Raw genomic sequence first — 71,446 nt, 5'->3', positions numbered from 1 at the left:
CATCTTTGTCCATATAGACTTTGCTCATTGTTTGTACCATCAGCTCTCTGTCTTCCTCGTTGCTAAATTTTGACAGCCAAAACAAAAGCATGTTGGGTCTGAGTTCTGCTGGAACAGGTTTTCTCTGTATGAGAAATCACTGGCACATACAGTTACACCTTGCCTGTATCATTTTCTCTAAGGGACAAGCATTGCCCTGGATTTAGTCAGGACAATCAGGAACTGTCATCTCTGCACATTGTGTTCGCAGCAAACTAATGATACATAGAGGAACATTCAAGACCTTGCAGATAAAGACGTAGGGACTGTGTTCTACCTTCTCTCCAGCTTGGTGACAAAATGACAATCCATGACTAAAAATGTGAATGTCTTACCGCAGGTGTACCTAAATTTGCAATATAAAAACAGATTATTAGCTTTCCCCAAAGGGATTTTGCAGCAGGTGTTATTTTTCCTGTAGTAAAGGTCGCAGTCAGATTGTATTTCTTGTGGTTCTTTGTTGTCAGAGATCATAATCCGGTTGTGTGTATTCCCTTTATAATTACAGAACCTTTTCCCAGGCTAACTGGACACACATGAGCACTGAAATCAGCGGCACATCAAGGCTATTCTGATTGCCATGAGGAAGAATAATTAAAAATCACAATGAAATGACTTTCATCTGATGCAAATCTCAAAAGTCAAAGAACCTTGATAAAGTTCAAGTCTTTTATTCTAGAGACCAATGGATTTATGGAATAGAATAGAATAGAATAGAATAGAATAGAATAGAATAGAATAGAATAGAATAGAATAGAAATTCAGGTGTATCAATTGCAAGTAAAGGGACAGAATAAAAATATCCTACCTAATTAACCTTATTTAATTTTTTTTTAAATTACTGCTGAGTAAGATGATTTGAAAGTGCACAAAAATGTGAATGTATAATAACACAGAAAATAGCAAAATGCTACAGAAGATAAAAAAAAAAAAGAAATGTTTAATATCTGACTGTATGATCTGGTTGAATTGTCTCTATAAAGTGCCTTGAGATGACATGTTGTGAATTTTAGCTATATAAATAAATTTAATTGAATTGATTTGAAAACTAATAGCAGGGAAGTAAAAAAAAATGTGCTTCTTTTTTATTGGGCTGCATGGTGGTGCTGATTGTAGCATTGTTCCCTTGCAGCAGGAAGGTCTGGTTTTGAACTCTGGGCTGGGGTCTTCCTGCATGGAGTTTGCATTTTCTCATGCGTGGGTTCTCTGACCTGGCTTCCTTGGTTGATTGGTGTCTCTATATTACCCGAGAAAATAATAAAATATAACATATGGGGATTTAGAATAAAATATAAATCAACAAAATTCTCATTTGTTAACTTAAAAATACAGATGTTAAAAAAAAAATCGAGAATAAAGATGCAAAAAACACATGAATATTCAATTAGTGGTTGTTTGCCTTTATCAAAGACATAAAAAAATGCTTCCTTATTTTTGAATTTGTCATTGATTATGGCAGGATTGGTCCTACGTGAGGGGAAGAGGGAGTTCATTATAGCTACACAGTGAGTCTCTGTTTAACAAAAGCAAAGGATGACTGCATGGGAAGAAAATAATAGTTTTGGAATAGCCGATTTAGAGTTAAGCACCAACTGTCAAGATTTGAGTTCATTATAGTTTTTCATTTCTTTTGTATGTAATTTTTTATTCTTATTCATTTTGCCATATTTTCTTTTTTTAAGGGGTTTGGAGTTTTTCGTGGTTAGGTCAATGCTATACTTTCACATTGCTAAGCTATTGTAGTCCTACCACAAAAAGAGTTGGTGCTTTTTCATCAAGTCTTTCAGGGGTTTTCCCTGTTCCCTCATGTTCCCGATGATCAGACCGAAGCACAAGGAGAACATCACAAGTCCCAGTGCATTTATTCCATTGACTGATCCTGAAACTGGAATCATCTCCTCTTGCTCTATTTCTTGGCTGCCATTTTGGAGGAATATAGTATCGTTCACCGTAACAGTCACGTGGATTACTCTCTTGGCATAGTGCGTCTTGAACTAGGATATAAAAGTACTTTTTTTCATATGTTTTTCAACGTATTAGGTTCAGGTAGAGCAAAATTATGCAAGCGAGCTATCAGTATCAGCTTTATTGGCCATGACCATGTTCAAAAATAAGGAATTACATGCTCACAACTAACACAGGCACTGCAGTATTTTTTATTGATTATAAGTTTTTCTATTTCCCCTAATACATTTCCATCAAATGTTTCTAAGTAACTTTAATATTCAGTTGTTTTGTAAAGGATAACTTGCATTTTAAAATTAAAATGTTTTTTTTAAACCCTCTTTTTTTCATGTTTCATAAATCTTTCATTTGATCGAGTGCGTAAACTTATTAGCTCTGCCTGAATAGTTTAGAAGCAGCACGAAGAGAAACAACAACGGCAGCAAAGGGCTTGCTTTGTTTATCATTATAATATACAAAATCTAATTTAACAAGTTGATTTTTGTTTGTTTGACTATTTTTGTCATGTTTAGGCATTGCTTCGCTGGACAGACGGGCCTCTGGTAGGATGGGTATGAGGGCAGTGATCTACTACACCACCACAACTGTGATTGCTGTGTTCATCGGTATAGTCATGGTTCTCATTATTCACCCTGGAAAGGGATCCAAGGATGAGTTCACCAAGCAGCAGCAGATAGAGCAGGTCAGCCCTGCTGATGCCTTTCTGGATCTTATCAGGTATTTATAGTCCTGATTCTTAAAGAAGGTGAAAGACTTTCCCTAAAAAAATGAGTAAGACAATAAACCAACTTGATCCTTTGTTAAAAGTGACTATTTCAGTTCACTATTTTATTAATTTCCCCCAAAAATCTCCAGGAAGATACTTTGCTCTTTTTAGCTACTATGTTTTTTGTCTGCTTTTTTTTTAGACTAAATGTCAACTGAGAAAATAAAATTGAAAGCCTTTTCCAGCTTTGCAGTTTTCATGGTCTTAGACTCAGGTGCATGTATTTGAAATAACTTTTTTATTTTAGTAACCTTGTGGTTGCTCTTATTTTTAAACTATATTTGATTATTACATTTTTATTTATTCTAAAACTACTACTTTCCATGATAAATATGTTAAAGAAAAGCAGTTGTTTCCAATATGTCTTCAAAAAAACCAAACTATTAATTTTTCCCCCACAGAAATATGTTTCCTCCAAACCTTGTGGAAGCTTGCACCAAACAGGTATATATCATTTTACTTAATTTCTAATCAGATGTTCTGTAATTTAACAAGGCGAGGTAGCTTTATTTCTATAGCACATTTTAGTAGTAAGACAATCCAAAGTGCTGCACATGAGAAAGAAAAAGAAAAGTACTCTTCCATGGCATATAAGTAACACAAATAATTAAAATAAAAATGAATAATTCAAATGAAGTGGCTATATTTAAAAAAAAGATAAAACAATTGATTAAAAAATGAGAGGATAGTTGCACTCAAAACTTAACTTAAAATGTTTAGATAGCACAACCAACTGTTGGTGTCAGCGAATACACTTTAAATCTAATTTAAAGCAACTGAGGGTTTGCACTTTTATACTTCTCTGGTATTTAGTTAAAGATTACTGGAGCATGAGAACTAATAGCTGTTATTCCATGTTTGGTTCTGGTTTTTGCAGAACAAATTTGAGCCATAAAAAATGCGAGGTTGATACACTGACAGCAAGTCTGCAATGTAATTTGGAGCTAAGCCATTCAGTGGTTTATAGACTAACAGAAGTATTTTAAAGTCTTTTGAGTGATAAATGGGGAGCCAATGTAACCATTTTAGAACTGTGCTCCACTTTCTTCGTTTAGGTGAGGGTGCAGGCAGCAGCATTCTGGATCAGCTGCAGCTGTCTGGTCAACGTTTTAGTCAGAACTGTGAAGTTAACAGTGGAGTAATCAGTTCTACTAAAGATGAATGCATTAATTGGTTTTTCAAGGTCCTGCTGAGACATTAGTGCTTTAATCCTGGAGATGTTCCTTGGGTGATAACAGATCGATTTTGTTACTGTCTTTATGTGGTCTGAAGGTTCAGGTCTGAGTCCATCACTACACCCATAATGAGCCTAATTATTGGTCTATAGCTGTCAGGACTGAAGCTGTCTGCCTACTTATGGTCCTTTGGTCCAGAAACGATTCATCAGTTTTGTTTAGATTCAGCTGAAGAAACTTTTGGCACATCCATGTGTTAATTTCTTCTATTTATTTACCCAGCACTTGATAAGTGTAGGCTCTAACTGGATGAACTTGTCAAAAGTTTCTCTAGAGCAGGTTTTTGCTTCTTTTTTTTCTTTCCAATATCTGTTTAAATCACCCAGGTCATTCTTATGTAAATCTCAGGTCATGATTCATATTTGGTTTGCCACAAAAATACAAATTCAGTATTATTATTTAAACCTGTGTTATAAGAATTCAGAGAGCTGTCACATTTATTATAGGCCTTTTATGAAAAAGCAATTCTTACTAGTTGTTATTTTCCATTATTCAATTAGTAGCATTGCATTGAAAAAAACAACCTTTTGAATTTATCTGAAAAAAGTGAAAGTAATAATTTTCACTTAGACTTGGTTAGTAAATGGTCTCAAACTTTACTAGTAAATTGTATATAATCTCGATGGATAGGAAACATCAAGAGAAATTATTTTTTTACAAGATAGCAGTTTTACAAAATACACAACAATCCAGGTTGCTTTACCGATGTTCACACTACATACCCAGCAGGGCTGTACAAGATGTCTAAATTGAACGTGCTGACCTTTTAAAACTGAAAAATAAGGAAACTAAAAATAATAATTCATATAAAGTTGGTATGGTAAGATATTTCGAACATTGCACTGTTGTTGTTTTTTTTTTTGTTTTTTGTTTTTTTTTTTTGTTGAAAGGTTCTTTTATTCTAAATAGTGCAAGAGAGTAGCTACTTCCTGGCACATGAACACATTGCTATGTCCAAAATCTTTGAGTAGATTTAAAAAATATTTTCTTATGTTCCTACTATGTAAAGGTGATTTTTAAAGGATTTTCATGGATTTATCATCAACCAAAATGTTTCTTACTCTGGCAGTAAGCCACTTTCTATACTGAATTGTATTTTGTAAAGTTCTTATTTTGCAAAGCAAGAGAATTTTGACATTTTCACAGCATGTTGTTTGCATTTTTTTCCACAAAAAGGACATCTTGAGATTATGGAGGTTTGTATTAAGTCAAGCTGAACAAATTTACAAAATTAAAATAGTTCTCAGAATGAATAACTACATTAAAAGATAACCCTAAAAGAGTTTCTGTATTTCCTTGTTAATGAACACATGTAAACAAGAAAACACTTTAGGAGATGTGCAATGCAGAAAGAAAAAAACAGCAATTTGAAGCTCCACCCTCTGCTACACCACACATAAATTAACTCTACAAGATTGATGGAAAGAAAGACGGATAGTCGGGCAAGGGAGTGGATGGTCAGGGATGCAAGCAGGAATCGAGTTAAAAATAATTTAATAATAAAATATTATTAGTATATTACAAGCATTTGTTTTATTATTATTATTAAATGATTGCAATGGAATAATTTATCTAAAATTATTATCAATTATTATTATATACAGTTGTAGGATTTTCAAACAGACTAATCTCCAAGAATCATCCAAATGACCATTTAATTTAGCAGTTCATCATAAGCTGTATATTAATGGCCATCTTCAGCCATGAGCTGCTAGACTGATTGACTGGACATGCAAATAAGAAATACAATAATTGGAAATATAGATATATATGGAAATACTTTGCACACAAATGCCAACTGTATTTTTGCGTAAGCCATGGTAATTCTAGCGACCAAGTAGCCCTGGTCAGAAAGCAATGACTTTCAAAATGTTAGCCCTGCTTTTGGATTTTGATCTAAAACATCCTTTTGCTATTTTTTCCTCTTTTTCTGTCACTGAGCCTTAAATTGATTTTCCTGAATTAGAAATGAATAAAGTCATATTTATCTTTCTTTATATCCTAGTTCAAGACGCACTATGCCAAGAGAGTAATCCATGTGACTGTTACGGTGAACGATACTATATTCCTCCAAAATGGCAGCCAAGAAATAGAGCAAGAGGAGATGATTCCAGTTTCAGGATCAGTCAATGGAATAAATGCACTGGGACTTGTGATGTTCTCCTTGTGCTTCGGTCTGATCATCGGGAACATGAGGGAACAGGGAAAACCCCTGAAAGACTTCTTTGACTGCCTCAATGAGGCCATCATGAGGCTGGTGGCCATAATAATGTGGTATGTACCAGAAATCTGATCTGTAACAGTGAATGATAAATTAGAGACAACACAAAATAGCATCTTTCAGTCTTACATTTCTATCACTCTCTATCCTCAGGTATGCCCCTGTTGGCATTCTGTTCCTGATTGCTGGTAAAATTATGGAGATGGATGATATTTCAGCCATGGGTGGCCAGCTGGGAATGTATACAGTAACAGTTATATGTGGCCTGCTCATCCACGCCATTGTTGTCCTCCCAACACTCTACTTCATTATCACCAGAAAGAACCCCTTGGTTTTCATTGCTGGGCTTCTACAAGCACTTGTAACCGCACTTGGAACATCATCTAGGTCTGTGATTTCATTTATTCTCAATCAGTGACAGAAAAGATCTCCATGAACATTTTTACTGTGCCCTATAATCTTTCATAGCATCATCCCTCTGTCTCTACACAGTTCTGCCACATTACCAATCACTTTTAAATGTCTGGAGGAAAATAACAAGGTGGACAAGCGTGTGACTCGTTTCGTTCTTCCAGTTGGAGCCACTATAAACATGGATGGGACGGCTTTGTATGAAGCCCTGGCAGCCATTTTTATTGCACAGGTCAATGCCTATGATCTTAACTTCGGACAGATTCTAACCATCAGGTATTGCAAAAATTTGCTCCTCAAAAAACATCTTATTTCATTGAAAAAGTAACAAAAAATAGCAACACTGTTGACTCTTTGGATCTGACTATAAATTATTAATTCAGACTGAACAAAGAAAAGATTCTGCTGTTGTCCATCCATCTCCAGACCTTAGAACGAAAACATTAGGCCCAAGCAGCGAAGTGCCGTGAAGGCCTAGTGTAATTCGACTGTTTATTATTGTTCTTACACCAAGTGAATTGGCTTTTTGGAGGCCTTAGCATATACAAAAACTCACCATACTTTGCTCATACGTCAGAACTGGTGAAAATTCAAGTATTTTAATGAGGACTCAAAAGTTGCTCAGAAATGTCTCAACAGCGCCTTCTTCAAATTTTTAAAACACCCTCCCCATTGACCTTTTTTTGTCATAGAGACATGAAAATTGGTACACTTGTTGAGCTTCCTAAGACTTACAAAAATGTCAATTAACATCATAGTTATTGGTATTCAGTAAGTCAGCCATCTTGGATTGAATTTGAAATTTTGACTGGGGTTTTGCTATTTATAACGTCTACATTTGATCGAATGTCTCTGAGGGATTTGTAGATGTCGGCTTGAAAATTGCTCTAATCGCAATTAAGGCATAGGAGATTAAAAGTTATAAAAAAAACTGAGTTTTGGTTAATGTTTAAGGGGCGGAGCCAGGCTTCAAAATTTGATGTCTCGCCAAAAAAATGTAAACTTATATAACTTCTACAAAAAACATTGCAGAGACACAACATATATTATCAGGTTTTTTTTGACAAGGGACCCATGGGCATTAACTCTAGAGTTTACAGAATTTATTTAGAGGGTTCTATTAAATACTAATGCCCCTTAAATATGTGTTTTAGTTTGTGTTTAGTGTAGTTTAGTTTTTTGTTATTTTTCACATTACAACCACCAACTTTTCCTATTTTAGGGGATTTTATGTGCTGTATGATAACATAATTTATTGAAGTAAGCAATTTTAAAAGGTATGACCCTTTTGTGAAACTTTGTAGAAACAGCTTTAACTGCAGTTAAAGGTGTAGTCTACAGGTTTTTGGGTTTCAACTTTCTTTATGCTTTTAGCATTTCCTGGTTGTTTATTTCTGTTCATTTTATTCCTTTCATATCAGTTCATGTCTCTGTGTTTGTTTTCCTATTGTTTATTCCACTTTTTTGTTCCCTGTGTATTCACCTTTATTCCTTTGAGTTAGTATTTATCCTACTCCCTTGATTAAGTGCTTTCTTGCATTTTGGTTTAGAGCATCTGTAAACATCAGTTTCCAGATGTTTCCACAGATTCTTTGAGAATATAAGTTTGCACTACGATTAGTCAAATCTATCACATTAATACTACTTGATCTAATTGCCATGGATTTACCTCTATCAATTTTCCCATCTTAGCATTCCCTTCTAAAAAAAAAACAAAACAAAAAAACAGCATGATACTGCCACCACTGTACTTAACTACAATGGTGGCACGTTTTAGTCTGTGCAATGTTAACCTTTCTTTAGACGTAGTTTGGCATTTGAGCTCAGAAAATTTGATCTTGTATTGACAGAGTAACTTATTCCACAAGTTTGCTGTTTCCCCAAAAAAATTATTACTGTGACTTTCATTTCAAATTTGCTTTCTTAATGCAACAAGAGAGTACAACTAATGGCCTAGCTAAAGTAAAGAGGATTAAATACAAATACATGTCACAACAGATTTAATATAATGCATTGGTCTTTGACACAATATTGGACTACTTTGTCAGTTTTTCCCACACTGTCCCACTGAATACATCAATGTCTGTAGCTGTATTGTAACAAATTGCATAAAGGTTTAGTTGATATGAATTATTTTGCATTGCTGTGCTCTTGAATAGAATACAATAGAAATATTTTGTTCCACTGACAGAATATTTAGATGTGTCAGCAGCAAGTGAGAGAAACATGAGCAACAGAAGGAAAGAAATGCCATTTGTGAGTCCTGTAGCCACAGCATGAACATCATCTACCCTTCCTGCTCCCCAACCCCAATCAAACAGCACAGTAAATTAAGAATTAGCCTGCTGCACCAGAGAGGGGAAATTATCAAGATTGACTGAAAAAAACTAAATAGTTTATAATTTCCTCCTCAGCATCACAGCCACGGCGGCCAGCATTGGAGCAGCTGGAATACCTCAGGCAGGCCTGGTAACCATGATCATAGTGTTAACTTCTGTAGGCCTTCCAACAGATGACATCTCACTGATCATTGCTGTTGATTGGTTCCTGTAAGTATTAGTGAGAACGGGGTTTAAAGAAGAGATCAAGAGGAAGTTTAAGTTAAACAAAATTATACCACTGAACATCCCAAATGCTTCACTGTTTTTCTATTGACTGATTTTTTTTCATACGCCACACAGTATGGAACATGACTTTAGGAGATTGAATAGATTTATTTTGTTTATCTTTTATAGTTGATCTATTTTGCAGTCCTCTGTTTCTACTCTCTGACATTTTTACTGTCATCTCTTTCATTCTAAAGCGATCGATTGCGCACCACCACTAATGTCCTTGGTGACTCCATCGGAGCCGGCATAGTCGAACATTTGTCTCGTCATGAGTTAAGAAAGAACGACCTAGAGTTGGGCAACAAGATGGAGGAGCAGCAAGAAAAAAAGCCATACCATCTTGTTTCTCAGGAGAACGAATATGAAAATGAGAGGCCCAATCCAGATGAGACCAAGATGTAGTGCGGAGTGTTTTAGACTGTTTGAAAAAAAAAAAACATGTCATAATGCACCATGTTCTGTTAAGCCCTCTTGGACTTTCAAATATTCATTTCATATAAATGAGGGATTTCAATCTAATATACTTGTTAGGACATATTTCAGGTCACTTAAGTTTCACTGATGATTGAGGCTCTTCCTCACATACTGCAGGCTGGATAATTGCAACATGTCCGGTTATCTTGTTGGTTTTTGTGATGGATTGGACAATAATAAATCCTGAGATGCATAACTGTCACAGACAGTAGGAATTACAGAGCCAAACTGTCTGTGGCCTTTATTGCCATATGTCCTATTTCACAAGCTAATGTAACGACCAATAACATCCACCAGAGGGTGGTATTTCTATACCTTTCAACTTCAGCAATTCACAGCTCTTAAGTGTACAGATTAATTATTTCTTCTTCTTTTTTGTTTATTTTGTAGAATGACTTTTTATAATAATCAAATGTGTTGGATATTATCCATGTGAAATGGTTTACCAAGTTCTGTTGGAAAAAAGGGCATTTTCATAACCTCTTATCAGACTCCTGTTGCTTTAACTATGATGAACAGATATATATTTTGATTAGGAGATTATGTATTCAGCCTTTCGGCACGCTTTTGTTTAGGTCCTAGCTGACCAAAGAGGTAGGTAAGTACTTTTTTTTATTTTGATAACTTTTAAACAGCTGTTGGTGGTGTTTTTGTTTCACAGCTTCCTCAACCAATGTTATAGTCAGCTATATAACTAAAGTCCATGGCCTGTTCTTTACAGATTTACCTGGATGGGTATGAAACAAAAGCCATTTTTATTTCCATTTTCAACCAAAAATAAAACTGCATATAAATTGTTAGATTTCCTCAAATTTTATCCAAACACTTGGAAACCCAAAGACCACATAATGTTTAGAAGAAAACACTCAGAATGTTTATTTTCTCACAAATTAGAAACATGAAATTCTGGGCATTGGTCAGATTAAAAGAAGATCTTATGTGATTTATTTTACTTTAATATTTTTTTTTAACTAGCAGCTTGATGATCTTGGGAATAGAAGTTATGCTTACTGCACAATTAATTTGAAACATGAATGGATAGATGTTACTGGTATATCAAGTTTTAATGGGTTGGAATCGTTTTCTTCTGTGCCACAACTTTAGAGGGGATATAAAATATTTAGACCCCTTTAAACTCTTTGTTTCATTTTCTAAAAAACTACAAAAAGTAATTTTTTTTGTGGCAATGTTTGGCTTCGTTTTTTTCTTTTTTGATAAACTTGCAGAATGTTGTACATTTTTACTTACATTAATGGGACATAAAATGAAATGAAAATGGCTACACTGAAAAAAAGTGACAACATTAAAGGGGGTTGAATACTTACTACCCCCACCCCGTATATTCCAGTTTTTCTTTTTAATTAGTTTGATTTGCTGTTTTCATCAACTAATAGACAATAAAAACTAATGAGATAATAAGAAGTCTACCAGATTAATTCAAATAGAGTTTACTTGCATAAAAACATGTAGATAAATGTTTATACATTTTTTAGATTCAAATTCCAATGGAAATGTTTTCTTGATGGTTTTATAAATAGTGATTATGTGACTAAATTTTTCTTTACATGTATTTCTGATCTAATATTTCCCCTTTTTTTACACATCACACACTAAGAAATTGAAAAGTTAAATTGTTTACAGTTGCTGGTGCCTCACTTGGTACAAGTGCTTCTTCTTGTGACTTCACATGCAAACATATTTGATTGTATAACTGTAGTGTTGACTTGTACGAAATATTTTTATTAAAAATGAATGATTAAAATCTTTTGTTGTACGTTAATCTTTTTTGAAAACACTTAAATACCTAGTAGTGGAGATTTGTGAGACCTCCTTAGCTTCTTGAAGAGACCAAAGAGTCAAAGTGGAAGAAAAGCTGTAACATACTCAAAGGTTCATTGGTATATAAGCTATCAGCAGTGGCAGTTTTTATTTCTTCCAAAAACTGCAATTTGACAGGAATAACTTCTTCAACCTTCAAATAAGATATTCACTTTATATATATTTGTACTAGTGTGTTCCTCAGAATGCCTCCATTTGTTTTTTCACTTGCTGTTGGTGCAAATGAATTTATCCACTTAGGGAGAATTGCTAAAGGTAATGCATATTCTACCTCTGTACTAATCAAATTCTCTTTAAAAGAAATGCAGAACATCTCCACAAAATAGTAAATCTTTGAGTCTTTAGAGACTTGCCACGTACTGCAAATGGAAAACACCATAAATAGGGCTATTTATATATTTATTTTCTTAGGATCAGAATCTAACTTTCGGATTTTGATTCCTGCCTCTATTCTATTATTAGACCCAGGATGTAGGGGCTCAACCTATAACTACTGGATTGGTTGTTCAGCACCACTCCATCTGTCTGTGTACTCATGTCCTATGGGAAAACATGTCACCTGCCTCCACCGCTGGTGGTCAGAGGGCCGCTGTATTGCCGACTGCATGGCAGTATTGCTTCTTTCAATCTAACCTAGGACAGCTGTGACTATGAAGTAGCTTACCACCACCAGTATTTGAATGACTAAATGTAGAGTGATGCACTTTGAGACTTGAGAAAAAGTTATACAAGTAGAGGCTTTTTACTGTTTATTTTTACACCCACCTTAAAAGACCTGTATTTGATATCATTCAGTAATGGTAAAGATTTATATATTTTCCAACTTGGAAACAAAGACTGTATAGTTTTGTATTATTTTTATCCATACATTTTAACACCAGAGTTCCTTTAATATTTATTTGTATTAACACGCCTTTGAAAATACATTTTGGTGTTTCCATACTAAAGAAACGCATTTCAGTGGACGTCTCCAAACATGTAGAAGCTGGCAGTTAGACTTAGATAGACTTTATTGTAATTTTGTACACACAGTGTATACAAAAATACATTTTGTTCAGTACAGCTCTCAAGACATTTCCATCTTTAAATTGCAGCAGTGATAAAATGTAAACATAAGACTGGCATATGATTTACATCTCCAACATTCAACGCTTTTTTTTTTAAATCCAATTTTACACAACAAGCAGATTCTAGTCCTCTTTCCAAAGCTAAAGACTCTTTTCTATGGCAGACTACAACTCCATATGTATTTAGTCCACAGTGTCTAAGATTGTGGAGAAATAGACATGCCTTTTGGCCTCAGAGCCAACTGAAAGAGTCTTTTACTGAATCCAACATTAACCAGTTTTTGTCCAGATGTTTTTACTTCAGGAAAAAGACTGTAGACTTTGCCCATGTTTAACTATCTGGGGATGGTAAATTATTCTAAATTTTCCTTTAAATCATGCAGAAAATGGTCTGTAAATGGATCAAAGTTAATCTAATTAACTAAGACATTGTTACAAGCAGCAAAAATGTGCAAATATCACATTGATCCATTATCATTGGTCTCCAGCTAATGTTACAACTTTAAAGTTAACTTTGACAATTAACAAACCAATTTATTTTCTATTTCAACCCCTCAAAAGCAGCATGTCTTGCTGAATTTATACAAATTTTATAAGCACTACACACACTAGATGCTGTTTATCAATGATTGAAGCTTAAATGGCTCTGATGAAAGTGGAATTAGGATGTTTTCTCCACTTTGAAAATGTTTGCATTTGAAATTACCAGCGACTAAAACAGTAGGTAAATCTGTGCCTATTTAACAGAATATAGTCTAAATATGTCTGATTTCTTTTAAATGTTCTCTTTATATCATGAAACAAAGCGAAATAATAGATTCTAGGGGCGCCAAATAAATGTATTGTATTTACATGTGCACTGGAACTAGAAGAGGTACTGACACTTAGCATTTAATATATTACTGTCACTCTACAAGTTGTACATCTAGGCAGTAGTAAGTATGTTTAACCCATTTGATTAATTTTATTTAGGGCTGAAACAATTCATCGGATTAATCAATTATTGAAATAATCTCAAAAAATGTAGTGACCGTTTAATCGTTAAATGGAGTATAGAGGCTCTAAAACATGTCTTTAGCTCACAGAGCGACCCAGCAAGAACTATATAAAAATTGCAAAAAAAATTTATAAGAATTTTGCATTTTAGATAAAAACATGTTTTCGTCTGTCAATATTCTCCATCCAGAACTCCTCTACTGCTGCAAAAACGCTGTATTGTAAATTATATTGGTCCAAAAGTTTGGTAGGGACATGTCCCTATGGTCCCTATGGAAACCTACACCCATGAGGCCAATATTGAAGATAATTAGGGCCAGGAAAGGAACATTTCACTTAAACCTGATGATGCATCATTTTGTTTTTCTATATAAGAGGGATGGGTGGCAACCATAGAATAAATAACTGAAATGGATAAATGTGTGAGACCTAGTCTTAAGGACATAAATATTCTTCAAAATATTTCACAATCTATTGACTATACAGATTTTCTGTAGAGCTATTTATTTAACAAAGCATGTTATGATCATTATTGCTTGCTTTGCTTAGATGAATACATTTGAATATTTGATTTGAGCATTAATGTAAAAATTCTAAATAAACAAACGGAAGTGAATGATTGATTAATTCTGTTGTTTAAATTCTAACAGGTGTTTTTTCAGTGTGTAGATACGCTGCCAGAGAGGAGAAACTTGTGTCATAGCGCTCTCTAGCGGATTAGACTGTAAAGCTGCATGGCATTTTGTTTGGCGCCGATGGAGGGAGTCACTCCTGAGATCTTTGGTCAGTCAGACGACAGAACTTCCGGTCGGCATTTTGTTCTACGAGAGGAGAACCTCTGGATGATCGCAAAAATCGTCATTTTTCTCATTTACGGTCGAAATTGGCTGCCAACCTTGTTTATGTCGGCATAGACCGACTGAAACTCCGAAGAACGAATGTTTCCCCGCGAATATCCGTTGAAACATCCACCCTCGACTGACGGAAGAAGAACGAATCGGTCCGACCCGGATTATTGTTGATAGCTAGCAGGCTAGCTCGTCGGCTAGCTGGCGAGCCAGTCGAGTTCCTTCTGGAGGAGCTGCGAGAGAAAAGAAAGGGGGAGCTAGAGATACGGGCTCAAACCAAGCTAAAACATTGCCCTCCCTTCGAACGCAACATCCGAAGGTAAATGCTAACACACAGTTTATTCTCATGTCTATTAGTTTGGAACTGCAATTATTGAAAATGATGTTAATAAATGTGTTCTTGCGAGACCACCTACGGCGACGTTAATCGTTGACCGGGAGGGAACGGAAGCTACTAACTAGCTAGCTAGGTGTGTTTTTGCTCCGCTGAGGCGCTCGGCCCTCACTGGATGTCATTTGTCGAGCCCGAGGATTGGGCCGTTGCCACGGAATTGCTATACCCGCACTTGCCCGTACATGTACTCCGAAACACATCTCTATTTTTCTTAACTTGGTGGAAGAGGGGGGGGAAATAAGCATACCTCAACTAGCGTTTCCTGGTTTTAGTAATATTTTAGCTCTGTTCCCTTCTATTTGAAGTAGCAATAGCATTAGTGCCGAACTAATAACAGTAAGAGCTAGTTAGCATAACTAGCTAGGTAATAAAACGCGATGATTGTTGTTAGCAAATATTACTCTTGCCGTGCATGGGGTGTTTTTTTTTAGTTTGGATGTAGCTTCTGGACATGCGTATGATATCGCAATGGCCAAGAACTTCTCGGCAGCTTAAATATTGTAGTTTTTATGAGACAAGTGAGCTTTAGCTCGGCTATTTAGCAAATATGTTTTGTGTGTGTGTGTGTTTTTTAACAGATGCTTATGTTTGCTGTAGAATAAGATTGTTGTTATTTTGGGTTTTTCTACGTTTTGTTGTTTTCTTCGGCATTCCCTTAACTGTTGTAGAAGTGGTTTTGTTTAGGACTCTGTTATTGACTGAGGACTCTACTTCATGTAAGCTGCAATCGCTTTACTGTTGGAGTTTGGACGTGTTTTTGTTTTGAATGAAAACTGGAGCATGGTAGTATAGTACAGCTTCTGTGTTTGCAGGAGGTGAAGTGTAACAGTTTGGTTTTGGAGGATGCACCCCCCCCCCCCCCCCCCACACACACACACACACACACTCACTCCTTCTACTACCGCCACCATCACAGTGCATCTGTTCCTTTGTGCTGCCTCTTGCCTGTCAGTCTCACAGCTGTCAACCAAGAGCCAAGCCAAGAACACAGACTGAACATGCTAACGCTACCACCTACTAATATACAGTTTGCATTATCCGTCGGTTAATCCTCTGTTACAGTCAGGTCGTGCAGGGTACGTTTCTGCAATTTACCTGCAGTTGTTGGCCTCCATCATGTGCTCTCATCTCTGTTTTGGGTTCAATCAGGCATAAAAGTTATATATATATATATATATATATATATATATATATATATATATATATATATATATATATATATATATATATATATATATACGTTCTGCATTTTCTTAGAAGTGTTAACTGTTGTGCATTGCTCTTTTTATGTTATTGTTTTGGTACAGAATGAAATATGGTTTTGATGAAGAAGGCAAAAAGTCTGACACGGATGTTTTCCATTTAGGAGGCTGAGGGTGCAGGACGTTTTATCTGAGATGTCAGTGAGTCTGCCGGAGACTGCACGGATTTCTTTTAAAAGGTAGACGTGTCCTTGTTGTATTTCAGATATGACCATCATGTCATCGTGGATGCTGCATGTGTTTGTTTGTTATTTATTGTTGCATTTATTAGGCATCAGTTTTCATCGTGCAAATTATGATATGGTATTGCTGTTAGTTTCCCAGTGCTGGGATCTAAATGTAAACCGTGTTACCCCAGAGTAAGTCTGCACATTATATTTTTAATGCTTGTGCTTCACATTATGATTCTTTTTATTATCAATATCACAAAAACTGCTTGTGCTGCGCTAAATATGGACAACGTAAATGTCACTCCATTTCAGCAATATGTTGTTGCTTGTTTGCTGTTGGCAATATTTACGAAAATGCTTTACAAACAGATATTATCAAAAACTATTTTTTGACTTCTGTACCAGCATTTCTAGGTAGATGTAAAGCAAACTGTAATAACAGCAAGCTGTTAAAAATTTAAATGATTAGTTCTTTTGGGGTGGGTCGCTGGAAATAAAATCTCACTATCTACAGTGTTATGTTTGCAAGTAATCTACAGTAAAACACATAAATGTTGTTTAGCATTTTTTTTTCTTTTGAAGAAATCAAGCAACCATTGTCACATTGACTAACATTATTGCATATTGTCTTAATGCCCTGCAGCTCTACCTCAGTGGGAAGCTGATCTATCAAGCAAAGGCATTTAACTGCTTTTTACATAGGACTCTCATTTGTGCAAAGTTATGGTAGTAGGTAACCACTGTATATTATCATTTACATTGTAATAATTTAAACATTTCTTTGGTGGGTGTAGTTATTTTGCAGAACATTCAAATTATCTCCTCGAAAATACGTTGTACACACCAATTTTTTGCAAATAACTGATCTTATTAAACACAGTAATTATTAGGGAGATTATATCGGGTGCAGAGGCTCTATGCCTACCAATCTACATCCTTTTATGTTATTAATGTTCTATGGGACACTGTAGCATTTAAATAAGCTCTCTATCGTCTTAAATCCTGTCTAAATGCCAAAAACACGAATAATTAAGGAATAACTTCTCCAGAAATCAGCAACAAAATCTTAAGCCTAAAGTAAAAACAAATGAAGAAGTTTACACCAGAACCATGCTTTTAGCTAGGAATATTTCATTGGGTGTACACCTTGGCGAATCACACCTTTAGGCTTTGTGCAGCATGGGGGGCTGTAAAGTTTTAAATGTAGTCTCTGAAACGCTATTTCCCGAATTTGGAGGTGGAATGCAGGTAACGTTTTGTCTTTGTTACAACACTACTTTTGTCCTGATTATGGGAAGTATGTGTGCTTGACTAGAGGTGGAAATTTCATAAAGAAGACAAGATCATTTTTAGGTTCAATATTATGTTTCAGAGGTTAATTCAAACAATTAGAAAGTGTAGTGCTACATGGCTGGAATTAGATTTGAGGTATATGATACAAACTGCAAGCACCAGAATAATAAAAGCAAACATATTTTGCTGCCAGGTTTTGACATTTTAATTTTTTTTAGGCATTATTATACAGTTACAGAGGAGTGATCATAGAGCTCTGCATCAGCAGTCCCATGTCTGTCTCCCTGCTAGCTCCCAGATCAGCTTATCTGATTGGTTAATGTGGCGCCTTGAGCAGAAACAATAAAATGTTTCCAACTCCAGCATCTATGGCCGTTGAAATTTTTAACATTTGAGCGAAGTTTCCAGGGGAAAATTAGGGCGTACCAAAGCCGTACATCCGTGCAATTTCAAATACTTTTTGGTAAAGGGCGTACAATGTACACTCGTATGCATTGCTAGCTAACAGACTGACCAGTACAGAGCTCCATCACTTTTTAATTCAAAGATCATGTTATAGTTGATTTTGTAAGCTTGAAATCTATATGAAATTTTTCATTGTTTGCTTAAAAAATAAAGGTAAATATTAATTTGTGTCAGAGGCAAAGACTAAGTTTTTGCCATATGTAACAATTTTCCAACCTTTATTTGTCAATCCAAAAAATGGCGATAGATGATGTATTTTTTAAGATGCCTTTTTGGGCAAAGACCAGCACGCATTCAGCGCGCATCTTCTGCGCCGCTGGTAATATTGATAACCACCTGCGCACACCGACACAACCCATTAAAATAAACATACTTGTTTTCTTGTCAAGAATGTTTACGTTTTGTCCAGTGGGAATTGTTTCCTCTTTTCTAGTTCTATGTTGTTTTGAGACATACGTATTTTGATTGTTATTAATTTGTTTATCTTAATGCTCCAAATCAAACAGACTGAAAACTATCCCTTAGATTAATTTTTTCTTTCTTTTTTGATTGTGAGGGCACAGTTTCACTGGAGGAGAAAATGTAAAAATGTTTTTATGTTTAATTTTTTTTATTTATTGTGTTAAAATCAAATCCGTAAGACTTAGAGCAGCCTGTTAACCCCCTTGGAGAAAAAAAAAACAGCCTCTCTGTGGTTTTGCTGTATAAAAAAACAAAAGAAAACAAAACGGCTATTCTCAAGTTTAAGTAGATACATCACGGCTACATGATGGCGCTACACTGCTACATAAGAAACGAATGTTGAAGGGCTGAGTCTATCATGGATGTTGATAGATTCATCCAATCTTCCATGTTTAGTAACTAGATAACGTTCATTATCTCTCGCTATTCAGTACTACTTTTAAAAGTCAGCTGGCAGCTATGTATTCTGGGACAGTTCAGGTTGCATTTATTTTTTAATTGATTAACATATTTTGCCAATAAACACACAATCTTCATCTTGTTAATCACTGCTTTTTGTTTTTGTCCATCTTTCTCACACTGGCTACACTCTCTCCCAGGTGCCAGGAGATGTGAGGACAGGTGTTGTCCATCGACCCCCTGATATACCTGTGTATCAACACACTCCCCCCGCCCTCACCTTCAGCATGAATGGGGATATGCCCCATGTTCCCATCACCACTCTTGCTGGGATCGCTAGCCTCACAGACTGTAAGTATCAAACACCCGTGAGGACATGTGAGTCAGCAGTATTCTGTTTGTGACAGTGTGGTTTTGACCTCATGCTTTTTTTTGTTATTATTTGTTTATTTATTTATTTTTTTACGAGGAGACTCTTTACTCTTTTTCTCTGAGATTAAGTCTCCTAAATCTTTTTTTCCCCCTTAGTGTTGAACCAGCTGCCGCTTCCTTCTCCTCTACCCGCCACCACCGCTAAGAGCCTGTTGTTCAATTCGAAGATCGCAGAGGAAGTTAACCGTCTACTGGGGTGTCGAGATGAGAGTCTGGCTTCACAGCTAGCCCATGGCCTTAACCAGGTCTCCACAGAGCACATGTGAGTGTTTAAAAATTAGTTGTCCTCACATACTGTTATTCGATAAAGAGCAGTAGAGTAATAAGCAGTAGAGATGCACCGATCCAATTTCTTTAATAAATGTACTTTAGGTTAAAAATCTTTTCAACAGCAGAAATGTTTACATCTTTATAGACATCCGTCTTTGGTCAGTTTGAACTCTTACATTTGCATTTTGGTTTTCAGGATGGATTTTGTCTTTTTGACATGATTTACTGTTTTATTAATTACCTTCTCTGACCTTAGATTAATCTCAGGTTGCCTTTATGAATATACATGTGTACATTCATTCGTATCGTACTTGCTGTAGAGAGGAGTTTATAAAAGGTTCCTAAAAAAATCAGCAGAAATGATAACATTAAAGCAAAAGGAGCTCTGGTATTAGAACAGTATCGGCATCTGCAGAGATCCAAATTTAATTGTCGGATTTTGGATTGGAAGTTAAAAAAAAGTTCATTGGTGTTTCTCTGATAACTACAGGAAGCCTGTCTTCACATTAACATACAATTTTGGAAGTTAGATTTTATGTGACACGGAGTCAGGACATCTTAATGGGGATAATACTAATGATTTAAGTGCTACTAAATTTACTTGATGCAGATATTGCATAAGAAAATTTAGTATATCTGTGGTTAAAATTGCTTCAGAATTTAACTGTTAAATGTATTAGATTTAAATAAATATATATACATGCTTTTGCATAATTGGGTAATATTTTTCTCCTGATTTAACTTGTGATATTTTCAATTACACTAAAAAAGAAAGGCTAAGTATTAGAAATGAGGACGCATTTTTAGACTTTTTATTGCTTTCCTTTCAACTGTTTATAGAAATCACAAATGATTAACAACAATGATATATTTTTTTATGATCACAATTGATTTTGGTTTTAAAACATTTTGTATTAAAAGAGACGGTGCTCTCTTTATAAAAATACAGCTCAGCAGAACTGGGACTAACTATAAATGTGTATAAGTTAGATACATTTTGACTACAAATTTTGATTTAAAATTTTGAAATGATCTTATTTTGTAAACAGCCATATCTAAAAAAATAAAAATTGTGTCAATATGAAAAATATCATCAAAGGCTAAAGCGGTGCACTGCTGTTAAATGGCAAATCCAAAAAAAGAAAAAAAAAATATATGCTGAGAAAAAGTTGAAGACAAAAAAAACGGCCTCATATCATTGAAAAGTCCAGCTTCACATTTTATTTCAATTTAGAAATTAATAGTAACATTTCTAGGTAAAATGTATATAAATGTATTCATTATTATTGGTTTCTGGGTTTCCTCCTGTTAAACAGTTTTCTGTATAGTTAGAGAATATATCCAACGAATGTCATGTTTTTTTTGGTCACATTTGCATTCGTTTCCTTCAAGTCAGTGATACTTTTTAAAAAATGTTTTATTTCGATTAAATATTTCTTTCTTGTCTGTATATTTTTGCAACTTTTTAGAGAACTGAAGGATAACCTGGGGAGCGATGAACCAGAAGGAGATGCACCACTGTTGCTGCAGACCATGCTGGCCAGGAACCCTGGCATTTTCAGGGAGAAAAGTATGGAAATGGGTTTAGTTTTGACTTATAATAAATCTTTTTTGTAGTTAATGATTTTAACTTTAATTTTGTTGTTGTTTTTTAAGATGTTATGCAGCAACCAATGGTACAACCTTTTAAGATCACCCAAAACTCCATGCATAGCCCTGCACAGTCTGCAAACTTCCAGCCGGCGGCTATCTCCCCCAATCCGTCAAGGTGGGTTGTTTAAAAAATGCATCCGGTCCATATGCATGAAATTATTAAAGATGATATATGAATTTTTGTTTATTCCCTGGTACGTAATGGTGTGTTTAACATAAATGATGTAATAATTGGACTAAAATTCTTCAATGTTTGTTTACCATCTTTCTGTTTTTTGTTCTTCATTCTATCTAGCCGGTTTGTTGGGCCACAGACTGGTTCCAGTAGTCGGTACAGTCCCGTACCCAGCCCTTACACTCCTCAGAGCCCTGCACCAGGGTACATACAACAGTTCCCCCATCAACAACCCCCCAGCTACAACCAACTCCAACAGATACAAGGTGAGAATAAATGTCTTTTCATGTTTTACATTCAGTAGCACAAAATAGAGAAAAACGCACAGTGCATTTTATCTGAATGATGAAGAACTCGCGAAAGGAAAAGTTGTCTTAACATCAATATGTCTAGATCATTGAGCTAATACTCTATTTGCTGTTTGGCTGTTTATTAGATGGAAAAATGTAAGGTATCAATTTTGATCTTAGTAGATTTGCTTTTTATAAACAAAAACATCCATGTTGTACCTGGAAAATGGGGAAAAACACAAAAGTGCAATAATTTGAATATTTTGGCTGTAATAGTTCATATTTTAGAATTGGAGCCAACATGATCAGAGCCAACTCTTAGATCTTTCTTGTGCTTTATATAGAATAATTTTAATTTTGTCCACCTCTGAGTTTTTTTTTAGCTAATATGTTCCAGAATGTTACTATTTTTAAAATATGTAAAAAAAAAAAAAAAAAAAACAAAAGTTGTATGGTCATCAGTTTAGCAAAGACAAGTTTATTAGGACCATGAAAATATTTATGGGGATCATTTTTCACCCGTTTAAGGTTGTTTAGCAACCCGATCATTCTGTGTTATTTTGCCGGCTTGTAATAAATCTGTTATTGCTTTAAATTAAATCCTCCATATAATCATCTCAAAGTTTGATGATATAGAAATAAGCCTTTACAAATTTTGTTCTTTATATTTTAGCGTCAGTAACGAGTCCCATGGTGCCAGGTGGGATACGAAATATCCAAGAAGGCAAAGTATCAGGGCAGCTACCCAATGCTCCCAATCACCATTCAGACAGACATGGTACAGACGACTACATGAACATTGTCCAGCGGCTGGGAAGTGAGGTACCCCTGATTTAATTACAACAGCTCAAAAAAATTAAGGGAACACGTAAACAACACAATATAACTTCAGTTAAATCAAACTTCTGTGAAATCAAACTTTCCACTGATTTTCACATGTTGTTTTTCATATGGAATAGGCAGCATTTGAGATTTTTGGGCATTAGCAAGAAACACTCAATAAAAGAGTGGTTTTGCAGTTGAGGACCACAGACAGCTTACCAGTATCTACACTTTCTGGCTGATGTTTTGGTCACTTTTGAATGTTGGTGGTGCTTTTACAATTGTGGAAGCATGAGATGGACTCTACAACCCACATAAGTGGCTTAGGTAGTGCAGCTCATCCAGGATGGCATCAATGTGAGCTGTGGCAAGAGGTTCTGCTGTTCCTGTCAGGGTAGTGTCCATAGGCTGGAGGCGTTAATAGGAGACAGACCAGTACACCACGAGATGTGGAAGAGGCCGTAGGAGGGCATCAACCCAGCAGTAGGACCGCCACCTCTGCATCTGTGCAGGGAAGAATAGGCGGAGCGCTTCCAGAGCCCTGCAAAATGACCTGCAGCAGGCCACAAATGTGCATGCTTCTGCACAAGCCTCGTGTGTCTGGAGTGTGTTAGCAGTTCCCGCAAGATAAAGGTATTGAAACTATGAACTGGCCCGCCTGTTCCCCAGACCTGAACCTGATTAAGCACATCTGGGACATCATGTCTCAATCATCCACCAACATAACATTTCACCAAAGACTGTCCAGGAGTTAGCATGTGCTTTAAGCCAGTTCTGGGAGGAGATCCTTCAGGAGACCATCTTCCACCTCATTAGAAGCATGCCCAGGCATTGTAGGGAAGCCATACAGGCACGTGGAGGCCACACACAATACTGAGCCTTGTTTTGTCCTGTTTTAAGGACATTATATCAAAGTAGGAACAACCTGTACTGTTGTGTGTTTTTGCACTTTAATTTTGTACGTGACTCCAAATCTAGGCTTCCATTGGTGAAAAATTTTGATTTCCATTAATGATTTTAGTTTGATTTTGTTATCAGCCCATTAAACTTTGTACATAACTAAGTATTCAGTGAGAATATTTAATTCATTCAGATTTTGGGTGTGTTATTTGAGTCTTCCTTTTAGTTTTTTGAGCAATATATATTGTGAAATCATGAATTTGATAAAGACAAAAAATGGATAAATGTCTAAATAAGTTTACGATATAATTTTTCAGGAGGGTGATTTGAGCATGAGGAATCCTTCCTTCCAGATGAGGTCTCCACAGTCAGGCTGCTCTCCAGCATCGAGTGAAGGAACCCCCAAACGTAAGGGTTCTTGAACATAGTCTTCTTTATGAATCACTTGGAAACTCCAGTTAGGGTTTAATTGTTGTATATAGATTTAGTAACATCATCAGTAAATATATAGTCGTATGGACAGTAAAAATGAATTCCCCCAAAAAAACAAGCTTCTCTCTTTTTGTTGCTTGAATTTAGAGGGTTCCCGTCCTCAATTGATTCTCCAGTCGCCGCCTCCCTATGCTTCCTCACCAAGGGAAGGTGGACATGACCAGAAGCAGCATCTCCATCAAAGAAAGAAAGCTCCTACAGTAAAAGAGGAGAAAGATATGTATGACATAGTTAGCTCTCCAAACAAGGACTCCACGAAGCTCACCCTCAAGCTCTCCAGGGTTAAATCTAATGAATCCGATCCACCAGGTATTAACTAACTAAAGTTATTTAAAGTTATTTATTATACTTTAAACTGTGCTAAAACTGGTATTCAGGAAAGTTTTGTTTGTTTTTTTTAGGCTTTTCATCTTTGTGTTGTGTTTGATTTCTCAGGTGACGTTGGGTCGGGCATGGATCAGAACTCGGACAATATTGAGGCTGAGATGGGCTTTCAGCATGTTCCTGTCCTCCAGCCAAATTTAGCCGCCCGGCTGCAGCCGCAGCAGGTCCAGCAACAAATGGGTGGAGCTGGCGGTCTTCAGCCCCCAAGTTCACCCTATGATGAGGCGGAGCTCGATGCTCTCGCTGAAATTGAAAGGATTGAACGTGAGGCAGCAAGCGAAAAGTGTTCTAAAGAAGTTCAAGACAAAGGTATGTTGTTATCTTAGTATAATTTGTTAGTTTATGCACTGTGGGGGAAAAAACATGTAATTGAACTGATTGATTTTTTTGCTGTTTATCTTTTTATAGACAAGCCACTTAAGAAGAGAAAACAGGACTCTTTTCCTCTTGAGCCTGGTGCAGGAGGACCAGGGGCCCCGACTGGTGCCCCAGGGAGTGGATCAACAGGAGGGGCCAATGCAGGCAAACTGACCCCACAAGAGGCTACTGCAGCTGGAAATGGTGCCAGCCGTCCCCCCCTCATGGTGAGCATCGACCTCCAGCAGGCAGGGCGAGCTGACGGCCAGCTCGACCCCTGTCTGGCCGCTCCTATTCCTGCCCTTGAGGCCCAACGCTGGCCTGAAGAACCAGCAAGCGGGCAAGCAGCAGTGGAAGGTTCTGACACAGCTTTGCAGTTGAAACCAGATGGACGACCGGAGGTCATCAAAAACAGGGTTGATAAGCACGACAGTAGGAGAGACGGTCGGGAGTCATCCAAGCACCGACACCATGACAAGTCGTCGGATAGACGCGGAGAATTACCAAAGCCTTCAAATCGAGGGGAACATGGACGAGACAGGGAATCCGACAGGGATAGAAGACATCGAAGCGAGACGGGTTGCAGGGACAGACGGTCCCCTGAGTCCCGCTCCAGGAGCGATCGAGATAGATCTGGCTTCCAGGCCTCCTCTGCCGGAGAGCCCGGTCGGAGCAGCAGTAGACAAGATGGATCCAAAGCGGCCTCTTCTTCCACTGGTGCTAAAATCCCAGATTCTTTCCCTGCTCAGCTCCTTGGAGGGCATACCGGAGCACTGAAGAACTTCCAGATCCCTAAGGTGATCTGGGCTGACCAAACCAAACATGTAGCCGCCTACCAATCATTCAGCTGTCACTGCCTGCAATCTCACGAAACCAAATCATTCCCCCGCTCACTCTTGATTTTTGTTTTCTCATTTGTGTTTTCTCATTTATTTTGTTTAAATTGGTTTTTGTTTTCAAATTCTGTTAACACATTAACTCAAACCTAACCATCTGTTGAACTTAGTTGGTGAATGAGTAGAAGTAGTTGGTGGATATATGAGAAGTAAATGCATCAAGGAGATATTCCACTGTGGTTACAGTTTGCTGAAATTTGGCCCGCAAAGCTAAATGCCTTCCTTTCTTCTACCTGAGACAACAAGACATGTCTTTAGAAACCTTCAGCAGGATGTACACAAGAGCTTGTACCATATGCTATATGTCTACTATAGACAAGTGCTGACCCAATAAGTCCTGATGTCATTCAGTTCTTCCTTTTAAGCTTGTTTTTAGATGAATACTGGAATGCCTTCTCTATATCTCATAGTAAGTCTAAAATCAGCAGATTTAAAGAAACAAAGTCTTCTCAAAAGCCCTTCTGGATTTACTTCACTGAGAAAAAGACTACGCTTTTTGCAATGCTGATGCAGGAGTCTGAATCGGACATTGTGGCGCATACATGTTTTGCGAAGGTTATCTTGAAGTTCATTTCTTGATCTTTAGTAGTATGAGTGCCCATGGATGAGAGCCTTATAGTGCCCTGAAAAAGTTAACTACTTATGCAAAAATATAATATTAAGTGGTGTTCAGTCATTTCCTTGTGCATGGAACAAAATGATGAACCCCTGCTAAGTTTAGTGGTAGGTTTCCAGTGTTTATTCTGCAGTTTTTCTTTTTGCGGTTCTGCTCACTCTGGAGTAGCATCATTATATCTGAATAGTAAGGCTATTTGCATAAGGAGTGAACCCTCAATTGGCAGCCTCACAGACATGCTGCCCATAGCTTTCCAGTTGTTAAGCTAGTTACTGTTACCTGTGGTCTTACTTTTTTTTGTCCGAAAATTGGCTTTCTTTTTTTGTTATTTATTTAATTTTTAATTGAATTAAATTATTATTTTTATTTTTATTTTTTGTGGCTAACAAGATTTACCTGCTGACTAATTTGTGTTAGAATTAGTTGGAAATTGTTGGTAGCTGCTTTCATCCAGCTAGCCGGTAGTGCGCAGCAACATCGAGGGAAATATTTTGCTCCTCTATTCGCTGTGCAGGTGGAAGAAAAAACTTGGGACGCTCTTTTCCTATTAAGAGTTTATGTTCATTTGTCAGCTTTTTAAACTGCTGGACAATTTCAGAAAAAACATGTTCTAAAGCTATTTTTGAACATATTATATTCATAGTAAAAAATTCTTTATTTACACTTTTCTTCCTTTGTTGCCATTGCTTATTCCCAATACTTTTCTGAGTCTTAGCATCCCGTCACTAAAACCATAAAGGCAGTCGCCAGCAGTCTGTCAGGACCAAATATATTATGGCACTAGAAATATGATAACCAACCAAATGTTGCATATATGCACTCCTTGACATTTGCATAATTGCAGACATAACCGGTGCATTTATGATTGTTATTGGATTTATTGTCTAGTGCATGCTTTTAGAATTGAACTTTTTTTTTTTTTACCATAAATGGTAGTTTCACATTTCAAACCAGTGTTCTTAAAATCTCAGAGAAAGAGCTAAGCCATGCAGCATCCTTCTCATGTATCATCTGCATTTTTTTTTTTTTTTTTGCATTCAAAGCATGTTTTAATAAAATAACTTATTTTATTTTTGTGATGGAGCTGGTAGACTTTAATTTTCACCAGATCCAAATGGCTATACATATAACTTTGCTAGTGCTTTGAATAGATTTTTAAGGATGGTCAAGGTAGAAAACAATCACACCTCACATTGTGTGTGTTTGTTGCAATGAGCTCTTGTAGCAGTGTAATTTTCTGTCATTTCCCTCCAGTTTTTACATTTAACCTAAATAATGAGAAAGTGGAACATCTCTTTATGTATTTATTCTTGGGTTTCTGGGAATTAACATCAAAATCACAAACATCAGTTTGAATCATTGTTATATATTTTTTTGTTTGATATACACTTCTAAATTTTTCCCTTTAGATTTTTATTATCAGTTTGAAATTATCTCAAAATGTGATCATAGGCATTGAAACTTGAAATTAACCTTTTTTTCTTTCTTTTTCTAGATCAATCGGGACCGTGAGAACAGTGAGTCAACTGAAAGTCAGATGTGGGGCCAGCCTAAGGTCAAACTAGAGAGACTAGGTTTGGTGAAGGACTTTGAGAAGCGACCCAAGCCTGTTGTGGTGTTAAAAAAGCTCTCGGTGGACCAGATTCAGAGAATCATTCGGCACAGCAAGTCAAAGAACAGGTTCTCTGGAAAGTCTGGAAAAAGTAAGGAACAGCCAAGCTGCAGTACATTTTACGTTTTTAACTATTCTTACTTTCATTTTTTTTTTTTAACCAATTAAATTTTATTTGCTCACAAAAACGCTACTATCAAATGTTTAGGTGGTATGGATCCAGAGGTTTTAAAGGAGCTCCCCCCGGAGTTACTAGAAGAAATTGAGTCGACCATGCCAATGTATGAGAGGGTAAAAATGAACAAGAGGAAACGAAGTACCGTTAATGAGAAGCCTAAATATGCTGAAGTCAGCTCAGATGAAGACTATGATGCAAACGGAGAGTGTGAGTTCATTTGTTTCTTCTGTCTTTTTGTTGTTCTGATATAATTATATAGGATATTTTTCTTTGAAGTATAGTATTGTAGTATAACACTCATTTTAGCTGAAAACAGAAAAACAAATGCTATTGCCGTTGCTGGACCTCTGTATTAGAAAATGTTTATAATTACGTCTCTTTTTGATCTATACAGCGGCAAGGAAGCGTCACAAGCGGGACAAAGACAGATCATGGGACATTGAAGAAAGGGAACGACGAGGTTCTGGGGAGCACCGGAAAAGCGGGCATCGAGAAGGTCGGCGAGGTTCCGGCAGCCGCTACCGTGACTCCTCTGAAGAAGATTCACCTCCACCCAGCATGAGTGAAAGTACGCAATCGCATTTGACGAGTTTGTTTTGTTAAACATGTCTGAGAGAAAGGATGAGCACATTTTGTAAAAATAAATTCTGCTTCCATGCTAGAATACATGAAATGTTTTTATGTAAGGAAAACAAGTTAATTCCAGTATTTCTGTGGCTGTCCTAAAAGGAAAACGCTGACAGCAAGAATCTTTGTTTCTTATTCAGTCGCCAGAAAAATGAAGATGAAAGAGAAGCAAAAGAAACGAAAAGCTTACGAACCTAAGCTGACCCAAGAAGAGCTAATGGACTCATCCACGTTCAAAAGATTCTTGGCAAGCATAGACAACATACTAGAAAACCTGGAGGACGTGGATTTCACCACCATGGGTATTTTTATCTATTTAACTTACGTAATGAAAAACGTTTTAAATTGAATTTTGCAGTTTATAAAACCCATTTTCCTCCCCTTTTCAATTTTTTTTTTCAATAAGCAGCAGATGATGATGAGATACCTCAGGAACTGTTGCTTGGTAAACACCAGCTGAATGAGCTTGGCAGCGAGTCTGCCAAAATTAAGGCCATGGGCATCACCAGCAAGGTACAGTAGACAAAGCCTGATATCTCTAATTAGAGCCATATTTATGACAGATGCTTCAAAAACTGCTCTAAATGACATCTGTTTGTGTAGATCCCATCAGACAAATTGGTGAAACTCCTGAACATCCTTGAAAAGAATATCCAGGATGGATCCAAGCTCTCTACCTTGTTAAATCATGTGAGTGCTTTCCTTCTAATCATCTGCTCTTTTCACCATTAACTCATGTTTTAATAGTTATAGTGTTTAACTGTCCACAAAGTGGATAAAGAAGATTTTTGAAAAAACAATTTTTTTCCTTTGCTATCCACAGGACCATGATGCTGAAAATGAGGAAAGGCTCTGGAGGGACTTGATAATGGAGAGAGTTACAAAGTCTGCCGATGCCTGTTTGACGGCTCTTAACATCATGACCTCGACACACATGCCAAAGGCTGTGTACATTGAGGATGTGATTGAGCGAGTTCTACAGTACACCAAGTTTCACCTTCAGAACACTCTTTATCCACAGTATGATCCTGTCTACAGAGTGGATCCGCATGGAGGTGAGTCACATCATCACTTTATTAGGTCATGAAGCAAAAATCTGTTAGTGGGGCGATTTTATTTGGAGCTTAACTGACAAAAAACAATCATAGCTACGGAAATTAATTACCATCTTTTCTATCTGGTTAGGAAGAAGGACTCTTTCTTTATTTTAAAACCGTTTAACTCGTGTTAACAAACGTATTCACATGCACTTTTAATTGTATTTGTTATCCAATGGAAACACTTAGATTGCAGAACTTTGCATAGCGAAAGTAGCAGAATAATGACAGTTTTGCTCACGTTTTTATGGAAACATGGGTAGCCTTGGATAAAACATTTTGAAAGTATCTTTTGGGTCATAGGAACCATAACACATTAAAAATACAATGGATTTATTAATCATATTTGGGGTAAAGAAGAAAGCAATTGAAAGAGTCTCAGAATGTGGACAGCCTTCATTGAAGTGCTGTTGTGTAAATGGAGTAAAAAATACAGCCTTTGAAGGATGTTACGTTAGTATTGCTGATTGGAACAAATATTTTTTTCTTTGAAAAAAGATGAAGCCCCTGAATTTGGACACAACCGTCTCTCAGGCTACTGGCACTCTGAGTAGATGCTCACCACAGAGAAAATATTAAAAAAAGAATGATAGTGATGGCAGCAGTTTTAAATCATGCTCTTGAGTGTTTTCATCCAGAAATGTAATAGAAATTAAGTAAAAGGGATTTTAGCATTTTCAATGCAGTCTGTAACAGACAAGGCAGGAAGGATAAAGCGACAGAAGATTTAACTGGAATTGACTGAAATCATGTTATAGGGATGTTGGACACAGCACAGATGTTTTCCATCATGCTGAAAGGGGTTGCCGACTGAAATTTGTTGCAACCTCTTCTCTATTTTATGATCTGTCAATGAAACCCTCACTAATTGGTTTTTGGTCATGCAATGGCAACAAAAGTTTACTTTCTTTGTTGTGTTGCAACCTTGGTCGATACTCACAAGTCGATACTAAGATGTTATGATGCTGAATGTGGAAATCTGTGTTCCTTTTATTTGAATATTCCTGACTCTCATCATGCAACTTAACCTTATTAGAATATATGACAAGCAGAAAAGTATGATGTGAAAATGCTCTGGATGTTGTGTAGCTGATAAGTTCTTATGCTCTTCCCACCACACAAATGTTATATTGTTCCATTGAGATAATTCAATATTTTGCTCTTGAATTAAGATGTCTTTTTTTCATTCTAAATGTTTCTCATCTAATTGGTAAATTGTATCACCTGGTCAAGCAAAAATTGACTTTCTTATATTTAGTTTCTAGAAAAAGGCTGCTACAGTTCAGGCTGATTTTTTTTTTTTCTCTCAGTCTAATGATGTTTGCATTATAGTAGTCAGTCAGTGAGTGAAGTTTATTTTATGGAAATCATGAGATTTTATATCATCTGTACGAGGCTCCTCAAGATATTATAGATTTAATCTTTTTTTTAATAAATTCTCAAAAATAAAAACTTTTTTGTTTCATCTAGGTGGCTTGTTGAGCTCCAAGGCAAAGCGTGCCAAATGCTCGACACACAAACAACGTGTAATTGTCATGTTGTACAACAAGGTGTGTGACATAGTCAGCAACATTTCAGAGCTCCTAGAAATCCAGCTTCTTACAGATACAACGATCCTTCAGGTAAAAAAAGAAAGCAAAGAAAATGTTTTGGTGGTAAAAATGGTTTCACATTGCTAAGCGTATGAAGTATGAAATATATTTTCTTCCTTTGTGCAGGTTTCTTCTATGGGGATAACTCCGTTCTTTGTGGAGAATGTCAGTGAGCTGCAGTTGTGTGCCATTAAGCTCGTCACCGCGGTAAGCCTTTCTCTGAATGCCAAAAGCCTCTTCAATTGTTTCATTTAATGACTAATTAAAAATCTTAAATTTCATGGAAAACTTGTTTTTTTGGGCTGTTGTATAGTTTTTATTTTTATGTGTTATACTTAATGTTCGATTTGTGACACTTCAGGTTTTTTCCCGCTATGAGAAGCACCGACAGCTTATCTTGGAGGAGATCTTTACGTCTTTGGCCAGGTTACCCACCAGCAAGCGCTCTCTTAGGAATTTCAGGTAGTTGTTTAAACATCTATTTATACTGAGATGTGAAAATAAACTGTTGTATATACACACACACACCAAATGGTATCAAAATGAAATGTATCATTTTAATTCTTTATCCAGAATGTTGCCAGAAAGAGAGCAAACTAATTGTCATGTCTTCTTTTTACTTTAGGCTGAACAGCTCTGACCAGGATGGAGAACCGATGTACATTCAGATGGTGACAGCTCTGGTGCTTTGCCTGATCCAGTGCGTGGTCCATCTCCCTAATGACAAGGATGTGTTTGAAGAGTACGACAAGGTAGGAAAGAAGACAAATGCACAGAACAAGCAAATATATTCTTCCCAATATTTTCTGATTAATCTGTTTTTGTTTCTGTGATATTTAAGGTGGATCAGGATGTTCTAATAACCAATTCATATGAGACGGCAATGAGAACGGCACAGAACTTCCTGTCTGTCTTCCTCAAAAAGTAAGATTTCTATTTTTAACCATTCATTGTTCAATATTTATGTTGATTTTTCAACTTAAGCCATGTTTTATGTCATGATGGATGAGTCTTTATGTTGCTGATATGATAAACTATAAGTAAAACCTTTAAGTTTACTTATTTCCTTTTTAAGATTTTTTTTTTCAAACAAAAATTTACTGCTTGTTGCTTGTGGTTCATTAATGATCCTTATGTTGTGCCTCTTTTGTCTTTGCCTTCAGGTGTGGCAGCAAGCAAGGAGAAGAAGATTACCGCCCATTATTTGAAAACTTTGTCCAGGATCTGCTATCAACTGTAAACAAACCGGAGTGGCCTGCAGCAGAGCTGCTGCTCAGTCTTCTTGGAAGACTATTGGTTAGTAAGAATAGTATGAATAAAGTTGCAAAGTTTCCTGAGCTATCAATTTTCGATCTGAATATAACTATCCTCCTTGTTTTTCATATTTTCTGTTGTTGAAGTTTTTCTCCATTTTTTATTTTTTTTTTCTTCTTCGTTCAGGTTCACCAGTTTAGTAATAAACAGACAGAAATGGCTCTCAGAGTGGCTTCTCTGGACTACCTGGGCACAGTGGCTGCCAGACTCAGGAAGGATGCCGTCACTAGCAAGATGGACCAGAGGTCTATTGATCGCATCCTACAAGAGGTAAGAAACCCAGGCTAAATTTGATTAGAGTAAATTGGTATTAACTAATGTCTGGGTGTTTGGATCAGTACATTTACAGCTATATTACAAAGCTAAGAGATTGAGGAATTTTTTTTAGCCATTTTGCGCTTATGTGATTGAATCAGCATCTTTAAAACAATATTTTGGAGAATGTTCTGGTATCTGGAACCGTTGGCAAACAGTGCTTTAAACTATCTCACACTTTCCAATCTGAAAGAGTATTTTCTGTTGAAGAAATGAAATGATGTCTACATAATTTAATAATGGTAATAATAAAGTTGATCTTCTTTTACTAAATGGAATCCTTTGCTACACATGAATTGTGTTTTGAGATTTTAGGAGGAAGCATTTGTCCTTTGGTTGAAGTATTTTCTTTTCTGGAGTAAGCCGACCTTACAATGTTAGTTTTCCCTCTGGCTGTCATTGGGTGGATCACAATTTATGGGAGGTGCTTTGAAAATACCTCCCATTCATGCAGTCTCTCTTTGTGACTTAAATGGAATGAAAACCCTGCTGGAAATCAGTGTTTCCATTCATTTCTACCGTTAAGATGGGTAACCATTTTATCAAGCATCTGGCCTTAATGTTAACTCTGACCAGCTACAGCAGGCTGGTATGCAATTCTGAAGGTATGCTAACCTTAAAAAAAAAACAACAAAAAAAAATAAAACTTTGATTAAGATAGAAAATTGCATCATTTTTAAAGGCAAGTAATTAATGTGACAAATGAGTGTACACAAAATGTGCAGCTATAGAGGGATTTTCCACGGTTGCCTTTAATTTAAAACGTATCAAATACTCGATCCAAAAACACCCAAACTCTCCGTCCATCCGGTCCCTGTCTCCAGGCCGCCAGCTGCTCACAACCCGAGGACTCTTTCTGACAAGAGTTATGTGTTTAAAAAGAAAAGCTTTTAACACAAGAATAGTATGAAGGAAAACTTTTGTGGTTTTGAAACCATGTTGTTTTCATACCCTGGTACACCATGAAACCAGTAACTGAAACATTTCTAACTCTGACTGGTGTCGTTTTTCCAGCGGAAGTTTTGAATAAGGGTTTTATGAAGAGTTCATAAGCAATTAGATTTTATTTACTAAGGTGTAAACACAACACATGGTGCCTCAAGCAATCTTACAATTTGAAGAAAAAAAGGCATATCAATATAATTGTATGGACAGATTGTAAATGAAATGAAGAACATATATCAGTTCCGGTTTTCGAAAGGAAAGCTGGCCAAGTCTGGCTGCCAGCAGCCGACTCTAATTTAGTTAAAAATATGTTAAAAGTAGACAGGGAACTTTAAAGACACGAGTATCAATCATTTAGAGAAAATACAATTTTAACCATCAAAAAAAAAATCTAAATGAGTATTGCTTCGAATAGTAAGCAGCCAGTCAATCCAAAAACAAAAACAGTGTGATGCTGGTAACGTTTGCAAATAAAACTGATCAATATAAAATGAAAACAAGGAACCAACAAACTGATTACCTAAAGGCTGATTATTTAAATCAGCTTGTGTATTATTAATGTTAACATTTACAAAAACATGCTTACCATGCTCCGTCTTATGGAGATATATGCTAAATTTAGGATCCTCTAACCACTTTTGATTAAATCCACTACTAGTCTGTAAAAAAAAAAAAAAAAAAATTAAATCCACTACTAGTCTGTAAAAAAAAAAAAAAAACAACTATATATATATATATATAAATAACACTTAGAATATAGGGGGGGGACGCAACAGTCGATTTCTGAAAATACTCCACTGTACCTTTAAAAAAAACCTTGTCAATGTTTTCTTTCTAAATAAAAGATCTGCACTCTGGAGACCAGTTCTGCTGTGTCTAGTCTTAAGCATCATCCTCCAGGATAAACTAGTCTGTATTAATACTAAATTTATTGTCAGAGTTATCATTTAAAGGTACCACTGAATGCTTTTTAGAAGAACCTAAACTAAGAATAAAATGCATTTTTTATTTTAGCATTGTTATTTTTACCTTCATGCTTATATTTTACCTTTGTTTTTAATGATCAGCGTGTGACATTATTACTCTGTGGTTGTCTAGTCTCAGGGCACCGATGAAACGCAGCAGCTGCAGAAAGCTTTACTGGACTATCTGGAAGAGAACGCTGAGACGGATCCTTCTCTGGTGGTGGGTTTGAATCGGACTCAGTAGTGTTGATGGAAATCTTTTTCCATTTGCTGAACAACACATTGAAGCATGAAACTTAATTTTAAAAATAAGAATGTTTTCAATACAAAAAGAAATATCCTGCACAGTAAGAACATGCAAAACCTTATTTTAGTTGGTTCATCCTGTTCAATGTACTGTAAGCTGCGCATAATCTCACATGTTGTCTTTGTCCTTCTAGTTTGCTAGAAAGTTTTACATTGCCCAGTGGTTCCGTGACGCTACAACAGAGGCTGAGAAATCTATGAGGAACCAGAATCCAAAGGATGAGGACTCATCAGATGGACCCCAACATGCAAAAGAGATGGAAACAACTGGTGAAATTATGCAGCGTGCAGAAAAACGCAAGAAGTTTCTGCGCAACATCATTAAGACGATACCTGCCCATTTCACCACACTGAAGTAAGGATTTTATTTTGCACAGTTGTGCTTCATAAAAGACCTCTTAGGCTAATCCTATATCTGAAGTGTGCTTAGACCTGCTGCAATCAATGTGGCTCTTCTCAGGTTGCTGTATGAATGGTCTCAACTCAACCTTTCCTTTCCTCCTCCTTTTCTTGCAGAATGAATTCAGACACTGTGGACTATGAAGACTCCTGTCTGATTGTGCGTTATTTGGCCTCCATGAGGCCGTTTGCCCAGAGCTTTGATATTTATTTAACACAGGTAAGATGAGAATCTGAACACTTTTTAATTAAGTAAAATCGCATTGACGGACATAAAAGCAACTGTTAATAGTTCAGATTTAGTTAATAACATTGACGAGAAGATGCAGTCTAATGTTCTCTAAACTACTCCAGGCTTTCTGAGAGCAGCTGTATTTAATTTCTACACCATTTTTATTTATTTATTTTTATTGTGTGATAGATTTTGCGCGTTCTTGGGGAAAGTGCCATTGCTGTAAGGACTAAAGCCATGAAGTGTTTGTCAGAGGTCGTGGCTGTGGACCCCAGCATTCTGGCCAGGGTATGTAAGAAGTTATATTTTTTGGTAAACATTGTCTCCAAATCTGTTCTTCTTGTCATTTTTCATGACACTAAGTTTTTGTTTTTTTAATTGTAAAAATAACCTTTATTTCTGATCTAATTATTTATGCAAACATTTGCTCCTTTCTGTTTTTTCAGTCTGACATGCAGCGAGGTGTCCATGGTCGTTTGATGGATAACTCCACCAGTGTACGGGAAGCAGCTGTAGAGCTGCTGGGAAAGTTTGTGCTTAGCAGACCCCAACTCACTGAGCAGTACTATGACATGCTCATTGAAAGGATATTGGCAAGTTATCTTTTCATTCAGTTGCTGGTGGTCAAACAAATGTTATGTTTTTTTTGTTATGTTGGCTACATAGCGGGGAATGTTGAAATGATCCCTCCTGTTTAAGTGTAGCAAAGATGAGACAGAACAGAACCATGTATGCTATCTGCATCGTTTTTGTGCTTTTAAAATGTGGGGATTTCACCAAGTGAAACATTTTGATGGCTCTGCTTTAAGGTGCGATTGGAGATTGCACTTCTTAAATGGATATGTTATTTCTGACGCCTGTACATTTTGTTTAGTTTTTCCTTGGTTTAAGTTCATCTCTTTAGACTTAGAACTTCTTTAAATAGCCCAAAAATAGCAAAAAAATACCCATAAAAAGTGGTTCCATAAAGATGTTCTACAGACATGTCCTGACAGAAATTAAAAGGTTCACCCTTATCTTGTACATAATACTAGATTGGCAAAGATTTTTTTTTCTGGGTTATTAAGCCGTCTGTACTTAAAGAGATGAAAAATTACTGTTTTGAACATCTCATCTGGTGAGTGAGCATATGGACATTGTTGGGTTGGTTGTCATGGAAATGTGAAGGGGGTTCATGCAAAGTTCACTTATTATTACTGCCCTATACTGCCACCTGCTGGCAAAGCAGTGTTTTTTTTATTTTTGTGGATATTTTTTTTTTGTTGTATATTGATAAAACATTTTTAATTAAATGCTTTTATAATTTTTTACGTTGCACAGGACACTGGAATCAGTGTAAGAAAGCGAGTCATTAAGATTCTCAGAGACATCTGTCTGGAGCAACCAACCTTCAGTAAGATCACTGAGATGTGCGTGAAGATGATCCGCAGGGTCAATGATGAGGAAGGCATCAAGGTATGGATCAGTCTATATGTGCCTTCTGTTTTTATATTATTACACTATGCCTTGTTGTCTAGTAAAAAGATTTCCAAAGATCTATTTTGAAAGACCTTTTTGTTGTAAATATTTGTTAAAGGTATTTAATCTGTTAATGCTTCTGTACAGAAACTGGTGAATGAGACATTTCAGAAGTTGTGGTTTACTCCAACTCCTGCGCATGACAAGGACACCATGACCCGAAAGATTCTCAACATCACTGATGTTGTAAGTTCAGCTGCCTTCTTGGTTTTTGTTGAACCCTGAAACATAGTTTAAGAAAGGCTTTTGGTTTGAGAACCTTCTAAAATGTTTGACTAATGACTCTTTCAGGTGGCTGCGTGTCGCGACACTGGTTATGACTGGTTCGAACAGCTTTTGCAAAATGTAAGTTTTAAGTTTTGTTTTGTTTTCTTTCTTTTTTATTGCATTTTAATTTATATTCAAAATCCTAAAAGGTGACTCTCTTATTTCTTCCAGCTCCTAAAATCAGAAGAGGACGCTTCATATAAGCCAGCTAAAAAGGCCTGTGTTCAGCTAGTTGACAACCTGGTGGAGCACATCCTCAAATATGAAGAGTCTCTTGCAGGTATGCAAGTCTAGTTTTGCTGCTGGGTCTCCTACAGTTTTCTGTTTGAATCCGTAATTGTTTATGAAGATTAAGAGTTTAATTAGTATGCTTGCTTAAACTGTACCTTTCTTTAAAGTTCATGTATAAGTAATAGTCTTGTTTGTTTTGTTTTTTTCATCGTTTTCCATAGAAAACAAAGGAGTAAACTCCACACGGCTCGTGGCATGCATCACCACCTTATACTTGTTCAGCAAGATTAGAGCACAGCTCATGGTCAAACATGCCATGACCATGCAACCCTATCTGACCACAAAGTGTAATGTAAGTTCCTCCATTACCTCTTCATTACATTTAGACCCATCAAAATTAAGACAATGTTTTATGGAGAGTTTTTTTAGCAGGATGGATTTCAAGCTAGTGGAGGTTTTGCACATTACGGTGTGCAAACATCACTCCTTATGATTTTATAATAAGTGAATAAGAAAACAGCTGCAGGATGCAGGAATTAATGAGTTTTATGTTGCCTTCATGGGGTATCGTAATTATGGTAAATATGAAACATGAAAATCCTACATAACCACACGCTCATCTCGCCACTGGAGCGAAAAACTAGAAAATTCTATGATACCAGAGTTGTTTAGATGAGGTAAACTTTGACCTTTTAAACAGCAGCAGAATGTTTCTGTATGGTGAATACTGCATCATTAAGCAATCTCTCCTGCTATTTGTAGCCTAAGCAATGGTGTGACATATTTGAAGGAAATGTATCACCATTTAAACTTGTGGTTTTTTAAATGACTTTTATGGATGAATGAATTAGGAATTCTATTCCTGTTTTGGCCAAGTAGTCAGGATAATATTTGGATCTAACATGTTTCTCTTTTCTGTTGCAACAAAAGCACAATTCACTGGAAATGTCCACTTTACTAGTGGTAGGAATCATCTTTAGAGACAATATGAAGGCAGCATTATACTAGAGCTTTTGACAATAGGTCTGTAAAACATCTCGTTTCATACATCACCCTTGAGTTTATATGTTCCAACTTTGCAAAAACGACTCAACCTGCACAGGTCCAAAGAGTGCCTTTGGTTGTGAAGATGTACCACAAAAGATTTGGTTATCTCCCTCTGTAGTTCAACACATAATTAGAGCTTTTTTTCTTACTGGCTGCTGTCTTTTTACAGCTTGGTTTGATTGTTAACAAATTAAAATGTGCCGATATATCTTACTCTGTCTGTGATGAGTCTATATGATCAGAGTTTCACTAGTACAGCAGTGACAACAAAATGTTTTTAAAAAATATTTCACGATTATATGGCCCCACTAGAACCGTTGTTTGGGTCCAATTAAACAGATTCTTTCAGGTAAAATATTTGTTTTCCCTGCAGACTGCCAATGACTTCATGGTTATCTGCAACGTGGCGAAGATCTTGGAGCTGGTGGTGCCCTTAATGGAGCACCCAAGTGAAACTTTCCTCGCCACCATTGAAGAAGACCTGATGAAACTCATCATTAAATACGGCATGACGGTGTGTGAAAGAGGCTAATCACAAAGCTGATGTGAAGTGGTGGAAGCTCAGTTTGAACAACAGTTCTATTCCTTTTATGTTTAGGTGGTCCAGCACTGTGTGAGCTGCCTTGGAGCTGTCGTAAATAAAGTTACGCACAACTACAAGTTTGTGTGGTCGTGCTTTAACAAATTCTACGGTGAGAAACATTCATTTTTTTCAACTCCATGCATAATATGTGTGACAGCCTTCTAAATCATGCATTCTTTTAAAAGTTGTCTTTACTTTAACATGAACAAAACACAGAAACGGAGCAGGCGAGCAGAATTGGGGGGGTTTATTTTTGATGCCATTTGTTTTTTTGTCCACAGGTGCTCTTAACAAATTCAAGATTCAGCATCAAGAGGATCCCAACAGCACCACATTAGTAGCAAACAAGCCTTTTCTGCTGCGATCGCTCTTCACTGTGGGTGCTTTGGGTCGACATTTTGATTTTGATCAGGAAGAGTTTAAAGGCCCCAACAAGGTGGGACAACAGCTGCACTTTTATTTTAAGACGGACAAAGTAATCAGTTGGAGCTTTGATTCCAATTGGTATTTGGTAGACCAAGAAGCTTCTGATTAAATATCTGATATTTAAATTTGTTCTTTGTCGTCTGCAGGTTATTATCAAGGAAAAGGTCCTGGAGCTCCTGCTGTACTTCACCAAGCATGATGATGAGGTGGTCAAGACCAAAGCCATCATTGGCTTAGGTAAGGTTTCTGTCTTTCTGTCTCTGTGCTGTTCAGAGGTATTTTTTACTTTTCCAGCTGCTCAGTTTTCCCAGGATTAACTTCCTAAATAGCTTCAAATGTTGAACAAACTTAAATGGGAGTGTCATTATGGACATGATTGCAAAAAAATGTATTAATTAATACAATCATCTTAAGATATGAGTTTAGTCTAAAATATATTTATTTTATTATGACGGAAAATATTCATTTTGTTCATTATCTTTCTGAATCGGTCATTAACAGCCAAATTTCTCTGTCCACCAAGTTGTTTGCTAGAAACAGATTTCTAAAAGATGTTATTGGCTTTAAATGTTTACACAGACTTTTACGACTCATCCCAAACTGTAACTAATTTAGTGGGAAACTGCTGGAATAACCTGGTTGGATAAATATTCACACCTTTAAATGAATCCTTTGTTTTGGAAGCGGCGTTTCATCTTGTTTGCTAACAAAAGGAATGTTACTGACTAGGCTGTTCCAGAAATGAAGAAGTCAGTCTGTTGTTGATTAGGGTGTATATTAGGGTTCACTTTAATACTGGGAAATTAAATCCATCCCATTTTCCTTTTCCTTGACTGATACTTTTGTAATATGTGAAAGTTTTGGTTCTTTGTAATCGCCCTCAAGCCAAAGCTTTAGCTAAAGGGTGCAAGTAATGTGTAGTCAGTGTTTTTGATCCTTACTGTATGTCCACTTTCTGTTCTTCTCTTGCAGGTTTCCTTGTCATCATGCATCCAAGCCAGATGTTTGTGCCTGAGGTGAAATCCTTGTACAATGGTATCCTGGCTGACAGCGCCTCTTCCATCAATCTCAAAATCCAGGTTCTCAAAAACCTCCAGACGTACCTGCAAGAAGAGGACTCACGAATGCAGGAAGCAGACCGAGAATGTAAGTGTAGCATCTTAACCTTTGAGGGGGGGGGGAAAGGGTGCTTGCCTGTGCCAGTATCTTAAATTATGTTTTTGGTGTTTGTTTCTTTTAGGGAAGAAACTCTCCAAACAGGAGGATCTGAAAGAGATGGGAGACATATCATCAGGGATGAGCAGCTCCATTATGCAGCTGTACTTAAAACAGGTGTTGGAGGCTTTCTTTCACACAGAGTCCAGTGTGCGGCACTTTGCTCTAAACGTCATCGCTCTTACGCTCAACCAGGGTCTCATTCATCCTGTACAGGTAAGAGGGTTTCCCAAACAAGATCAAAAGCGATCACAAACCTTTTTCTTTTGACACTTGCCTTCATCAGAAGCTCTTAACCAACACTCTTATGTCCACCTGTTCTCTGCAGTGTGTACCCTACCTCATTGCAATGGGAACAGACCCAGAGCCTAGCATGAGAAACAAAGCTGACCAGCAGCTGGTGGAGATCGACAAGAAATACACGGGATTTATCCATGTAAGCTGCTAGTAGATGAATACAAACCAACTGAAAAAGGAGTGATTTTTTATTTCCCCCTAATAATCAAAACATATTGACCATACAGGTGACCATTTTATTTAGTAACCATCGACGCCCTTCAATAAAATCTGTAATTTGACTACTAAATTGATATTTGGAAATTATTTTTGTTTTCTAAAATGTTGTTCTTCAATAAAAACAAGCTTCTAATCTCTTGATAATTATAATGATTGTTTCTTGTTGACCAAAACAAAAAAATGTAAAATGTTTGATGATTTTCTTTGAGGTACCAAAATGAAAACAATCCAGCCATGTTTTGTTGACTTAAAAAAAAGAAAAAAATGTCTGCTTGAACTTTCTGCTTATTCTTAACCCTTTTCTCTTAAAGATGAAGGCGGTCGCCGGGATGAAGATGTCATACAGTCTGCAGCAGGCCATCAATTTATCTCGTAAATCCATTGTTCGAGGCTTCAGACAGGATGAGACCCACTCTGCTCTCTGCTCCCACCTCTATACGATGATCCGGGGGAACCGGCAGCACCGGAGAGCTTTCCTCATCTCATTACTGAACCTCTTTGATGATAGCGCTGTGAGTCAACCTGCATACCTCTAATAGATTTTTTCTGAAAACCATATTAAATCACAAATAATTTGTAATCATACAAAGTAATTAAGATGTTTTTTTTATTATAAAATTGCTATAGAAAATATCTGTCATTGAAATTCTAACAGCTTATACTGCTTTCTTGTTTTTTTTGTGTGATTTTTGCAGAAGACTGAAGTAAATATGCTGCTGTTCATCGCAGACAACTTGGCTTGTTTCCCATACCAGAGCCAAGAGGAGCCTCTCTTCATCATGCACCACATAGACATCACACTGTCTGTTTCAGGCAGCAACTTGTTGCAAACCTTTAAAGAGGTAAATGGACAGGATCAGGGCTTAAATATGGAATTTGATTTAAATGTTTTTTTAGTTTGGATAAAGCATGGAGAAATGCTTTGAAAAACACTTGTACGTCTGAACTCCTTTCTTTCATCATTTACTATCCTTTTATTTCCATACTTCTTTCTTTATTTTCTTTCTTTCTTGTTCTCTACTTCCTTCTGTACTTTTACATATTCTTCCTTTTATCCTGTAATCCTATGACCCTCCCTTCCTTTCTGTACTCTTTCCGATCAACTTTGCGCTTTCAGGTTTTTCAGGTTCCACACTTAAAGTCTTCCCGCAAAGTAATGTCTGACATGCATTCATTATGAACTTTGTTCTTAAAAATATATGTATAAAAAAAACGTGAAATTAATAAAAGCTGGATAAATGATTGGGAGAAAAACAGTATGGTTGACATAAAATTATTCTAGGAACCCGAACCCTGCAGGATGTATGTTGATGTAAAAGTTTCTTTAATTAATATTTATACTGCAGGCATTCAACAGAACTTTGAAAAAAAATAATTTATCTTTTTTTCAGAGGAATAATTTACTGACATGATGTTGGTTTTTCCCCATCAGCTTCTACTAAAGGAGCCGAGACGTAAGGAAAAGAAAGTAAAGGTGTGGAAAAACACATCCGACGGTGAGGATGAGGAGAAGATGAACTGCGATTCTTCCAGAAGCGACGAAGAGGAAAACTGCAACAGTGACGGTAACGAAAACGAAGACAACAACGACGATGTTGTACATCGGCCAAAGAAGACGAGAAAACCTGTGGGAAACGAAGACGGCTCAGATTCTGAATCTGATTTGGAGGATTTGGATGTGGAGGATGTGGACAAAGTAATGCGGCTCCTGCCAGATAATCCCAGCGGCCTGTTGGACTTTGCTAATGCGGTTCAGGGTATCCTGCTTCTGCTGGTGCTCAAGCAGCATTTGAAGAACCTTTATGGGTTTTCTGACGGGTAAGATCTGTAATCAAACCCTTATAATACTGATCAGCTTCTTCTATAGACTCTTAGGCCTGCTTATCTTCACAAAAATCTTAAGTTCCTTTCTGTAATTCTATTTTAATCTCAACTTGTGACTCCTTAAGTGGTAATTTCAAGTTGTCCAGTTATAATTTACAAACTGTAGTTTGTTGAAGTATGCTGAATGTTACTCTTTTCTAGTCAATATGCCTTTAGTTATCAGCAGCATCATTATCAAATGGAAAATTCACATTTGCAGTGTCATAATGACAGATGTGCTTAAATGTAATATTTGTTGGGCTGTAATTTATTCCATGGCTGGAACATATTTAGCCGGTCAACTGGACCTCCACTGTCCTTTATGTCCAAACCTGATTATAGATCTTAGTGAGGACATCATGAATGGAAGTGTGTGTGTTGATCCTGTAAAAAAAATAAACAAAACAAAAAAACTCATAATTCATCAAAGTAGCTTCACTATAGGATAGTTTTAGACAAACATATTCAGATGTCTGCAGCAGTTCTGATATCTAGAGACGTTTATGCTGAGGAATAAGAGCTGGTGATGAATACGACTTATCCTAATATTCTTACTGGAATAATCTTAGAAAGTTAAGGTGGCCACTTTCGTCAGACTTGAAATGGAATGAGTGTCACATGGTTAGATTTAATTAAGCAAAAAAAAAAAAGGCCATCATAAAGCGCCTGACAAAATGCTCTCTCTCTTTCAACAGTAAAATTCAGAAGTACTCTCCGACAGAGTCGGCAAAGGTGTACGATAAAGCAGTGAACAGGAAAAACAACGTTACCTTCAGCCCAAGACAAACCCTGGACTTCATCTTCAACAACATGGGTAATGCCACGCTGACGGAGGACGTGAAACGGCGGATAGTCAAACAGTACCTGGATGTAAGTAATAAAACTAGAGCAGTGAAGTTTCTTCGTACAATTCAGCTTTTTTCCAGCAATCGAGCTTTGGCATTTCCTTCATTTTTACTTCTTCTCACCTGCAACTTAAATCATTTTAGGATAAATGCTTAAAACTTTCCTTGCTCATTTCTGTCACCATGATCTTTTAAACAATTGCCATCATGTCATGCAGTTCAAAGTTCTGATGGAACACCTGGATCCAGATGAAGAGGATGAGGAAGGAGAGGCCTCTGCTAGCGCCAACATCAGAAACAAAGCCATAAACGCCCTACTGGGAGGCTCTGGGCTGTTATCGGGACCCAGTCCGCGCAATCAGGCAGGACCGGAGACGGATGACGACGATAGTGATAGCGATGATCGGACCCCAGGGGTGAGACGGATAGATTCACCTTGTATTAAATGTTTCCTGTTAGGTCAAATCTAACTTCGTTTTTTTAACTTCCTTCTCTTGGTAGTCCTCTCGAAGGTCAAGGCGAGCAGGCGACTCCTCAGATCCAGGCCGAATGAGCGAAACGGTGGAAGCTATGGACGTGATCGCCCTCTGTTGCCCCAAATACAAGGACCGACCTCAGATTGCTCGAGTCACCCAAAAGACTGCCAATGGATACACAATCCACTGGATGGCAGGCTCTTACTCGGGACCCTGGGCAGAGGCCAAGAAAAGGGACGGCCGTAAACTGGTGCCTTGGGTGGACACTATTAAGGAGTCGGACATCATTTACAAGAAGATTGCCTTGACCAGCAACCACAAACTGAGCAACAAAGTTGTACAGACTTTACGCTCACTATATGCAGCACGGGAAGGAGGGGCTAGCTAATGGCTCCTGTTTTTTTTTTTTTTTTTTTTTTTCCCTGTTCCATTTCTACTTTCTGAAACCCCTCTCCTTCCCTGCTCCTGCTCCTCCTCTTCAACCTGTCACCTCCAACAACACAGCCAAACTTCACTGGATTCCTACCTAGCTCCTCATTTTTGTAAGAGAACACAAGAGGGCAAGAATATTTGACACTACATACTTTTACATGACTTATTCTTGCAAAAAAACGACACAAAACAGGAGACTTATATAAGAGGGACTTCTTATGTTTTGCTTGTGTACATGTTCAGAGGATAGAATCCTGAAGGCATTAAAGGAATAATTCTCCCAGATTATCCCTTAGAAGGCTATCGGAAGAGAGACCTGGAGGGAAATGTTTTGTCAACATTGTTGTGGGAGCTCTTTCGCTGTTGTGCAGCAGATTCTAGTCGCTCATTTCTACTCCCACTGTATCATAGTTTAACATGACAAAAAACTAAAATGTTTATATCTCTGAATACAAAAAAAGCTGTAAAAAAAAAAAAAAGAATAAAACCTTAAGTGAATGTTGGGAATTAGTCTTTTTGATGTTCTTATTCAAAGTGTTTTTTGGAGTTTATTATACAACTAGCACCCTGATGGTTTTTTTTCCTTATAGCTTTTAGATATTTGGGAAGAAAAAGTAAAAAAAGAAAATAAGATTTTTTATTTTTGTTCACGTTTATTTGTCCATGCTGTACAATGGCAGAGTCCTCTGAATATAATTTATTCTATTTCGAACTACGCATGCAGTATATGTGGCCTATTGCAGGAAGATATTTTGTAAATTTAGATTTTGTTGTATTAGGTCACCCTAGTAATAAGAGGAAAGGGATTCATACCCTTTTGGTGGAACAAATACTGCAATAAATTTTCTACTTCTTTCTCACTTGTCTGCTCAAAGTGTTAATATGAGTTCATTTTACAAATGAAAGCAAATATTTAATGAGGATGTTGTAATAGCATTGAGATAATTAGGATGGAATGTGACTGAAAGCTTTTACTAGTAATGCCAAGCATTGGTTTTGAGTCCATAGACCCAAACATAGCATTCTATGTTTTTTTCCAGTATAGAGGAACAAAGCTGCCACAGTTAAATAAGTTGTTAAATATTTCTATACCGCATAATTTAAATAAAATATGAAATACATGCATCAAATAAAAATTCTCTAATTATTTTCATCTTGCAATAATTTGTGTAACTAAAGGGGGAATCATTAAAATTATTCATAACTCAAAATCGTATATAAATATTTAAATAACTAGCTTTCTTGATGCTCTTTGGGTAGAATTTATTTTCTCTGTCAGCCTCACAGGTAATTTTACAGGTGGAGATTGAAGGAATTGGTCCGCTGTCGAGTTATTTTGCAGGTCAACTGATGTTGCAAGCACTGGATATATAAAATTTAGGGTTAAATTAATGATTTCAACAATATTGCAGCTCTAATAAAATCTAATTACTATCCAGAAGTTTCTGCAAGCCTAATATTACGCCTTAAAAGCATTAATATTATCAGATTTTCCATGTTCAGTTCTTGCTTCTTAAATGTATACCGTAGTAGTGGATGTTATTTTTCTGAGTCCATCATCAAAATAAGTGGTCCTCCTAATTGTCAATCATTCTGGTGATATGTTTACATAAGGCGGTCCTGCGTGCTCGTCCACATTTTCACCTCCTAGTGGTGAGAGACATAGCGGGAAAATTGTACATCTTTTTGGAAAGTGAGCTTGTATGAGCGACGCAAACAGCATCTTTTAAACAGAGGGTGTACGAGGAGAAATGTTCTCGTGCGTGTCTTCAATAGGTGTTCCCTCTCCAGAGCAAGTACTGGGTTGTGCATGTGCCTTTTTTTGAGTGGAGAGGGTGGTTCTTTTCAAAATTTGCAAAAACCTTCCACAATACCTTTAACTGTTTGTTCTATGGTATAAAGCACAGACTGAGGTATTTCAGTTTTGCTGTTACAAAACAAAACTTAAGTTATAAACCCTGTCAAAATAAACCAACCCGATTCTTCCCCTGGAATCTGTTTAGTGCTTTAAATAGTGTTAAGTTAGTTTTGTCTTGATAAATTAAGTGAAAGCACCTTATTTAAAAGAAACTTATGTTTGCATAGCTCTTTTTTTTTTATTTCTGTCTTAAAAAGCTTCAATATTAATTATATTGCCATATATATTCTAACTTTCTTTAATCGTGTAATTTTTTGATGTAATAAGGTTTAAAGTAAATGATCACGACAGTATAAGGTGGCACTGCGGCCATTGACTTGTCAGATCTTGCATATTTATTTTGTCATAATTGCTTTTAGCCTTTTTGAAGATCAGAGATATCATCCTATGTTTGTTTTTTTATTTGGATTCGTTTAAAATTGTTCCTTTATGGCTCCAAGTACAAATGTTTTTTTTTTCTTTCAAGATTTTTTTTCTTAAGTCTATTTATCAATTTGTGTTATAATTGGCACATCTTATTGAGACATCCACTCTATGTGAGACATTAGGTCTATTTCCATTAAAACCATCCTCCATAACTTGTTATTTTAGCTTTTAGTAAAATACCAGGAAGAACTCCACATCCATAATGCAATGATTTATTACACCTTATGTCTTTTTTACATGTTAAATCTGGTTTACAAAAAAGGGAGAGACATTTAAAAGGTCTGTAAATATATTCAGAGTGTATCAAAATGTATAAAATATTTCTGCAAAGATAGCCGATAGAGCATGGGTATTTTTTTAATTTTATGAAATTCCAGATTATATCGTGATATGATAGTTGGTCATACAGGAATAAATTATATTCCTTAAATAATGAAACATCCTACAGGTTATTAGAAACTGCAGAACATACATTCTTTTGATGTGATAATATTTTTAAGCTGGGAGTAGCTGAGTTACTTTAGATCATGTCAAATAGTTTAATATTTCTTCATATTTGTAATATTATTTTAAAAACACTTTTAAAAGAAGAAAACGATAGCTTTCGATTTATACTCCAATCCAGAAGGTGGCAGTAATGAGCTACGTTTTTTTCAACCGCCATACACAGCAGAGAAGAAGAAGCCGTATGGACCGAGGCGCTTACCGTACAAAATTGACGCCATTGCTAGTTGGTATTTTGAATCGTTTTGGCGGGTTTCGAATTAAGTTGGATGAACGGTTTGTTTCGTACCCAGCTGGTTATACATTTTTAAGGATATGGATCGGTAAGTTTAAATTCTTATTTCGTATAATAATATCTGTCATGTAAAGCAGGAGGGGAAATGAAGTCTCTTCTGCCCGGAGTGTGTTTTATTGTAAACGGACCGTTAAATTTGAACCGCGACGTTTGCTTAGGGCTTTGTTTGTATCTAGCGATTTTATATTTTGTGGAGCTAACTTTCACTGTTATTATTGAGTTATATTTAGTTAGTTTGGGTTAAAATTAAAAAGATATATATTTCGGTAAGTTAGCCTTACAAGCCTATGCATATTGATATTGATTGTGACATATACGCTAGTAACACTGGGTGGATTATGATGGTAATTTGTAATTCCTTGTGTTGAATTTGATGTAGCAGCCGTTTATATGTTTATGCTAAATGCCTTTTTTCCTTGATTGTAATAAGTGGAAGAAAGAGTCGAGCTGGCAGAGGACAAGAGATGCCGTTGAGAGTACAGGACACAAACAGGACGAGCACGGTCTATACAACGCCTATGAGGTTTCTATAATTATCTATTTCTATTATTATCTTTCTTTCTCATATATTTTGATATATTGACGGGGTGCATGTTTTCGAGTATACCGAAATGTAATTAACAATTTGGAACATACCACACCCACCCAATACACAATAATAACTCTTCAATGCAATGACACTGATTGTCTTGGTTCATTTAAAGGTAAATATATTCTTGGTACATTTATCAACTCAATTATCACAAAGAGAAAGTATGAGATTATTATTTATTAAATGAATTATCATAAATTGTGTAGCTCTTCATTTTATACAACATTTTGCCTTAGATAATCTGATATTGAACTTACCTGAAGCATGTGACCCAATTATTTTTATGATAACTAATTGAACTTTATTGATTTCACATTGGATAAATGTACCTCTGCATTTAACCCATCCCTTTTGGGAGCAGAGGGCTGCCATCGTTGGGCTGCCGGGGAGAAATCGGGGGTTAAAGGTCTTTGCTCAGAGACCCAGAGTGGCAGTCTGTGGGAGTGGGGTTCAAACTCAGAACCTCAGGATTCCAAGTTTTGTGCCCTAACCACTAAGCTGACACTCCCCTGATGTATTATAATTATAGTGGAATTATCACAGATGTATTAATTCATCTGAGAAAAAAAACATCCCGCGGAGACACCTTTGCTTATTGACTTTTCAAACTTTGCATAGCTCTTTGCTGTTTATGTTTGGGCCCAGAATTTTGATAAATGTAGATAATGTTTGTATATGCCCTATATTTCACCTTTAAACTTGAGGCATGAAGCACAATTGGGCCATCTACAAATTGAGACTTGTTCTTCCATTTGGATAACAATTCACACATCACACCATTCACCAAAGTGAAAAGGTGATTGGAAAATATTTAAGGTGACTTTGCTTAGATGGTCGGTACATCCTGATAGTTTGTAGTTGAATCTGTTGCATGTTACTCAGCAATTCTTTGGTTTTGTCTTTCTAAAGGTTGTATATGTTTTGTTAGTTTATGTGTCCTACTTTGTTTTTTTCTTTTTTATGGGGAAAAATAAAACTCCATTTATTTGTGTGTGTGTATGGATTTCTTTGCAGCAAACAGCCTTCCTTTGGAAAGCTCAGCATGACGAGACCTTCATCTGTGACTTCTGAAAAGAGGACCAGCTTCTTTGGTCCCCGGTAAGTGAATACAGCAACATTTCTTAGTCCTAACTAGGGCTAGCTGTTATGACTACTACTGATTGTAATTGTCAACTAATTTAGTAATTGGTAAACATTTTGATGGTGATCTTAGTTTTCATATTTACATTTTTTTTCTTCTATTCTTTCTTTCTCATCTGTGCTTTCTGACGCTCTGTGACCTTTAGCATTTAGTGATTTGTGTCTTCTTTGAGCCTCTGTTACTGTGAGGCACTTTCCAACCAGTTAAATATTACATTAGCATTTAGAATGCACATCTATAATGTTTGAAAATATTAATCAACCATGATTAAAAGCCAAGCGGTCCTTTTCAAAATAAGTATCACACATATTGATATGACAGTCATGACATATTTGCAGCTCTACCTGGTTTTTGTATAAAAACAATGTTGGGATGATAAAACAGATCAGTTTGGAAAAGCTTTATACCAATAATGGATCCATTCTACCACTATTTTTCTATCTCTTTACACATATGCTTCTTTTTTAAATGATACTAAAATATTAATTCTTTTTACATCTTCTGTTATTGACATAAAACATATTGACAATAAACAGCCAGTTAGATTGAGTGTTATTAGATTAGGTAAAGTAATCAATGATTATTCACTTCTATGCATTAGGTTCAAGTGTCCTTCATTTTCTAATCTGTTTTGGGTCAGGTAAAAGGAGTTAGTGTTGTAGGTAAATAAGCACACTTTCAAATAAGCCCAATTTACCTTCATATGATATGATTGGCCTGAAAATATGGAATTATTAAAATGTTATATTGATTTATTTATTTTTTATTTTATTTTTTTACTGCAGGACTAGTGGAGCCAGCATGCCTCGCAGTTCAGTGTCGGGGTTTGGAGGAGCTGAGAAGATCAAAGATTCCAGACCACTCCATGATAAAGCTTTTGTTCAGCAATGCATCAGGCAGCTGCATGAGGTAAAATGCCTGCACTGTTTGTATAAAAAAAATATCTTTTTTTTTTTTTTTTTTTTTTTTTATAGGAAGTGTTGGATTATCAGTTAAAGCCTATCTTTGGGTTTTAATTAAATCCGATTTTTTTATTTATATGTATTATTTATTCTAGTTCCTGACAGAACAGGGCTACCCAGTGGCAGCCAAAACCCTTCAGTCTCCCTCCACCAAGGAGTTTGTAAAGATGTTTGAGTTCATTTACCGCTTGCTTGATCCAACATTTGAAATGCCATCAGTCAAAGTGGAAGAGGTGGTTCCAGCTATGTTCAAATTCTTGAGGTAAAGTTAATCTCTCATACCTGTTGTGCTATGTGGACTCTCTCTACATGGATGATATGTATGTTTTTTTTTAAACATTTCTCTCTATCTCCTTTCAAAGGTATCCCTTTGTTCTCTCCAAGTGCTCGATGTATTCAGTTGGAGCTCCACACACCTGGCCTCAGGCCCTGGGTGCGCTCATGTGGCTCGTAGATACCGTCAAGGTGTGAAGATAATAATAGGATCGGCCTGTTGTGATTTAAGGAGAAAACACAACATCTACATGTGTTGGTATAAGTTGTTCAGGGTTTTCCCTCTAACAATTGTCTGTGCTGCAGATCAACCAAAGTTTGGCTAAGCAGGAGATCTATGACGACTCTGAGGATATTGAGGATGGAGCTGAATACAATAAGGTAACTGTTTCCACCTAGAGAAAACGTCAAAAAAGTCCACCTAGATTTGTTTAAAAGATGTACTAAGCTGTTTTCTCTTACTGGAGGTTAGATCAGTGCTTTTAGCAGAACTGTTTCAGTTGCTTCTTTGATTTAAAAGATAATTACCTCAAATTCATTTTTTATCTTACAGTCTTTCTTTGACCATGTGACTGAAACCTATTACAAGTTCATCCATGGCAAGGATGAGTTTAAGGAAGAGGACGAGGCCTTCTCTACCAAACTGAGTAAGCACAGCTACTCCCCAAATTGAAGAGTCAGGGCTCATATGAGATTATGTGTGAGATAGCTGGGAAAGCCAGAATTATTTTAAAGATTTAAAATGGAGTTGAATAAAAAATAAATAAATATCGGGATTAAAAAAATAAAATAACAGAAAACCTTTTCTTTACAGAGCAGGTTTACAACGTTGATGAGGCCCTGCAGGAATCACTAGAGGAGAGACACGAATTCCTCAGTAAGAAGGTGGAAACTCTGGAAAAGGAGGCTCAAAAAGTAGGAGAAACCTTATCAATGCTAACAAGAACCTGGTGTCAAAAATATATAAAAATATGTCTGACTATGATCTGTACAAAGGACTTGTTGCCTGAAAATGTGATGGTTTGATGGCTGAACTTTGCGCATCATTCTGTCAGTTCAGGCAGTTTTTAATCCCTGCTTTAATGTCACCGCCCGGCCCTCTTTCTCCACAGGACCGTCTGATGACGATGAGGATGGACAAAGCAAAAGGGGAGGAGGACCTCCAGAAGCTGCAGAGTTATCGGAGCAATCTGGTGTCTTTTAAAGCTAACCTGGAGAATAAATATTCAGAGCTAAATGAAGAGGTCGAGACTGCTGGTAGATATGAACACTGTTTTTTTTTTTTTTTATGTTGGCAATCTAAGTCTGTATTTAGTCTCTAAGTAACACAGTAAAGCAGAGCTAAGTGTGTTATCCATAGCAGAAACAGGAAGTCAAACAGGAACGCTTACTGCTATGAAGAGAAAAACGTATGTTTCTAGTAGCATGAAGATACTAGATCTGCTTTTTGTATTAATTCGGCTGTCCTTCAATTTTTCAGTCAGTCACCTTGAGACTTTGAAACATGAGAAGAACGAGCTTCAGCAACTCCTGCAGAACCAGAAGTATACTCCAGCTGATGTGGAGAGAATCAACAGAGAGAAGCGGGAGCTGCAGCAGACAATCACCAGTCTGAGCAAAGCTCTTGAGGACGCTGAAATAAATAGATGGAACGAAGAAATCAATGTGGCGAAAGTGAAGGAGACGGTATGTTCATGTAATACCTACTGGAGGGAAGGCAGATATAGATCTCATAGGGTTTATTGGTTTTGTATTGATCTATTTCTTGAAGGATTTACACAAATTAGCTATTCTCGTGTGTTAGGATGAAATAAGTAGAAGACATTTTTCTTTAGACTTAAACTGAGTCCTTCACCTTTCTGCTATTTCCTTCATTCCCAGATGGATCTGAAGGTGGCAGAGTACAACAAGCTGGCACGGAAACTGAAGCTGATTCCTCTGTCCGCAGAAAACGCCTGTGGACACGATTTTGAAATTAGGTCATTTGGATGTGGATCCGACAACGAAGTTCAGCATAAACTACAGATCCAGGTGCTCTGAGCTAAAAATGATACTATTTCAGAAAGTTTAGTTGCCCTCTGTGTGTAACATGAGCTAAAACAGTTTTGTACCTTGTTGTAGATACTTTTGAAAAAGATGATCAGTGATGTCGAAGAAGCCCACAGCAGATTAGTAAACCTCAAATTCCGCCTGGTGCAGTCTGGTGAACAAGTAACTTAATTTTCTTAACACTAGAATTTTGCAAACACATCTTTGTAAGGAATTGATCAATGCTTTTCTCTTTAAGATTGGTTCCAACATCGTGGATAAGTCCAACGATCTAAAGCAGATCAGAGAGCAGATCCGCAAGTTTGATGAACAGCTGGATGCTAACATGCAGGTAGCTCTCACACATGATTTTTCTTACAGCGAATGAACCACTGCTTTTTAAATTCAGTGCCTGACAGAGGATGGTTGTCTATATAGGAGCTGGCCCGGGAGGAGCAGGAGTGGGAAGCCGAGATTGAGTCCATGGAAAACCACTATAAGTTACTGGAGAAGAAGATAAATTATGGTTACGACGATGCTGTACAACAACTAAAGGCAACGCAGCAGCAGTAAGCAACTACTAGGAATAAACATTCAGTTTCATTGGTAAAATGTGATAAAAGCTTTAAATTCACCTTTTATTGTAACATGATCTCACACTTGGGTTTTCGGAAGAACCCAATTAGCATGTTGTCTAAACAAAAACAGGGCTTTGTTGGGCTGCTGTATAAAGCCTCAAACTCAAAGCTATTTCTGACATTTTGAATTGAAAATGCTTCCTGGATGGGAAGCGAAATGTCTTCAAACTTCAAACAAAGCCCAGGGGTTTGTTTTTTAACTTTTTTTTTTTTTTTTTGGAAAGAACCCATTTCATATTCAGTTTAATAATAATTCCATCATTGTTTTTTTGGAACTTTTCCTTATTAATCCACCTATTTCTGTTTTGCTGTTGTATAGTTATTAACTCAACTAAAGGCTAATTGGCTTCCAGCTGTTCTTCACTATATTTAACAATGATGTTAATTTACAAGATAAAAAAAAAAAAAATACATCCTTATAGAAACCCTTATGGACTAAACCTAACAACAAACTTGTTTAGTTATGTTGTTTTTAAAATTTCATTCAATTCATTTTTTAAAAAGTTGTAGTTACCGTTATTGTAGAGAAATTGGTTAAATTAAAACCTTGAACATAGTTATGGGCTCCTACAGTTTGTACTAAATAATTTGTCTTTACTGGGGACTTTAGAAGACTAAATGTCCTTTGTGTTAAGAAATCTGGCAGTTAATATTAGGGATGCAGGATATTGGGATTATGTAGCCGATAACCGATATCAATACTGATGTTAAAGCTGGACAAAAATAAGTAGTCATTGAAATAGCAGTTTTGTTATCCATTTCTGTCACTTTGAAAAATAATATACTCAAATATATTTTCATATGCTGATATCAAATAGATTTTTAAAAACGCGGTATCGATCTATTTTACTTTCAAAATCTCGTGAAATTTCATCGTTCTGTTACAAACTCTCGTGATATTTTGCAAATTCTTGTGAGATTTTGTTAGTAAAATAGATCGATACCGCGTCAATATATCAACATATAAAAATATGGCAACATTTCATGAATTTTCGGGGGATTTTGTAGCATAACGATGACATATAGCAACATTTCATTAGTGAAAGAGATTGATATGGTGTTTTTAAATGGCAATATATCAGCATATGAAGATATTGTGATATTTTAATGTATCAATATTTTTTCCCTCGTCTTTAGAAGTTTTTAAGTCTGTAAAAAAGTTTTTGAGGAAGAAGAAGAAGTAGTATTATTTTTTTTTTTTTAGACTTTAGAAACTCAGAAGCTGATCAAATATCGGGTTAAATATCGGTGGGGTGGCCGATGTCCGATATTCAGTTTTAAGGCCGATACCGATAAGGGGCCGATTATATTGTGCATCCCTACGCTAATATGTTTTCTGTTAGGCATTCAAAGAAAATATGAACATCCACACCACTACCAGTGTTAAGGTGAGATTTGTTAGATTGCACTGGGACCTTAGCTGTTAAAAAGCAGCTCATTCTCACATTCTTTCTTGCTGTATTTCATTCTTGTTGCCCCTTTCAGTTTTAATCAAACATTTTATATTTCTTTTGATTTAGAATAGAAAATCCCTTTATTGTCCCACAATGGGCAAATTCTTGTTTACAGCAGCACAAAGATTGTAGAAAAAATGGTCACACAAATGTGGAGCTTAAAACAAGTGCATAAGAATAACATATTGAAGAGTTAAAAAAATAAATAAATGAAATTCAATTCTTATTTTATTCAAATGCTTTCCCTTATTTTTTGCTGCATCTATTCCATAACTTTACCTTTCTTTTCCTCCTTCACAAAAATCTGAAGTTTGAAAATGTGCCTCGCCTTTCTTTCATTCTACGTTCCTGCTTAATTTGATGAAATCTTGAGATCTTTCTAGAATAATTAAATGATATTACTTTTTGTATTTTATATTTTTGTACAGAAGACAATCTTCAGCAAAAGATTGATTAAAAATATATTGTGACTTTATCTTTGCTTCCTTTTTTTTTTTTTTTTCTATTCAGGTACCACCTGGTCCTGCAGGAGACAAGTGAAGAGAGGAGAATAGTAGCCAATAACCTGGCTTCAGTGTTCACAACATTTGCAGACCACCTGTCCCTTACTGAGGTGACTTTGCTGATTTCTTTAGAACAATATGTTATGAAAAATGCCTTGTGTTTTATTTCATGTATCAGTTGTAAATATGAATACACCTGACCTGAATAGGAATGTTTAGGATGTTATTTACAAGTTATTAGAACAATGGTGTACTTCTTTTAATGCAAGAATTAGGTTAAATTGGGATAAATAAAATTATATATTTAGGTCAATATACAAAACATATCAATAGGCTTACCTTCTAAAGAAAGTATAAACCTGGAAGTTTTCCATCTAGCACCCCTAGTGGATAAAAGCAAGTTTCATTTTCATCATTGAATGCTTCCAGCAATGTTATAATATGGGAGCAACAACTATTATGTAGACAGTAAGTGATTCCAATACAATTTTATCAAGAGATGAACTGCTTATTATTAACAAACTAGATTTATTTCCAGATGTCTCACGATCAAGAAGTTACGTTTGGCTTCCCACTCTCACTGTGTGTGTTCTGTGCCTTATTTTTCAACAGAAGTGTCTGGAGGATATGCACAGCAGAGTGCACCGCCTCTGTTCCAAGACCATCGAAGAGGGTGAGGCGGATGTTCAGAAGCTGATGGAGATTTTCAAGAAATTCCAGTCCAAGGCCAACTCATTATAAACAACATGCAACATTGGGGGAAAAAATGTAGATATATCAGTTAAATGTTTCTTTGTGTTTTTCTTGTTGTTGTTAAACTTTTTTTTTTTTGACATTTATTTTTTTAACTGTACGGATTTAACTAAAAAAAAAACTGTGTAAATAAAATGATTAATAAATAATGTGACTGATGTAAAAATGTTTTGCTGATGCAATTACTGTGACTGACCACATAAACTGCGTAGATGACACCAGATCTGGGGCAAGACCGCTACAGAAGATCCTTCCTGCCTAAAGCAATCAACACCTGTTTCAAAAAATAACATCAGTTACTGCAACATTTAATTTCCCTTTGGGATTAATGGAGTATTTTTAAATTGAATTTAAAACTGATAAGCCTGCCTGGAGCTTTTGCAGAGTAAAAAAGCCGATCAGGTAAACAAACAAATATTTGGTGCCCAACACTAAATGCTATCTGTGGGATTTTAGGTGGAGTCTGGATGTTTCCCATTATGTCTGTAGGCTAACATGTTAGTCATTTTTTCGCAGGGAGCATCTGAAAAGTGTCTGCTCTAAAAGCATTGTAGAAATGTTTTGGCAGATGTGATGGGAAGAGATGAAATGACTGGGGCTCCACAGAGTTGCAGGGTTGGAGTCAGAATGTGATGGATAACTTCCACTACAACAGAAAACACTGAGGCATATGGGTCTGTGTGCTGGCTTTGGTGGTGGTCATGGGAGGAGCATTTTATCCCTGGGAAATAAAGCAGGGTTTAAAAGGCTAGTGCTGTGATGCTGAAGCTAGAGGGACCTCAGATCACTTTTGGATGTTTTTTTTTTACTGGTTACGGTATTTAGAAATGGAAGCACTATTTAAGACAAGGGAACATTAATATATTTGAACTGTTGTAAGGATTTTGTGTTCTCCTGGCTCTCATTAGAGATTTAAAAAGTAGGTAGGTTTGTTTGAATGTATGTATCAAACTTAAATCATCCCAAACTGCTCTCAGGAATGAGAAGCTCACATTTATTGGTTTATCTCATCCTGAAAGATCTGTTTTACAGTGGAGGACAAAAAGGAAATGGCTTCACTTTCTTCCCTTTTCTCTCACAGCTCTCTGTCAAAACAGCACTGTGAAACTGGGAGCCCCGTCTTTGAATGCCTCATGCTTTTTGAGTTCTGTTCCAGCCACTAATTGTCTCCAGATTCAGACAAATCAACCTTTGCCTTAGCTGTGTGCCAAACACACAGAGAACTGGTGCAGCCACTGTAATGAGAGTCTGACTCAAAACCTAATACTGTCTGTCTTCTGAGTGTTCAAGGAGGTAAAAAATGAAACGATTAAATTGATTTGGTGCCTTGTGCTGTCAGCCAAATACATTTGTACTCTCACCAGTTGAACAGGAAGCATTTGGGATGTTTTTTTTGGGTGAGATTTAAAAACCTATAACAGGGATTTACTTCTGTTTAATTTGCAGAGGAGAAGGTTTCTGAAAACATTTTCTTTATCTCAAAACTCTATGAGGGGTGTGTCCAAATTATGACTACTATGTTTCTAATTAATTTATATCCAATCGTTTTAATTTATTTTAATAATGCTTTGTCAAGCCTTAAGGGAATTTAGATATTTCAACTCTCTTTTTTTATTATCAGTAATATACATTTTTTTTGTCAAAATGAAATGCTTGAGATAAAAAAAAAAAAAAAAAGGTATGGTAGCTATCAGAGTGATTTCACTGTTGTCTGTGAGTGTGTTGATGGTAGCACAAACCCCTATTCCCCAAAAGGCACACAAATCCATTCCAAGCATCTTTCAGACACATCTTAGTGAGATTTTTAAAAAATATAACTACCCCTCTTCGACAAACTGGATCTGTCCAGGGGGTACTCTGCCTCTCGCCCATAGGCTGTTTGAGATTTGACCGCCTGTTCAGTTTGTTTAGTTTTTGGTCTCAATGTGAAAGACCATTTTCCCATCTTATTTAGTATTGTACTGTTCTGAGCCATACTGTTTTATTAGGTGTAAGAATTTAGAACACCCTATACATATAGGAAATAAAGAATTAGGGAAAGTTGGCCACAGAAAGTAAGATACAGCTGCTTTTTCTGTGGTTTGGTCCTATTAGTAAGCTCTCTACATATAAATCAGATTTCTCCAAAGATGTTTATGATAATATCACACCAGCTTTTGGCTGATATGACTTCAGATGATAAAATCTAGCATTTATGAATTCATCAATAGGCAAATCCATTGAACATATTTATATATACATATATATATATAAACCAAGTGATAAATACTCTTTTAAAGTAAAATGGTGCAACATAAATGAAAAAATAAAGCTTTTGATATGATAGAAGCTCATGCTTATATGTGTGATCTTTAAAACATTTTGAATTCTTAGAGGCAGCAAGATTTTACATGAGTCCTTCTGATCTGCCCATTTGTTTTCAGCTTCAGCTAAGCAAATTCTACCACAGGAAGGATAATTAAATGAATTGATTTACCTTGATTTACCATTACCAAAAAATCTATCAAATGCAAAAAAAAAAACACCCTACAAATACCTCCTAATTACACTTTAGCCTCTTCTCTTTGGTGAATATTATAAGATAAGTGCTATGTGGATGAAAAAGTAATGGGTTGTATAATCCAGTGATTTTCAACATTTTTTGAGCCGCAGCATTTTTTTACGTTTACAAAGTTGATTGCACCACCAACCAAATTTACACAAAATGACACTCCACCGCAGTACATATTATAGATATAATTAATACTATAGTTTCTAATTGTATTTATGCTCAGTGTGAAACCCGGGCCTGTTTCGATGAACACCAAAGGGATATCCCGGCAGAAATCGTTGAAACGATCTTGCTTGATTCTTGCTCCTTTAAAGTCATGTCCTTTCCAACAACTACTCAGAGATCTTGTAGGAAGTATTTTCATGACATTTATTTAGCTTCTTGCCACACTTTAAGGTTTTTGATCATTAAGAAAAAATTACAAGAAAAAGATAACCAAAGCAACCATAAAATGCAGTTAAAATGTATACATTATACAGGGAAAAACTGGTTGGTCCAGTTATTGATGGAGTCCTCAGCCCTATCCAACATCTTCATATGATTGAGAATAATCACTACAAACATGGATCAGAAAGAACTTGTTAACTGTCATATTTACAGTCACCCACAACAACTTTATTTACAAAAAAAATCACTTTTGGGGGATGAAGGAATTTTGAATAAAAGAAACATGTCAGCAATTAGACTTAGAGAAACTTTGTCATCTTGTATACAAAGAGTGTATACAAAACGAAATTTCATTGCATACATGCTTTGCATGCTTTTCAAAAGTGAATGAGGATCTAACAGTAGTGAAATGAACATTTCCATTTTTTAAAGTGCAGCAGTAATCAGAAGAATATGGTGCAAATGCAGTAGAAACATTGAGTTCTGTTCTAAAAGGGATTTGAAAATTAACCATATTGTGCATATATCATATTTACAAGTGTGATGCGGAGTCATGTTTCGTGACTTGATTAGAGTTTCAACAGTTTAACAGTCTGATAGCAGCAGTGAAAAAGCTGTTTCAGAACCTGCTGGTCCTGCATAGAATGCTGCCAAGCCTGTTCCCTGAGGGCAGCAAGGAGAGCAGTACATGGTAGGGAAATAAGGGTTTATGATGATACAGGCTCGGGACACGCAGAGAACACCAATTATCCTCTATACTGTTCTCACCCATACATCTAAATCAACTTACCAGCAAAGCCACCACTAGCAGTATTGGTTTAGTAATTTCTGTACACACACAGTTTGAGGTAATGATTACACTTACTGCTCTTCTACTCACTAAAGGTTAATAAAAGCCAGATAAAATACAGAGTCAAATTACTCCCGACCCAGATGATGTTTGTTTATTAAAGATGTGTCCAATTCACTGTGGTATAGAGACATGCGCAGCATAACCCAACAGGTAAATAAACAAGTTTTGTGTTGTAAATCTATGTCATGTGTTAAAAATGTTAGCAATTGTCTCTTTGCACCCTTCATAGTTACTTTTTTGTATTACAGTTAGATGATGTGTGTTGGTGACAGGTAGAACAATTGGACAGAGATATCATATTTCTACACATTTGTCTCACCCTTTTAGACATTAACAGGGGTTATTACAGCACTGCAAGAGGTCCTGAGAAGGTCGTTTTAAAGGATGGAAGGTCGCATAGAGGTGGTGAAGGGGCTCTGAGTCAGAAGTTGAAACTAGTGGTTCCCTGTGAGCCATTTTCTGCTCCAGTAGGATCTGTTTCAGAGTTCATTCACCTCAGAAAGGAAACAGATGTCAGTCATGGAATAACATGTTTTAAAAGGACTAAAAGGTATTTATGGAATCCAACAGGCTAGGATTACCTTTATAAATAATCTAATGAACAAAGTTCTTAGTGCTAACGATATAGAGCTGCCATCAGATCGATTCTTTGCTTGTCAGCCTAATAATTGCTAATAACGGCCATTTAATGCTGGATCATGATGGGTGCAGCCTCTTTGGATGAAACCTGCTTTGTTTAATTTTGTTATTTGATGACATGGGGGAAAAAGTGAATGAAATTTAGGAAAGATATGTATGCCATGTAAAAGGAATGAATAAATGAATGAATGACTATATTAATATTTGTTAAATTGAAGTTAAATCAACTGCTTCTGTGTCATCTTATAAGAAAGGGGGATCTATCCATAAATGAAACGTAAATACAATGTGATTAAAACTAAAGTAGTTATAAAGTTTATTAGCATTGGTATACAGGATATATATCTATTTTTGGAATAGAAAAGGAAATGCTGGAATAGAAATCCAACAATTTTGAAAAAGTTGAAAGATTAAACATATGTTGCTTATGTTGAGCTTCTTCATATGCAAAGAAACTCAAGAATAAGGAGATATACATACAAAAAACAAAGATACCAGTGATGGGTTTGATTTATTTATTAAATTTTCTTTTGGAAGACACAAGGGGCTGCTGCAGAGCTACAGCAGTAAATGAAAATGGTGTTTGAAGGCATATTGACATAAAAAAATGATCAACTGCAGAAATAGAGGTAGATTGATGTGACTGGTAGGTCTGTTTTCCCTCCGAGAGTCTTAGTCCCACCCATACCCACACAACTCTGTTTAGAAAGAAGATTAGTGCAGTTCCACTCAGTACCTTGGCAGAGGTACTCCTGAGCTGTATGTTTAAACAATGAGAGTCATGAACACTTGCTTTTTAAGAATGTATGCTATGTGTATTTTCCCACATTCTTAACCTTGATAACCCCAGAATGACAGCTGTTGTGTGAGATGCAAATGTCAAATTCAAATGATGTGTGTTACACAAGGTCTGTTACATGCAGGGTAAACAATGAATAAAGATCTAAATCTTTAATAAACACTTTAGAATATAATGGGTGTAAGTATTATATCTTGAGAAGGACAGTTTCATGATAGAGATTTGATTTTAACCATTGCTGCTCAGTAGGTCTCACGGTGTGTTTGATGAAATGAAGAAGCAGAAAGATACCAGCTTGGATCTAATCAGGTACTGTTCCATTTTTATTTTTTTTTTGTGATGTTATTTTATAGCAGCACAGGGACGTTTTTCACAAAGCAGGTTCACTGAAAAACTTTGAAAAGTTTTCTAAATTTGAAATCAGGGAATCTCTGAAAGAGGAAACTGTTTTTCAACAATAAAGTTTCCTCATCCTCTGTTTCTGTTACCATAGTAACATAGCCCTGAAGTTAACCTGGTCTGGAGCAGGTTTTGTTCAATAAACTCAGTGTCCTCTATTTCCACTCTCCTTGCAGCCAATCACGTTCATTTATTTCCTGATTAAGTCAGGAGGATTTTCTCATAGTTTTGAGTGAACAAAAAAAAAAATCACTCATCACTAAGTCCATTAGACATATTAGGGGTCAAAAACAAACATTGCATGTCCAATTGACGAGGACTCACAGATAATCAAAGATTTATAGGGAGGGGGTTCTAAGACTGCTTGTAGATGTCCTTTATATTCAGAAAGTTATCTTTATGAGCACTACTATTTTGCCTCACAATCCATCACACACATCCATCCTTATCATTCTCACATAAGCAGAATTACACAGATTCTCTAACAGGTATTTAACAGAACTTGATATCATTGAGAGAACATTGATGTGTGATAACAAAGTTAGTTAATTAGATTAGTTTTTCTTTCATAACTATGAGAGATCATTGTAATTATTTTAAAACTATTCCCCTGCACACTATACAGCTATAGGATTTAATAAGAAAGCACAGATATAAAACACGTTAAGGCATATTTATAAAAAAAAAAAAGGTTTAGAAAAGCAAAGCTAATATCTTATTTAAACTGGGGGGGGAAATGACAGAAAGATTCACGTATACTTTCAACAAAAGACACCTCTTGTTAAGATGAATTGGTTTATTGTCTCCTCTGTGAATGTGTATATATATTTTAAAATCTGTATAAATACGCATGCTTGTGTCATATATAAACACAAGCATGGTGATGCCGCAAAGGTGTAAAGGCACTGCAACATGGCAGAAAAGCATTTTCTCAAGTTTCACATGAATATTTTAACCACCAGACACCTCTCACTTGACAACATGAAGGTGAGACTTCATTCACTGCAGAAAATCGGGTCAAATGGGATAACCTATATCTTGTAACTTCAGACTGAATAATGGCATCCCGTCAGAAAGTTAAATTAAGCTTTCACATGTTGCTTTAGCTGTTAAAATATGCCCCCTTTTGTTGTGAACTTCTAACACAGCTAAAATTAAAATCCGTTGACAATTCAAAACAGTCTTTCAGGGAATATTTTTATTTATTTTTAATGTACAAGATGCTAAAAGATAGTGCTGACTGATCTCTGGCAAAACCCATGTATAATTCACCTGAAGTTCCCATTCTGGGTAATGCGTGTGTGAAGCATGGGGTGGGGTGTAGCTGATAAGTGGGAGATTTGCAGCTGATGTTTCAGACCGGAGGTTAGGTGATAGTACCAGTTGATGATCAGTGTTACAGCCTAATGTTAATCCCCCTCGTCTCTGGTTTGTGTTATATTGACAGAACTAGAGTGCTTGTTTTTACTGCATTGTACTCAGTCAGGGGACCAAACCTCTGCTTTCAGGATCCAAATAATTCTATGATGTAAGAATATTTGATTAGCAACACAATTTTTATCAGCTTGGATGGTAAAAAGGGGTCAGATATTTGTTCAGACAGTTAATACAAGAGATTATTGTCTTCATGTAATGTCAGCATCTGTCTTTCCTTTTTTAAGATTTCCGTTCCATCCTCTGTGGCTTGCACTGAATATATATATGCTGAGTTAGACTGACAGACTTTGTGGTTCAGCAATGCCATACAGAGTCTCTTTGCAGATGTATAGTAAACAAACACATTAATGTGACTCCCAGCTTTCATATGTGGCTTTGCTTAAATGGATTAATTTATCTGGATTTATTTATTTTTTCTTTTGTAAAGAATATTCTCAATAAATTTGACTACCGCTTATGAAAATCAAAACAACACAATACCCCATTGCCATGCAGTTCCAATAAAGAAAATTTGTACCTTTTCAGATTTATGCTATTTTTGCTTTATGCCTCTTAAAAAAGGTGTCTGCAATCTGAGTAAATACTTCAAGCAATGTTTGGAAGAATATTCTAATTACATAAACCAACCTGGAATATATATATATATATAAAAAGATTTTCCTTTAGAGCTTATAACTGGTTTTGCCTTCGTTGATTTATCACAAACATATGACAGCTGATAAGTGGCTAGAAGTCTACAATCACTAAAGAAGCTCTTTTAGCAAGCTCATCTTTGTATATATTTGGAAATATTCCATTAAATAAGGTCCAGAACCCATGGAGAAAGGAGGTGGTTAGCTATGAAAACTGAACATATTTATTTTCCAAACCAACAGGATTAAAGAAGGCAGAGAGCAGTGAAACAGGTTCTGGTATAGAAAAAAAGCAACAAAAATGGACTCATATGAACTCTAAAGGAACAGTCAAGACAACAGAGGAAGATGACAGGTGGTGAAAAAGTCAACAAGCTGAGAGACATACAAAGGAGGTAATGAGGGCATGTGAGACAGGAGACAGGTGTGCTGATTAGTAATCATGATCAGGTGAGATAGGAAAGAGGAGAAACATGGCTATCCACCCATTTTCTATACTTACTTATTCTTTGCAGGTGTTGCATATCCCCTGTAAATAAAGTAGTCCACCAAGACCAACACAGAGACAAACATGACAGACAAGCATACACGCTCTAACCTACAGGTGAGTTAGATTGGCCATTCAACTGGACATGCATGTCTGTTTTTTGTTTGTCTGCTTTTACTTAACTGTAGGTGGTTGATGCAATATATATAAGTAAACAAACAAAAACACAAATCTCCAACAGGTAAAGGAAGAGTGTACAAAGAACCAGGAATGAACCCCCTAATGAATAATGAAATTAATTTTGAATTTGAATTCAACTTTATTTTCATTACACTGTCACAAGTACATAGCAATGAAATTCCCTCCTTGCATTTAACCCACCCCCTTGGAGAGCAGTGGGCTGCCATTGTGCAGCGCCCGGGGAGCAGTATGGGTTTAAGGGTCTTGCTCAGGGACTCAGATTGGCAGTCTGTGGGAGTGGGGCTTGAACTCAGAACCTCTGGGGTCCAAGCGCAATGCACTAACCACTAGGTCACCCCACCCCTTTAAAAGGTAAATCCCTTTATTGTCCCACAATGGGGAAATCCACTCTCTGCATTTAACCAATCCCTTTGGGGAGCAGTGGGCTGCCATTGTGTGGCGCCTGGGGAGCAGTCTGGGGTTAAGGGTCTTGCTGAGGGAACCAGAGTGGCAGTCTGTGGGAATGTGTAAGACTTAAACTCAGAACCTCCAGGACCCAAGCGCAATGCTCTAACCACTAGGCCCTGTATAAACGACCAGAGGTGAGTTAATTTAACCAAAAAACCTTCAAACCAATAGCCTCTACAGTAGGCTATGTAATCGTTCAGGTTCATGCCTTATGAACACACTAATTTAGATTTGAGTCAACCTTGGGGGAGCAACAAGCAAAAAAAAAAAACAATTATGGTTCGAATTAATTTGAGTCTAATGTGTAACATTTACCATTTGGGCTGCAAAACTTTCTCTGCGATAAACTAATTACTATGACCACCAATAAAACAACAACCCTCAAAAGGTTTTAATCAAACAAAAAATAAGTCCTTAAAGCACAATAAGCTTGTAAATCTGAAAAACAAAGCAGGTCAAATTTGTTCAGCAGGGCTTGTATCTGATGATCTTAGTTAACAACAAGGTGTTAACTAATACAGTTCTTCCAGTATTTAGCACCTGTTTGGAACATCATCCTCCTACTGTCAAACAGAGAAACACTATCCGTTATTACAAGCTCATCTGTCGGCATGAACAAAGGAACAGGGAACTTATCTGACACCGACACTACGCTTTGACTGTTGGTTGGCTCTAATGGTTTTCTCTCTTGTCTGGAGCAATAGATGACAGTATAGTGATTTATCCTTTCTGTCTTGGGCTGAGTAACAGTTGCCACTTGGGATTAGGTTTTACTGGGAGTTTGTCATTGACATTCAAACCCCTCACTACAGTGCATCAACGATTTTAGAAAAACAGCTTGTAAGCAGCTACAGTTTGTAACACTAGTGCTTCTTTGTTATTGACAGGGTACCTCAGGACTGTAGGTTTATACCTATGTTATAGGCATTTTCTTTTTATTTTTTTTTATTTATTTGTGGACGACTGAAGGTACTATCTTTTACATAATAGACCTATCAGCTGATGGTTCCTCAATGCCTTCATAGGTCATCCTTTAGCGTTGTTCACATCTTGTAGAAAGTGTCATAGCTGTGTATCCAGTCCACTCCTTTGATAAAATGATTGCCAGGTATTTGTACCCCCTACCTCCTACTTATTGTTACATATGATTGAAATATACTTAACCTTTTCAGTTATAATTTCACTATTTTATTTGATTTTTCTCCTTATATAAGTTTACCTTTAAATCAACGGTCAGGTGAAATTACTAAGTAGAGGAAAATATTCATATAGCAGGAATGTCATTTAGTGGAAGACTTCCTTAAAACCAAATTTTCAGACCTGAAACTTAAATAACTAACATTTTGTAAATATTTGCTAGGTGGGTTTATGTTTTTTGGGATTTGACCACAGCAGGCTGGTGATGTTAATAGTGAACAAACTGTTCTACTGATATTAACATCTTGGTATTCTATACTTGTTCCATTAAATCCCAGTTAAACTGAGATTTTCCTGATGGCATCCTCCATTATTATTCATCGCCGAATAATATAAGATCATCTGCGAAAGCTGTGACATTAGGTGATATTTTCAAAACCTTTACCTTTTTTTTGCAGCTAACGCCAAGACTGTTTCTAATTTAAAGTGGGCCAAAGTTCTGCTGCTTGAGTTCTATCCAAAATCCCATTTCACTCTTTTAATCCCCCTCTTCCTGTCATATCTGTAAAGTTATAAACAATCAGATTTCCACTCTTTCCAGTCCACTAAAAACCCTTAAGGTGTTCTAGTCTAGAGTCTTTCTTGTTGTCCCTTGCTCCTAACTGAGAGCATACGGATTTTGTTATAGTCTTTCTTAGGTCTTGATGTACAGGCCTCCTGGGGGTCTTAAATAAGACATGAAGATCTCCTCCTTCATCTTATCTCAACATTCCATTTTTTCTTAGCTTTACATTTTAAATTCTATATCATATGTTTAGAAAACATACAATAAAAATTAGGAGTTACATAAAACTGTGGATAGTATATTTTTTAATCTTTGCCATATGTCTTTTTTCCAAATTCTTCCATTCCTAATTCAAGCTCAAGAAAATTAAGGTCAAAGTCACTCCTGTACTTCAGTCATAAAATTTTGGAGGGACATAAGAGGTGGATGGTGTGTGGATATGTGATTGTGCTAATGTAATGTAGGGAATAAACTCCCAATGTACTTGGTGTTCATATGAATACAAAAAAATAGACCATAAGGAGTCTTATCCAGTCCTATATTTGTTAGCTCTATCATTATGCCCTATACTTCAGGCTGCATGATTATTGCAGGAAATCTATGTCTGTGAAGATACTCTATGATCAATAACAGCAGATTGAAACCAACAATTAAAAAACAAATTATCTTAAGCACTCAGTTTAAAAATCTGTTTAGGGCTAACTCAGGTTAAACTCCTGTCTTTCTGACTAAGACACTGATTAAGCAGATCCAATTTCCAATCAAAGATTCAGGCAACAGGTTTTATAGATACAATCCAACATACAATATTTTGCCAGTATTATTAAATGTAATAAATCAAACTGTCATGCGCAGATCTGGCAAAATTATGTTTTTTAAGAGCAGAATCACAGCAACAACTAAAATTCTGAATGTATCCCTGCAATATTATTTCTGATTTATAAACAGCAGCTTATATAAGGCAGTAAAACTAATGAGAAACTACTTTTTGGGACTCGAAGCTAAAGCGACAGCAAAAGGAAAATGTGATGGAGAGTATGCAGCTCAGATATCTACCACACACCTTATTGAAGAGACACACGATCACCCCTCCTGAGTTCCCCACTTCCATCATCTTTATATTCATTCTCATCCCAGGATATTTTCCACCTTTGAATTGTGCTGTTTTAAATATTTCCTCCTTGATCTTTCAACATCTGCTCCTCACCTCACCACTGTTCTTTTTGTGCTATAAGGTTTTCCAGCTCTCATTGTCCACAGTGCCATCTGCTTATAGGGATTTAGTTGAAATGTTTAGGTATAAGTTTATGCAATATTCTTCTCATGTTTAAGTTCTACCTGTCATCAGTCTGATAAGAATTAGGATATGTATTTATATATTAAATATTTATTTTTCTTCCTTGTTATCAGGAAACAGCTGAAAGAGCAACTCATGTTCTTTTTAAACCACATCCGCTTTAGTTGGTGCAAGAAAAAGGTATAGATGTTTTTCTCTCAGGATAGAAGCAGGCAAGCCTTCTTTTATCAGTATTGTTATGTTATTTAGATATCTAGGCTATGTTATCATTTATGTTATTTTAACCCAAACGACCATGCAACAAGTTGGCAAGAAATACATAAAAGTATGACATAAATGTATAAAATTCACCTGCTATGTAGGATTACGAATGACATTTCAAACTTGATATTAAATTGTGAATTTAAAGCTTGAATCCTAGTTACTTGCAGAAAAGATGTAGATTTCCCCTTTTTTTTTTCATTTTGTATGATTCAAAAACAGGCTCTTAGACAAACCTACTGCAGTGGGAACCGAACTAGATAAATAGTTTATTGTTGTTTAAACTGCTGGATTAAATAGAGCCCTAACTCATTTTTATTGGCATGGAAAAAACTTAACTTAAACTTTGATTTTCCTTTAATTTTGTGGTAAAACAAATGACAGGAAAAGGCCTAATCAGTAATACTTAAATGTTTGGAGTTTGCTTGAACACTGCTAGGCCCTTTTACCGGAACCATTTGCTTTGGCCTTATTGGTCTAAAGCTTTTGAAACAACAGTCATGCTGGGTTTGACATAAAACAAAGGGAGAGTTTTTGAAACACTAAGTCATGCCTGTGGTTAAGTATAGTGGAGAATATGTGATGATGTAGGCCTGTTTTTTTTTTTTTACTAGAGCAGAGTGAAGCAGGACATGGTAGAAGACAATATTACAGAAGCTGCAAATAAACTAAATAAATGAACAAATCAATAAAAAATGGCCCCCTTGACACATATAGCAGAACCCATTCTTCTGTCCAAGTCCTCAAACTAATTCATATTAGCAATTTTTGTGAATAGCAACAGATTTTAAAATGGGCTTTAGTTTTTAAAGTTTTCAAGTTTATTTATTTTAAGGCTTCTTACGCAACTCTAGAAGAGAGGTCAGTAAAGGGGACAGAGCTCTAACTTATTTCTAACTCCAGTCAGATAGGCTTTGGTTTCAGTGTTTCTAAAATATTTTCTTTCTACTGCTTTTATAATTTTTATGGGATGTATTTAATCTAAAAGGAATTCTATAGTTGTCAGATTTTTGCACAGTGGGTGGCGTTGCTGCAAAAAGGTCCTGGGTTCGATTCCCGGCCTGAAGTCTTTCTGCATGGAGTTTGCATGTTCTCCCTGTGCATGCATGGGTTCTCTCAGGGTACTCCGGCTACCTCCCACGGTCCAAAAACTTGACTGTTAGGTTAATTGGCTTTTCTATTGGCTTCTCTTCTATGGAGCTGTATGTTAAAGCAGTGGCTTATCTGTAGCTGAGAGAAAGTGGTTTGATAAGCGGATCAGGAAGGCTAGCTCTGTAATTGGAGGTGGTAAACAAAAGGATCCTAACTAAATTAACAACTCTGTTGGATGATGTCTTTCACTCCATGCATGAAACTGTTGCAGAACTGGAAAGCTCCTTCAGTGACAGGTTGCTTCACCCTAAATGCAACAGTAAGCATTATCCCAGACCCTTCCACCCAGCAGCTCTTTATAATAATTACTATTTTTAACAAGCTCAATAAGTTACCTTCATGCCAATTTTTGCATAGTTTGTATCTCTTAGTCAGCTAAATAACAGGCTGCTGTCATTTTGCACATATCTCACATTGCTGCTGTTTTAAAATTTCATTACTGTAAAAATGCCCACAGCTGTACATTGGTTATTTATTCTCCAGGTGCACGGTATTTATAACACCTTACAGTACAGTAATTTATATATACATATATTTTTTTCACTCTTCACTATTATGTTATTTTACACACTCTTATAATGTCCAAATTTGTGTGATAATTTTTTCTATAATCCTTTTGCTGCTGTAAAACCACATTTTCCCGATTTGGGGACAAAAAAGGGATTTTCTATTCTATTCTATTCTAGATTCTCCGAATGTGCAAGTATGTACATGAATGATTGTTTGTCTCTTGGTTGCCCTGCGATAGACTGGTGTCCATGGGGTACCCTGCCTATCGCCCGCTGACAGCTGGAGATAGGCACCAGTACCTCTCGCCACCCCATCAGCGATAAGCGTGACAAAAATGGATTAAAGTGTCATAGAAAGACGCAAATATTAAGGCTATTTCAAGCATTAGATAGTTTAGATAGCAGCAAATTTACAAAAAGGGGCTCCAAAGTGTGGCTCTTCTGTCATTACACACCCTGGGTAAATTCTGGAATGTTACAAATTTAGTCTGTAAGAACAGATTGTTGATGCAGAGGGACACTTAAAAAATATCAACGGCAAAATATTCACTGCACTGATAGTAAAGTTAAAAATAAATACACAGGAATTTCAATCTAAAAGCAGATTGGGCTGACCCATTTTCTAAGCTTGACTAAATACAACTACATATCAAAAACCCATAGAAATGATTGAACTACATGGTTTAGTAGAAAGGGAATCTTCCCCTATACCTTAATAGAGCAAATGTGCTTTTATTTACAGATCCCCATTTAACAGAAATCAGATTTTTGTTTGCTTCACTTTAAAATTGTATTTTCTTTATTGATGGAAAAACAAATCCTTTAAACTTGATAAACCTGCATTATATATAACCATAACTGAAGGACTGATGTAAAGAGAAAAAAACTGCATCCTTACTCGACTCTGCAGGTCAACTAAGAACCCTAAACATCACCTCCTATAATAGAAACTCTTATGTTAACATGTTAAAATATTTGAGGATATCCATTCACAGCAATAAAT

General features: G+C 36.3%; 4 protein-coding genes across 8 annotated transcripts in view; 3 read left to right on the top strand and 1 right to left on the bottom strand.

The window, feature by feature from the left end:
- The window catches only part of LOC107084457 (excitatory amino acid transporter 1-like), a 15,926-nt gene extending 6,278 nt beyond the window's left edge, over positions 1-9,648 (top strand). The window contains exons 4-10 of the mRNA XM_015374335.1: positions 2,517-2,721; positions 3,172-3,214; positions 6,011-6,279; positions 6,380-6,613; positions 6,719-6,913; positions 9,052-9,186; positions 9,441-9,648. Coding sequence (XP_015229821.1) covers positions 2,517-2,721; positions 3,172-3,214; positions 6,011-6,279; positions 6,380-6,613; positions 6,719-6,913; positions 9,052-9,186; positions 9,441-9,648 — 1,289 coding nt within the window. The remainder of the gene's footprint in view (positions 1-2,516; positions 2,722-3,171; positions 3,215-6,010; positions 6,280-6,379; positions 6,614-6,718; positions 6,914-9,051; positions 9,187-9,440) is intronic.
- A 4,768-nt stretch (positions 9,649-14,416) lies between these two features.
- On the top strand, positions 14,417-46,301 carry nipbl (Nipped-B homolog (Drosophila)). 5 transcript variants are annotated; one of them, XM_015374316.1, is made up of 49 exons: positions 14,417-14,789; positions 16,231-16,305; positions 19,116-19,266; positions 19,444-19,609; positions 21,087-21,187; positions 21,274-21,385; positions 21,566-21,711; positions 22,409-22,557; positions 23,775-23,865; positions 24,037-24,258; positions 24,385-24,642; positions 24,742-25,487; positions 27,698-27,905; positions 28,023-28,199; positions 28,387-28,560; positions 28,760-28,921; positions 29,026-29,132; positions 29,223-29,309; positions 29,443-29,674; positions 31,187-31,338; positions 31,435-31,515; positions 31,670-31,770; positions 31,934-32,060; positions 32,150-32,232; positions 32,472-32,604; positions 32,749-32,892; positions 34,981-35,067; positions 35,288-35,508; positions 35,670-35,772; positions 35,974-36,072; positions 36,231-36,377; positions 37,105-37,239; positions 37,390-37,488; positions 37,594-37,647; positions 37,741-37,849; positions 38,022-38,152; positions 39,221-39,361; positions 39,446-39,539; positions 39,712-39,866; positions 40,003-40,093; positions 40,829-41,002; positions 41,097-41,287; positions 41,400-41,507; positions 41,899-42,099; positions 42,283-42,429; positions 43,020-43,405; positions 44,146-44,320; positions 44,514-44,711; positions 44,797-46,301. In XM_015374316.1, the coding sequence occupies exons 3-49, from the start codon at positions 19,203-19,205 to the stop codon at positions 45,157-45,159; spliced, it is 7,632 nt and encodes a 2,543-aa protein (XP_015229802.1). In that variant the 5' UTR covers positions 14,417-14,789; positions 16,231-16,305; positions 19,116-19,202; the 3' UTR covers positions 45,160-46,301. The 5 variants fall into 5 exon arrangements, with proteins under 5 accessions (XP_015229802.1, XP_015229807.1, XP_015229806.1 ...); XM_015374321.1 differs by having other exon boundaries at positions 24,742-24,917; positions 29,029-29,132; positions 44,797-45,159; XM_015374320.1 differs by having other exon boundaries at positions 24,742-24,917; positions 44,797-45,159.
- A 1,937-nt stretch (positions 46,302-48,238) lies between these two features.
- ndc80 (NDC80 kinetochore complex component) lies at positions 48,239-56,799 on the top strand. Its single transcript, XM_015374279.1, has 17 exons — positions 48,239-48,374; positions 48,777-48,869; positions 49,953-50,036; positions 50,865-50,988; positions 51,137-51,303; positions 51,404-51,506; positions 51,621-51,695; positions 51,868-51,961; positions 52,129-52,229; positions 52,427-52,571; positions 52,795-53,000; positions 53,196-53,345; positions 53,436-53,525; positions 53,602-53,694; positions 53,781-53,911; positions 55,945-56,047; positions 56,550-56,799. The coding sequence occupies exons 1-17, from the start codon at positions 48,367-48,369 to the stop codon at positions 56,676-56,678; spliced, it is 1,896 nt and encodes a 631-aa protein (XP_015229765.1). The 5' UTR covers positions 48,239-48,366; the 3' UTR covers positions 56,679-56,799.
- Positions 56,800-71,180: 14,381 nt separating this feature from the next.
- gdnf (glial cell derived neurotrophic factor) overlaps positions 71,181-71,446 on the bottom strand; it is a 3,668-nt gene continuing 3,402 nt past the window's right edge. The window contains exon 2 of the mRNA XM_015374285.1: positions 71,181-71,446. This exon is cut by the window's right edge and continues 894 nt beyond it. The gene's annotated coding sequence lies outside the window, so the exon portion shown is untranslated.

Source organism: Cyprinodon variegatus, unplaced genomic scaffold (assembly GCF_000732505.1).
Source record: "Cyprinodon variegatus isolate N-32 unplaced genomic scaffold, C_variegatus-1.0 Scaffold100, whole genome shotgun sequence".
NCBI lineage: Eukaryota > Metazoa > Chordata > Actinopteri > Cyprinodontiformes > Cyprinodontidae > Cyprinodon > Cyprinodon variegatus.
Note: the sequence above shows the minus strand (reverse complement) of the source record. Positions and strands in the feature narration are given on the sequence as shown.

Coding starts and splice junctions, on each gene's coding strand:
- nipbl (XM_015374316.1), top strand. CDS start 19,203: ATGAATGGGGATATGCCCCATGTTCCCATCACCACTCTTGCTGGGATC. Junction 29,675..31,186: donor CAGAGTGGATCCGCATGGAG/GTGAGTCACATC, acceptor TGTTTCATCTAG/GTGGCTTGTTGAGCTCCAAG. Junction 41,288..41,399: donor GTCTCATTCATCCTGTACAG/GTAAGAGGGTTT, acceptor TGTTCTCTGCAG/TGTGTACCCTACCTCATTGC.
- ndc80 (XM_015374279.1), top strand. Junction 50,037..50,864: donor ACCAGCTTCTTTGGTCCCCG/GTAAGTGAATAC, acceptor TTTTTACTGCAG/GACTAGTGGAGCCAGCATGC. Junction 52,230..52,426: donor TGGAAAAGGAGGCTCAAAAA/GTAGGAGAAACC, acceptor CTTTCTCCACAG/GACCGTCTGATGACGATGAG.